General features: G+C 31.9%; 4 protein-coding genes across 7 annotated transcripts; 1 reads left to right on the forward strand and 3 right to left on the reverse strand.

The window, feature by feature from the left end:
• Positions 1-8504: 8504 nt before the first annotated feature.
• On the reverse strand, positions 8505-13891 carry LOC108322849 (probable hexosyltransferase MUCI70). 3 transcript variants are annotated; one of them, XM_017555122.2, is made up of 9 exons: positions 13465-13891; positions 12742-13004; positions 12448-12603; positions 11475-11830; positions 10566-10777; positions 10223-10479; positions 9951-10129; positions 9535-9625; positions 8505-9042 (listed from the first exon to the last, which is right to left on the reverse strand). In XM_017555122.2, exons 2-8 carry the CDS (start codon positions 12962-12964, stop codon positions 9554-9556), a joined length of 1455 nt encoding a protein of 484 aa, XP_017410611.1. In that variant the 5' UTR covers positions 12965-13004; positions 13465-13891; the 3' UTR covers positions 8505-9042; positions 9535-9553. The 3 variants fall into 3 exon arrangements, with proteins under 3 accessions (XP_017410611.1, XP_052725935.1, XP_052725931.1); XM_052869975.1 differs by having other exon boundaries at positions 9510-9625; XM_052869971.1 differs by having other exon boundaries at positions 8505-9625.
• Positions 13892-33255: 19364 nt separating this feature from the next.
• On the forward strand, positions 33256-45299 carry LOC108346703 (uncharacterized). 2 transcript variants are annotated; one of them, XM_017585762.2, is made up of 9 exons: positions 33256-33419; positions 33517-33639; positions 33721-33918; positions 34405-34483; positions 35239-35384; positions 40644-40757; positions 41616-41747; positions 44834-44947; positions 45046-45299. In XM_017585762.2, the coding sequence occupies exons 1-9, from the start codon at positions 33366-33368 to the stop codon at positions 45094-45096; spliced, it is 1011 nt and encodes a 336-aa protein (XP_017441251.1). In that variant the 5' UTR covers positions 33256-33365; the 3' UTR covers positions 45097-45299. The 2 variants fall into 2 exon arrangements, with proteins under 2 accessions (XP_017441251.1, XP_052732923.1); XM_052876963.1 differs by lacking the exon at positions 40644-40757 and having other exon boundaries at positions 33264-33419.
• A 1353-nt stretch (positions 45300-46652) lies between these two features.
• LOC108331027 (APO protein 2, chloroplastic) lies at positions 46653-49432 on the reverse strand. The gene is made up of 3 exons (XM_017565642.2): positions 49037-49432; positions 48508-48857; positions 46653-47567 (listed from the first exon to the last, which is right to left on the reverse strand). The coding sequence occupies exons 1-3, from the start codon at positions 49169-49171 to the stop codon at positions 46742-46744; spliced, it is 1311 nt and encodes a 436-aa protein (XP_017421131.1). The 5' UTR covers positions 49172-49432; the 3' UTR covers positions 46653-46741.
• Positions 49433-63817: 14385 nt separating this feature from the next.
• On the reverse strand, positions 63818-66058 carry LOC108337108 (protein PHYTOCHROME KINASE SUBSTRATE 1). Its single transcript, XM_017573569.2, has one exon. The coding sequence runs from the start codon at positions 65788-65790 to the stop codon at positions 64279-64281; it is 1512 nt and encodes a 503-aa protein (XP_017429058.1). The 5' UTR covers positions 65791-66058; the 3' UTR covers positions 63818-64278.
• Positions 66059-72089: the final 6031 nt, after the last annotated feature.

Here is a 72089-nt window from a genome sequence, read left to right on the forward strand (position 1 = left end):
CAATGTAAAATTATATGGTTTTGTTCGTTGCACAAGAGGATGAAAAATGACTTGAGAACCATGCTTCAAGGGTAAGTGTTTCTCCAAAAATGACTTTGAATTTGATGTTCACCTTCAACTTTTATGATAAATATAGTCATATTAATTATACTTGGTGTTTTCAATCTGTACAGAGTTATTGGTAAATCTCGTGGTCAACTTGTTCAAATTTTGTATCCAAAGGTTGTAAGTCATTTATAGTTTCTAATTCATTTTCTATGTTATTGAATGATATAAATTCTTAACTATTTAGTTTGTGATTTTAGTGTAACCAGCAGCTAGATTCATGGGAATGTGGCTTCTATGTGATGTGTTGGATTAAGACCATCATTCGAGCTGTCATTATAGATGACTGGAATGAGGTAATGATGTATACTTTCAATACATTACAAATCAAATTCATCTTCAACATATATGAAACCATAATGAATCTTTCTTGAATTTTGCAGCGCTTCAAGAGTACATCGCCTATTCCAGAGGACACAATTAAACAGATAAGGCAGGAGTGGACCGCTTATCTTCTGCAAAGATGGAGTTAGGAATAGTTTTATTTCTTGTTGAACATTGTTTAGTTTTAGTTTAAGTTTTATGTTGATAGTTTTGGTAGTGGATTGAACTCCACATTATGTAGAAATTTGTTTATATGAAACGCATATTTATATTATTGCAAAATTGTTCTGGGACATTTTTCTGCTTTTCAGGTGTGGTTTTATTGAAAAAATAAATCAATTTTTAAAAAAAAAATGCCCAGTAGACGTCTGTTAGTGCACAGTCGGACGTCTATAGACGTCCGGCAGTGCACTAACGGACGTCCAACTCCCCAGACCCTACCACAACAATTCAGCCAAGTAGACGTCCGGGAGGCGAGGCGCCGGACGTCTATATGAACGTCCGAGGGTTCATAGCGGACGTCTACATAAACGTCCGGCCTGACATAGCGGACGTATATAGACGTTCGTCCTGACATACCGGACGTCTATATAAACGTCCGGCCTGACATAGCGGACGTCTATATAAACGTTCGTCCTGACACAACGGACGTTTATATAAACGTCCATCTTGGCACAACAGACGTCTACATAGACGTCACCCGCATAGACGTCCGACCTCCCCCGGACGTCAAAAGGCCCACAGAACGGACGTCTATAGCCCGTTCTGCACTAGTGTCTACATCAGGCAAATTCGGTTAGTTAGATAGAATGAAGGATGAGATGAAATCTCTGCATGATAATCATACTTATGACTTTGTGAAGTTGCCTAAGGGTATGAGAGCCTTAGAGAACATGTAGAAGGGTGAAACAAGAGAGCAATTCTGCATCTCTAAGATACAAAGCTAGATTAATGGTGAAAGGCTTGAAACAAAGAAAGGGTGTTGACTTCAATGAGATTTTCTTACCTATGGTGGGGATGACATCCATCAGAACTATGTTAAGTTTAGTTGTTACTTTCGATTTGGAGGTTGAGCAGATGGATGTGAAGACAACTTTCCTTCATGGTGATTTGGAGGAAGAGATTTACATGAAGCAACTTGATGGTTTTCTTGTTTAAGGCAAGAAAGACTATGTGTGTAGGCTACGAAAAAGCCTATATGATTTGAAACAAGCTCCAAGGAAATAGTATAAGAAGTTTGAGTCTGTTATGTGTGAGCAAGGTTACAAGAAGACTACTTCTGACCATTGTGCTTTTGTAAAGAAATTCTTTAAGAATGATTTCATTATCATGTTGTTGTATGTTGATGACATGCTTATTGTTGGGAAATATGTATCCAAAACTGACAGGTTGAAGAAGGAATTGGGCGAGTCATTTTCCATGAAAGACATGGGAGCTGCTAAAAATATTCTTGGTATAAGTATCACTCATGATTGAAAAGAGAAGAAACTTTGGCTATCATAGGAGCACTACATTCAGTGGTGTTGCAAAGATTTCAAATGGAAAATGGTAAAGCTATAAGTACTCCTTTTGTCGCTCATTTTAAACTTAGTGTTAAACAAAGTCCTTCAAATGAAGTTGAGAAGATAAATATGAGCAAAGTTCCTTATGCTTTTGTTGTGGATAGTTTGATGTATGCAATGGTGTGTACAAGGTCTGATATTACACATGTTGTTGGTACAATCAGTAGATTTCTGTAAAATTCAGGTAGAGAGCATCGAAATGTTATGAAACAGATTTTGAGGTATCTTCGTGGTACTAGTGGTTTAAGGCTTTGTTTTGGAGGTGATAAGCCTACATTGGTGGGTTCTCAGATTTAGCTATGGCTAGAGACATTGATTCTAGAAGGTCCACTTCAGGCTATTTGGTTCAGTTTGAAGGGGGAGCCTTGGTTTTGTAATCAAAGTTGCAAAAGTGTGTAGCGTTATCTACTACTGAAGCAGAATTCAATGCACTTAGTGAAGTGCGTAAAGTGTTGTTATGGGTGAAGAAATTCTTTTAAGAGCTTGGTTTTTTGCAAGGTAAATACTTGTTGTATTGTGACAGTCAAAGGGCTATCCATCTTGGTAAGAATCCAACTTTTCATTCTAAATTCAAACATATTGTTGATGTAAGGTATCATTGGATACATGATGGTTTGGATGCTAAGCTTTTGAAGTTAGCTAAAGTTCATAAAAATGATGATGGTGCTAATATGATGACCAAGACATTGCCAAGAAGTTTGAAGTTTGTTGTGAGATCGTCGGTTTGGCGGATATCTCCACATAGTCATGAGGGGGAGATTTGTTGGGTTATTGGACTCCTTTCCCATATGGAGAATAGGCCCAAATAGTAGGGTAAATAAGAGTCATTTGAATAGAGAGAAAAGCCAAGTGAGACAAAAAGGAAGAGAGAAAGTCTTTCTTGCATAACACAAAGTCTGCATTGGTGTTTTCGTTGTTGTGAAGTCTGTCATTGTTGGATCGGGCTTATTTTCGGACAATGGGTTCCAAACGTATGGTTCTTTATTCTGATTGTTCGGATCGTCAATCGGATGTCTAGTTTGGGAGAAAATAGCTTCGCATTAGTAGCTTTGTCTTGAAAAAAATTCATCTTCTTTGTTCTCATTTGTAAGCATTTGTGCTTAGTTGGTTTGGTTGGCCAAAAACATCATTTGGTGTATTTGTTTGAGACTCTTTTGTACCCTATTATTAATCGTAGTGAATTTTTCTTTAGTCTGGACGACTCGTAGTTTTTACCCTTGTTTTGAGGGGTTTTACACATTAAAAATCATTGGTGTCTCTTTGTGCTTTAGATTCTATTTTTGGTACTCCTCGTAGATTCTCATAAGAAGGGGAACTGAATTTTCATTGTGTTATTACTCTTTGTTAAATTGTTATAAATTTTGACCCTTTTTCCCATCAAATGGGCTTATTAAAACAACTTATAGATTTTCTAAAATATAAATATTCTAGGCACTTCTTTTCACCAAATTATATTAAAATATTTCCTAATTGAGAAAAAACGAAAGGAAATGACTATTTTATTCTAGATATTTGGATAGAGTATTTTTTTTGTTGCAAATTATTTAACGTTGTTTCCTATATAAGTAAATTAACTAGTAGTAAAAATTAGAGAAATCTTAATGTTAAGTGAATAGTCATGAAATAACAAATGAACATATTACTAACATGAATGCATAAATTGATTTGGAAATCACATAAAAAATATAAAAAATAAATAAATATATTCAAAATCAAATAAATAGAGATAGAGAATATTGGAGGAAGATGTTAAAAACTATTGCAGTTGTTAAAATTCTTAGTAAGAATAGCTTAACCTTATGTGGAAAAAATGAAAAAATCTACGAAAAAGCTAATGAATTTTTTTAAGCCTAATTGAAATGATTACATAATTTAACGTATCCTCAAGTAAGATGATGAAATTCACACCCATTACTTTGGCCATAATATAAAAAATGAGTCGATAAATTTGTTAGCAAGTGAAATCAAAACAGAAATTGTAAAAAAAAAAGTAAGGATTCAAAATATTATTCAATTAGAATTTATTTTCAGAATAAAATAATTTAAAAAAATTGTAGGATGGAAAAATGATAACACTCTTAATTATATAAAAAGATTTTTTTTTTCAAATACATATATAATTTATAAAATAATATTAATAATTCCAATATAAGTTGTTTTAGAAGTTTTTCATAAGTAAAGATAATAAAAACTTATTTGATGTAACATCTCATCCTAAATAGTATAAATACTATACAAAAATTATCACATAATCAATAAACTAGAACACTTAACAAGCAGGAAACATAAAGTCACATTATAGTTATATATATATAATTATAAACTAAATTTTATACAAGTTACTAAACCAGAACTATGTACAAAGTGGATTCTCTAAAACAATCAAAAGAAAATATATAAATATATTCTAAAGTCTCTATGCATTGGTGTCTTCTCCATCTAAATCTTGCTCTACAAAGACGTCATATATCTCTACTCACCCCCACCAGATGATCATTGTCAAAAAAATCAACACACAATAACAACCAACAAAGAAACACACAAGAAAGGTAAGCTAATGATAAAAAGAATCAACATAGTATATTAAGATTGCATCATATATCATATTTCACCTAAAGTTAATCAAACATCCTAATCATGCCTTTTACCTAGACTTGACCATTCAGATATAGTATGAATGTGGAGCTATGGCGGGTCATGCACTTGTGGTGGCCTCTACTGCTCTACAGAGCCATTGTCAATGGGTTTCACCCTACCACACACATAAGGTTGGTCTATTCCGCGTCGTAGGCCATAACGGAGCATATAGACTAGGACCTCCTGCTACTCTCACCACATGCATCACTCCTCTCTAATTAAGAATGAATGATCATTAGAGTGTTAGGATAACCCCGAAGATTGAGCTTTCTACATTCATACCAATAACACTTTGATACCACTACTAAGAATTCTTCCTTAAAACTCTTAAACCATAATTCCATACCATCATGTATTTCAAACCATATCACTGAGTATACAATAAAACATCACACAATTTATATCCAAACATATTAGAGAAAAGAAAAAAAAAACAACCAAGAAAGCCCAAACTTACTCGCCTAGCGCCAAAATCATGGCGCCCAACGAACACCAGCTCGCCTAATGAGTCGATCTCATCGCTCAACTAGAGCTCAAACAAAGAGTTTCTCCATCCAAACAAGTTGGCTCGCCTAGCCTCTGAAACTCACTGCCAAAACACTCCAAATACTAACTCAGCCACTCTGCATAATTCTGCAAGACACCAATTTTGCAAAACACCAATTTTCCAGAATTAACACCCTTTCAACCTCACATATCCTATCTTATGCATTTCTACCAACTTCTACTACTTCCATTTGGTATTCTAATCCACAATTAACCTATCCAAGAGTATATATCTAAACTCAAATCATGTTTAAACTTATTTTACCATGAAATTCTCACTCAATCCAACTAAAACACCACTATATAGACCACAAATCAATTCTACAAATTTTAGCACATAACTTAGCTACTTAGGGGTCTGAACAAGCACAAATGACCCAAAACCATACCCTAATCACTCCACTTTGCCTCAAACATTCAATTTTAAAAACTCACTACTCAAAACCTCTAAAATGCACTTAAAACCATCCAAAACACAACCTATTGACTACCAACCATTTTTATAACAAATTTCTACTAACTCAAGGCTCCAACAAGTTTCAATTGATCACCAAATACATCATATAACTCGGTTTTTTCCTTTTTGACCCTTAATTCAAAGTCTCACCTATCAAAACCTCATTTTTAGACTAATAACGACCAATAACTTCCTTTCTTCTCAAAACTACATCAATTTTCATACCAATAAACTTCACAACAACAACATTCACAAAACAAATCCAACCCAAAACAAAATCATACACAACATCAAGTACCACATAACTAATTACAATCATGAAAACACAAAATTAACACTAAAACAGTTATCTCAAATACATTTAAATCCTCATATATCATCCTAACAACAATCAATCAAATTTGTAAGTTCAAAATTTAAGCATAAAACTAGCTTCTCTGACCTTAATAGGATGCTACCAAGCTCTATACATGCACGATCCTTACTTCAAGCTTAAAGAACTCTAGAAACGCTTACAAACCACAGAATTGTGATCGAATTGAGTCCTTAGGACCTCTAATCAACAAGAAACTAGAAAAGAGAGGTGGATGACACATGCAAGAAAGCTTCTAGTCGTGTGCCTTAAACTACGAATTTAAGAAAATGAGTAGAAACTTACTTGCTCTATAATGGAAACTAATCGGTATAGAATGAAGGATTCACCATCGTGATCACTTAGACACTTCCTGATAGTCAAACAGATTATTCAGGAGTCTGAATTTATAGAGAGAAGAGAAAGAAAACTTAGAGAAAGAGTCCTAGAGAGATGTCTAGTGTTTTAGATAATGAGAGTTTATCAAATTTTATTTATATTATCGAATTATTTTAACATTAAAATACTCAGTTTCTTATTTTAAAACACCTATCAACTCTAACCCTAGATTCTTACATTTAAGATCAACAATATCTTAACAAAATTAAACATATTGCTCTTATTATCTATTAAAATATTAAATTAAGTTAATTATGACAATTTAATAAATAATTTTATATAAAAAAGACTCAAAAATTAAATTTTAAATAAAATTATGATACATTTTAATATAAGTCTTCCAAACCTTTGAAATAAATTAAATCACTTGTATATTTTAAACTCATTTAACAAGTTTTTAGGATTAAAACACACTAAGTAAAATATAAATTTATAATCAATATTTTAACACGTGCATTCATCACGAATTATTATCACTTAACTCCTTTCAAGACATTGAATAAAATATTAGAAAAGAAAAAGATAAATAAATTAAATATTATATATATATATATATATATATATATATATTTGCTAACTTATAGAGTGTATTAAATATGAATTTTAAGTTTTAAAATTAAGAGTATTCGATTCTGATTTTTGTTTATTTTTTATTTTAAATAAAAAATAAAAATTATTAAAATATCACTGTATATTTTTTTTTATAAATAGGGTATATATATATATATATATATATAATCATGTTCTCCGGCCAGAACCGCTCCCTCATGCAATTTGATTGTTGTCCAAAACCGGTATTGAACTGGTGTCAAACCACTAAAAAATCGGTTCAACATGAAAAAACTAATAAATAAAAATTTTATTTATTTCTAAATAAAAGATTTAAAATATTAGTCGGTTTTATTTTTTTTTTATTCAGTATATAAAGTTCTTATTATTAATAATTTTATGTATATTATTGAAATTTGTATTTAAGTATAATTAATACACATATTTTCCAGTTAATTATCTTTCCTATGTGTGTAAATATCTTAAAATATTGAATACGTCCCCAAAATATTTATACTATTTTTGTCTCTAAAAGTTAAATATATTTTGTAGTTTCCTATAAAACTTTTGAGTATATTTTATGAAAAGCTTACATGAGCGATATTCTTAACATAATCATTATTATATATAACTAAAAATCGATTAGTTGCATAATTCACGTGTTAAAACCGTCATTCACAATTCTGTTCTCTATGCATATTACTAACGAAGACCTAAACAATATTTTAAACTTTTGAAAATAATATGAAATTTCTTCGGAGACGTATTAATATATTCGAAATTTTTTAAGCATCAAACATATGATTTATCTTGTATTTTATTTAAACTGTTGTATTGCTGTAAATATTAGAAACCTATAAACTTAGTTTATTTTAAATTTTAGTATCATAAAAGTATGCCATTATGTTTTTGTAATATTATTTTTTATATTTATATTATTAAATAATTTTATTAATATTAATGTGACCTGGTTGAATCATTGAAAATTTGAATGACTAGTACGATTTTTTCAAAAGAATAACTATCAGTCATTAGTCATGAGTTAGAAGTGAATTATTACATATAGAAAAAATTATTAAAAGATTTTAACCCTGTAAGAAAATCAATACCTTAAAAAGTGTTATAAATATCGGTCAGCTCAGATCTCAACAAATCTAAATACGTTCAATCTTTACCAAACCAACTACTTCTACTATAATTTTGTAAAATCTTTTCTATTTCTGGATAAGGTACATTTGGTTCATATATTTTCACTTGCTCGTATATCTATAACCTTCCAACAGTGTGTATAAATATATATATATATATATATATATATATATATATATATATATATATATATATATATATATATATATAACCACTGTTCTAGACCTTAAAATGATGTAAAGATGTCAATATATTAACTGAGTCAACGTTATAACCAGTGTGCTTTTCCGGCTTCAGATTTGGAATGTTATTAACAAAAATAGCTACAAAGTTTGGAATCAATATCTCGTCCACTCAAGCAAATGTTAAATATAAAAATAAAAATACAAGATCAGAGCTTCAAGTCGCTTTCTAAGCAATCACATGGCATAAAAACACTTAAACTTTATTTTATTTATTTTGATTTGAAGACACATTACAGAAAGAAGATTTCTCTTTCACCAAAAATGTTACTAAATGAAAGGCAATTTACAGTTTTTATGACAAGCAACTACTACCCAATAACCTCTATTTATGACTGGGAGAGGAAGGAGAACCTGTTGCATGTTTACACAAATAGAAAAAAGAAAGTATTCTTACATGTTAGCAAAATCACCCTCATCCCCCACACTAGACACTAAACAGGAGGAAGCTGAACTAACAAAAACCTTGATCAACTTGCCTTTCCCACATAAACAACTTCCACTGAACCCCATAATGGAGTAAAATCCTTGGCCACAAAATGCACCTGCAATCACTCTTCAGCCGTGGCTCCAAGAAGAATAAGAATCCACTGTGCAGCAAGTAATGAGTTTGCCTCTCTCTTTGCTCCAGCTTAAAACACATCACATGTCTTGTCAGGCTAGTCAAGCTGGAAGGGATGTCAAATATAATGACCTGTGCCCTTAGAGTAGTGTGCATCCCTTCACATATTACACATGTCTTGTGAGGAAGCTTCCGTAAGAAAGAAGATCAAGAGCGTACAGAGTAGGAAGGTTCAAAATAAAGACTACAGATTGAAAGATTCTGAGTTTCACTCTGGTCATGAGAGGGTGTAAAAAGAAAAAAGCGTCATAATTTTCAACCATTTCTCAAATGTATTGTATCAAGCATCAGATGATTTTTTTTCCCTCAAAAAAATTTGAACTTGTTCAATACTGGTTTGCCCTCTTTCAGCCGATGCTTCAAGTTCCAAAGTTCAGCTAACAGATACAATCATACATGTTCATATGCCTTGAATTCTCTCATTACAAAATTGATTAGATAATTCTGCAAGTCTTATTTAGTAGAGTGAACTAATTCATCAAATAAGACAGTTAGTGATACCATATGAAGAATAATAGAATCATATTCTTAGGATGGCACTCAAAACAATCAAAATGAACAGTACATGATCATGCGGCAACAAAAGGCACCTTTAAGATCTGGAACTGATCAAGCAGTCTCTAGTAGAGATGGAAGTGACCTGTGCCGGAATAGCTTCACTAATGCTCTGCGTTCACAATCCTGCACAGATAGTTACCACATGAATGCCTTTAAAGCAACACTATAGAGCAAAAACTTAGTTATTTACAAAATAAAAATTCCACTCCTTTTATTTTTTTCAGTGGGAGGAAAGGAGAGGAAGGATGTGTTCCTGAATTAACAGGATAGAACATGACCATTAGGTATGCGAGGCTGCAAAAACCTACGTGACTTGTAAAGGGTCAAAATTAAGAGAATCAGAAAGTTTTATGCAGAAAACACTTTTTATAAATTGTCATAGAAATAACCCTCACTTTATATGGCCATGCACTTAGTGAGTGTGAGTAAATGTCGTGTAAAAATTCACCTTGAACATATATAGCTGAAATGGTCTCTCTGGATTCATTCTCCTGAGTTTTAAATAAGTATAAGCGAAGCTTAGTTGATCACGAGATGTAAATCGATCAACTTCATTGAACCAAAGACATGAAAATAAATTTGACATAGGTGTATGTGCCCTGATTATGAAGGAACCCTCGGGAACATCTGCATGGTCAAAGACTCAATAATTGGAATCTTATAACGCACAAGGAGAAGAAACAGGTATTTCACAATAAACAAAGATGAAAAGAGCCTCACAACTCGGAAGAGGATCATTTGACTTTGAAGGGTCAACCTTGGGGAGGCCATCGGACAGGTAAAAGTTAAACTGTTCATCAATTGCTGTATGGTTGTATTTATTTAAGCGCTTATTTTGGAGTACCTCCTCCCAAACATTGTGGCGATCATAGTGATTTGAGATGGCATATTCTGCCTTCTTTCGCCACAAAAAATATTCAATAATCAGCATAGGGTCAGAGTTGAGTCGCATCTTGCTGTCAAGCCAAATTGAATACCTACCAAGCAACGGTTTTTAAACAACATGAAAATGAAGAATGGGAAGCCAGAACAGTTGGATACTTGAATAGACTGTTAGAACTACCTAGAATTTGGGAAGAGGCGATGTGATAAAAATTTTGGCACCTTGCCAGTTCTCCTCATGTCTTCATATGGTAAGTTTTTTACAACAACAATTTTCCACAAGCCAATGTGACCTGTCTCATCGGGACTGTTTCCTTCTGATGAAAGTTTGGATAGTGTTTGATCATCCAAGAACATAACAAAACAAACATTGTCCTTTGAATATTGACTGATCTGCATTGCAGCAAAGAATCATATATAACATTCTCACCATATGCTTTATAAATCAAAGACAGTACGCATTAATGATTAATCTATAAATGAAATATTGTAATCACATAATTTAGGTAGATAATTAAGTTTCAGGGTTCTACTACTTCATAGCAAAAAGTCTAGCAAATGAAATAAAAAGAGAAAATATTGTAGAAATATTAATTTGAAGAAAAGACTGTACTAATACACTCCATTATCACTATGAACTAGGGAGATGTTTTAAGAAAACCAAACCGATCTAATACAACAGATTTGACTCAAATGGAAAATTTGGGGAACGAACTTTCTCATTTGAGAGAGATCCAAGTCTGTCGATTCTACAAGGTTCTACAAGTTTCTCTCTCCTATTAGTTTCTTTATTATGTTGTTTTGCTGCATTGCTTATTACTACTCTACAAAACCTAGGACAGGGGGAGGCCGATAAACAGCACACATGCAACATAAATTATCTGATTGTGACTCAATATCTTTGACATACATATTACTTTTGTGGCTCCAATAATTAAAACTTTCATCACTTTATTAGACTAACAATTTGAGTTTTTGGCTACATTTCAGCATTTGATCAAAGAAAACCTTGACTAAATACTGGTTTGTTTTTAACAAGGATAATTTACACAACACCAAAAACATATTCTAAAAGAATTTGCAGAATTACCAGTCTACTTGTAGGCCTTCGGAGGAAATCAGAGCTTCCAAAAATGCATGAAGAAACTGCAACCTTACATTTGTACATGTATGCCTTATCTTTTTCATTTATATCAAATCCAGTGCTTGGATGTCCTGGTGGCCCTTTGACAAAACCACAATGAAGTGTCTGATTTTTTGCATAAAATGAATTTTCTCTTTCCTCTAGAGTCTGTTGTCCTCCAAATCGAGGTTCAAATAAATGATTTTTGGATGTTCTTTCTTCGTGGTCAACATACTCTAGAGAAAACCATGTGGAGTTGACATAACTTTGGGGTTCAACAAGGCTTTCTACTGATTCCAGAAATCCAACTTCACAAGGAAAATCTGAAGGATTGATAATCAAGGAATTTGGAGGCAAAAACTTAGTTTCTAATTGAGTCAGCAAAATGAGGAACATATGACTTACTTCACCAAATTCAAATATTAGCAAGTGATGTAACCTTGCCGTGAAAAATCCCAAAGGCTTTTTCTTTTGTCATTTTAACTCAGCAACACCATTGGCATTTGAGATTTAAATATAACTAACATAATAACATACGTACAATAACACATCACTTGGAAAATGGTAACTATCATAATGTCACAACAACAACATCAACCAGATTTATAATCAAGTTCTGCCAGTCAAACGAATATGATTCGCATGGCACAAAGAAACTATTTTGCTTGATGGTGATAGCAAAATAATATATGCCATTATCCTAGAAATGTTTCACTATCCGTATTTGGCCTTGATGTTTACTTGTAAATATGCAAATTCATCCACTATCTGTTGTTTCTGAACTATCGTTTCACTACTGGTTTTTCTAAGAAGGACTTCTCAACAAATCTTCATTTAGAAAAATGGGAGGGAATGGAGCAAAGAGCTAGAACTGAAATTTGACTTTAAATTCATAAAACGTAAATTTCAGATACATAAGGAGCAGGGTAATGAGTCTTACGCTTTCGGCGCTTCCCTTTAGGCACCATTCCAAGATCAGATACCACAATATTTTCTTTAGGTGTCTTTGCCTCATCCGATACCATAATATTTCCTTGTTGGTTACGTTCTTCTTGCAGAATAAGGGGTATTGTTGCGAACTTGGATTCCATTTTAGCTGTAATGAAATTGTCAAGAAATACAAAAAGTGAGAAATCAGCATGTAAAATTTCTCTGATACGTGAGAGACAGTGGCAAACTATTTGAATATAATCATACAAATATCAATAGAAAAGACGCGTGTCTCTGTCCTCACCTTGAAAAAACATTTTCAAACCATAAACTGTTAGAAGTATTGAAATGAGTGCAGTTAAAAGGAACATCCAGCGTGAAAGCTTGTGTTTGGTAATCCGACCAAATCTTCGACCTCGACGTAAACCTCTAGAGCCATGATCGCTTTTTTCAAAAGAATTGAAAACTGCATCGATAATGCCCCTTCTCTCGGTCAACAATTCACCACTGGTTCTATACAGAGCCATTCCAAAGCACGTCCCAGAATTCAGACACAGACCAATTCATCTGCAGAAGTATATATTCGCGTATGCTTAAATAGTTACAGATTTAGATGTTAATACAGGCATCAAATATGACATAATTGACAAAGGGAAATCAAGAAGCAGCAGTTTATAAAATCACTATTGATATGAGTGATAATATAAACAAAACATGACAAGGTCAAGCTCAAACTTTCTCAGCCACTCTTCTAGCCCCTCCAACCAGCTGCTATGAGAGGGCAAGCATTCACTTAAAATGTCACTATCTTATCACAAAAATCAAATCAAAGAACAAAAGTGATCTATCACTACCAAAAAATTCCCATGAATCCATTGAAATTTTAAATAGCACAAAGAACAAGAATTGTTCCCGAAAATTAAACAAATAAATATACACCCACTCCCTCCCAATGAGAGATAAACACAAAGATGGTAAAAAAACCGAAACTTAAGCTCTGAGGAAGAAATGAAACGCCACAACTTACAGGGATTAACCAAACTAACAATGCAGAACATAGAAAATCTTCCCCAAGATGAGATCTTTCCGGGAGAAACAAGTTTCAAACACTGGAACGTCGTAATGATTGGGTGACGCTGACGATCTATTAAGGGTGATGCACCGCCGGAGCATAAAAGCAAGTGGGGCTGTGATGGGGTGTCGCTTTACGAATCAAACATCACGATCCGCACTTTGGCTATTGCAAAGTTTCCATTTATCGTTTATTTGCACTTTGTGTGTGTTTCAGAGCTTCTGACACCGACAGTGTAACGCACCGTTTTTCGTGGATGTGTGGGTAATTCTTTCTATCTATGTATGGACTATGGTATATGCCTGTAATACGATGAAGTTTTTTCCGGTTGTGTTCTCAGTTGTTGTTTTGTCCAAATTGCGTTAATGAATATTTGCGCTTGCGCGTGTGTACTAATCGAACATAGCTTTTATGTTGAATTATTAATTGAGATGTTTTTTTATTCATAATTGAGATTTTTTTTATTCATAGTTGAGATATGTTGAGTAGGGCTGCTTTGTAGGTATCTCTGCCCTAATTCACTTTCAGACTACGTTGGAACCCGTGATTCCACATCATATTGTCGTTTGACACTTGCTAAACAAATTACATGATTTGATTGATGCTAGTATTAGTACATTTGAGATGCCTAAGGTAGGTATATTTTACATGTGAAAGTTAATGTACTTTTAATTAAATTTTACAAAGAAAAGTGCTAGAAATTCATTATTGACACCAACATCTCATTACAATTTTTTCTTATTAAAATTGTCGAAACTTTCAAAAGTATATATGTGAAAGCTCCCTAAATAAGCAATAAGTTTTTAACTTTTTTATCTTTTAGAATTATGTTTTAATTTTTTTTATCTTAAAAAAGTTATTCCAGTCATATAACACTAACTAAGTGGATTTTTTTCATCCAAATGAAAAATGTTCTAAAAAAAAAATATCAATGTGACATTAAATTTCATGATTAAAGAATTTAACAAATAACTTTTAAGATGACAAAGTCGGATATGAATGATCAGTTTCTCTCTATATTATTAATTTGGTAAGGTGGTCAGGTAGTTTTAATTTATCTTAGTGTCTTGTTTATCCTATGAATCCGAATTGAAATTTGAATAAAAATAATAATTTAAATGATTAAAATTTTTATTACGTTGTTTGAAAAAATAAGTACAGTGTTACAATTTAAATTATTAATACTTAAGTTATCATTATTCACTGTAATTGAATAATTTGGCTTAAAAAATAATTCTATTAATTAATCAATTAAAGATTAAGAAAATATTTACATATTATATCTATATATATATATATATATTCAAAAATAAAATAAAAAAGTAACAAAATTATATGGCAGTCGGTGGACTAGTAGCAAGATAAGTTAAGACCCTAAGTTTGTCTTAACCATGGTGGGTTGTTTGCCTTAACTTGATTTTTGCTAAGTCAATGGCTTTGCAGACCAAAATGATTAAGTTTTGTTTAGGCGACATTATAGTGAAGGCGACATTATAGAATGGATGGAATCAAACAATGATCATATAGATAAAATAAAATTGCAAATGAACATATGAGCATAAGGTAAGCATAGGAATAAAACAAGAATAGTGAACCACTTAAAGAAAAAGGATGTGACTTTAAAGAGAGAATTCTTCAAATCCAACATATGAACCAAATCTTAGCTATATTCAATTTCATCTTGATTGTCAAGATTATGATCCAATAACATATTGTCTTATTCACTTGGACAAAATACAATGAAAAAAAAAACAAAGCAAAAGCTTAAAAAAAATCTTCCAACAAAAAAAAAGTTAAATTAATTTAAGCAAGAGATAAAACAACTTCAATAAAATATATGAAGTCCTCACAAAGGAAAATTTTGAAACAATTGAAAAATAAATGATAGACCATGAATTTGCTTGCAAATATATTAGTTACAAGTTAAGAGACTAGATGTTTTTGAAATTCTATTTTAATTTGTTTATAACTTTACTTATTTAGTCTTTTACCAATTGTAATTTTATTCTTTTAATTATTTTTAATTAAGTAGTTGTTATCAAAGTATTCATTGAAAAAGTATTTGTTATGATACTAACCATTATATATATAAATATATATATATATAAATATATATATATATATATATATTAAATCTCATTATCAATATTTTTTTAATCAAAAGTTGTTAGAGTAAATTTCAATAGATTCTATGTGATTTTGATTAAGTGTTCAATAAAAAAAATATAAAACATGATTTTATAAACATCAAATTTCAATATTTAATGCTTCGTTTAAGCAAACAAATATATTACATCTTGTTTATATACCTTTATCCAATAAATGTTGCTTGGATAGATGATAAGTACATAGTGTAAAATACTTCATAATATATATATATATATATATATATATATATATATATATATAACATTTATTAATGCTTATTTTATGTATATAAAGAACGTTTGTCTCTTCTTTTCTTACAAGAGAAGTTTACAAAGACATTTATATCAAATATTTCTTATAGAATAGCCTAAAGATACTTCATGCAAACAACTTTTTTGATACGTCAAAATGTCAATTCTTTAAACACTTCAATCTTGTTAAGTCTTAACTTTACTCTAGATTAGAAAAACATTATTATCTGAATTAGGTTTGATTAGTCTCATTTTTTATCAGCTTTAAGTAAAGAAAACATACACATTTACTGTAGCATGAAGAGAATTTAATGCATCTTCAAGCTTGAACTGTGGAAAAAGGCAAGAGAATAAGAAGAGCTTCTCAAGATCTCACAAAAACTTTTAAAGGATTTGCAACATCTTTTTTCTTCGGATCTTTGTGTATAAAGGTGTCTTAAATAAGAAAGATTGACAATGATAATGATAAAGCTTTTAGCAATCTTGTATTCTTCAACAATCTGCAAGTTTTAGTTTGTGACCAAGAACATTGTTTAATTTGTTACTAACCTAAAAGATTACTCTTAATCATTTATCTCTTTATGTACATTATCATGTAATCAATGATCTTTTAGATCACACACTTTTGTATAAATAAAATGTTTAGTAAGGAGTCATTATTTCTAAACAATACTTATGTTTTAGTCAAGATTGGCTACTTGTTTAAATAATATTTAGTGTTTAAACTAGAGTGGTTAGCTCAAAAAATACTCAGCATTTAGGTAGCAATGGCTAGAGTCTAAATAATAATGGTCTTATATCTCATAACATTAATTTGGTAATCTAACTTGATTGTGTTGATTAAGAATTAAACATATTTTGTAGGTTTTTAGACAAATATGTCTAAAAACATTTAATGTATTTTGCATATTATATATTTGCAACTAAAAAAAGAATGAGAGCTTTGTTAAATCAAGTTTTACAATGTATTTCTAATAGTGCATATGTCAACTTAAAGTAAAACCTAAAAGTCTACGATAAACTTCCTAACAATGTGTTTGTCAAGTTGAAATTTTTTCTGATCATATTTATCAAATACTAAATTGTGAAATGTTTTGTCCTTTTTCAAGTTGGTATCAGAGCCCAAATTTTAAAGGATTGAACGTCTTAGAACAACTAGAGGAAATATCCTACACAAAATTGGTATGGAAGGGCATTTTATCGCTAAAAGAACATCGCTCACTAAGCCACCAACATTCCTAGGGGAAAACTACCTCTAGTGGAAGGATCACATGGAGATATGCATAGATTTAACACATTATCAACTATGGACTATCTTCACAAAAGGTGATAATGTCATTAAAGATTTACAAGAAGACTACACAAGACGAGTTTGACATTGTGCAATTGAACAACAAAGTCAAGTATACTCTACTATTTACTTTATCAAAAAATGAGTACAAAAGGTTTGTGTCTAAAAAGTGCCAATGAGATTTATAACTACTTGGAAAAATCAATTATGACGGAAGTGAGGATGTCTAGCTCAGGAAAGTTGTCACTCTCATGTTAGCATTAGATGTTGAAAAACCCCATTAGATGAGTCTAATAATAAGTAAGTTTTGATGATGAAATAAGAAAAATAAGTCAGCATAACAATGTTCCAAGATGACTAAGAAGAATTGGAATATATCTAGATAAGTATTGAATATAGGAAAGCCTAGCTAAGCCAGAGATGTGTTAAACATTCATAAATAACAATTAGGCAACCATGTTTTATATTATGAATATATATGTTTGTTGGATTAATGTTTGTTCAATGAGTGAAAATAAAGCATAACAACGTGTAACATAAAGAAAGATGAAGCTTGAAGTATAAAGAAAACACGAAAGAAGGTGAAGCTTAGGCAAACTTAGTAAGAAGTGCTAAGTTATAAGAGTCATAAGTTGATAGATGACAAAGGTCATCAAACACATTCAATAATGCAGACTCACAGTTGAATTAAGTTGGTAAGATCATTGACCAAACGAGTTAATGAGATAAATGAAGGCATTATATTCTTACAAGCAATAGACGAGTCAAAACAAAGTGTTAGATGAATCAACACAAACAAACAAAATCATTAGACAAAGTATTAGTGTTAAACAAGTCAAAATCAACTCACGAAGTCGAATGTTAAATATTCCTATCAAATAAATCAAATTGAGATGCAAAATAAATATATTAAAAATCACAAAGTGATATGAGAAAATATGTAAATATCCATATTTGATCCATTTCTTTTCAAAATTACTTTCTACATTATCGCTCTACCATATCTCTTTGTTTCTCTCTTTATCTTCTTAGTACTACAATTTATATCATCTTCTCGAAAATACCACTAAAGAAAAGAAAAAAACGGGTTAATGTTTTTTTATATTAATATTGATAGAGTTTTGTCTGTTTTATTTTTAACTACAAATTATTTTACGTCCTTTAGTTTTATACTTCTACTATTTAGTTTATTATACTAATACATTGATTATTTCTTTTGTTTATATATTTATTATTTAATTTATCTATTTTTTTATATTTTTACATTCTAAATTATTTTCAATTACTTTTTCTCTTTATTAATTTATATTTATATAATTTAATTTACATTTATTTATAAAATAATGTTTTTATTTTTTTATATTTATATAATTTAATTTATTTATAGTTATATATTGATCATCTTTATTAATTTATGTTTATGTCATCTAATTTATCATAAGTTACATATTCATCATGTTTATTAAATTATATTTATATCATTTAAGTTATTTCTAATTATGCATCGGTCTTCTTTATTAGTTTATATTTATGTTATTTATTTTATTTCTAGTTACGTATTATTTTTTATTAATTATATTATATTATTTAATTTACTTTTTGCTATGTATTAGTTGTCTATTAATTTATATTTCTTCCATTTAATTTATTTTTAATTACACATTAATTCTCTTTGCTAATGTGTATTTATATCATTTAATTTCCTATTTTCAGTATGTATAGATCGTTTTTTCTTTAATGTTCTGATTATTTAAATAGTAATGTAATGTCTTTTCTTTTCAATTCATGTTTATTTATAGTAATTTATTTTATTGGGATATATTGATTCATATCTATTTATTTATTTTTTCAATTTAATTCTTATTTTATTTCTTCTTGTCTTGTGTTGCTTTAAACATTATTATTATTATTATTATTATTATTATTATTATTATTATTATACTTTTGAATGCTGTGCATATATTATTTGGTTAAGACAAATATGATGGATCTTAATAGATATTAAATTATTTGATTCTTGAAAATGTAAAAAAATATGTAAATTGAGAAAAAAATACTAGGTTTCCTTAGAACAAGTTAAGACGATATGTTAATGCATTATGTATTTGGAAAATCATAAATTGGTACTTTTTCAATATGGTCAAGGTTATGTGGTGAGTATATTGTCAAAAACAGTTGTTGGTTATATTTTCCAACTAAGAAGGTGTGAATTTGTTTCAAAAAATTTTGAACTTTTTAAAATAAATGTTGAGATGTTGAATCTTTAAAATTTTTCAAACTATCAAAGTAACACAAAATTGATAAAAGATAAGAGAAAGAACACATAAATTGTATACTGATTTAATTTAACTTGAACCAACGTCTAATTTTCTTCCAAGCAACCTGAACTTGAAATATTTTCCACTATAATCATAAGGTTCACAAAATTACAAGTACACCTTAATAATCCTAAATCCTAATATATCAAGAATTAATTTCTAGATGTAATACTTCACACAATTACACCATGAAAAGAATATAAAGAATGGAAGAATACAAAAAGTAAAAGGGAAGTGTACACCTGAAGTGTAGATATTACTAATAAATCATTTGTCAAACAAGAATCCATAGAATTAAACTTATCTTGATGGATTCTTCATGAATTTCCCAAAGACTCAACTCTTACTCTCCCTAAGAATTTGAAAACACTTCTTTCTCACAAAATCAGCTCTTGGATATGAAATTTCGTGTTTTTGAAGTGAGAGGAAGACTTATATTTAAAGGAAAAACATCTTTTTGATGTTATTAATCGATTATGAAATGTCTTAATTGATTAATATTATTTAGATGTAAATTATAGAAATTTAGTTCTATTTTGACCGATTATGTAAGTAGGTTAATCAATTAAAACAATTTAGATGTTTGTTATGCATTTCAAAACATATTTTTTTCGCGCCAAAGATGTTCTTACTTAACTGTACTTTGATTAATTTGATTTTAAGATTTCAGGCTTGACTTACAACCTTACTTTACTAATTTAGGTCTTCAAACTATCGAGTTGAGCTCAGCCTGCCAACCTTTCGTGCTGTCGACCTTCCCATTGCAGACTTGCCAGGTTCGGACTTATCGAGTTGTCAGGTTTCTGACTTGTTGAGTTGTTTAGCTGAGTTCAAGCATAAAAAACTTTATCAATATTATTAGTTGAGCTTAGATATCATAAAAATCTTGATTAACATTCTCTTCCTTTCAACATATATATTTCTTTTATGGGCAGATATAAATGACTTATATCCTTAAGAAAAATAATTAGGATTGTACAAATCTTTTTAATAAAAAATACTTAACTACCTAATCACTCACTAGATTAAATTTGATGTTTATAATGGATCATCATAATTGGAATATAGATTCATATGTGTGATAAAATGGATGGAGCCTTATACTTAATTGGTCAAATCCTAGGCCCTTCTTGTTTGCGTTATATGTTAAATATATTAAAATTAATATTTAAGGCTTACGAAGACATCACTAGTTTTCGTGTTTTTTCTCGTATATATCTATGGTACGAGTAGAAGAAGAACTTGCTTAATAAGAGTAGTCTAAAAAAGTTTAAAGAGATATTTTATAGAATGTTCATTTATAGATGAGTCAGTTTTGATATTTTTGAAAAATATTAAATGTATTTATAATTTTCTATTGTTATATATATAACGTTTATTATGGTATAAAATTTTGTATGTTTTTGTAATATACTATGAATAATTATAAAGATATAAAATGTTGACATATTTATATTACAGTTAATGTTGTTTATAAGAAAATCTTATTGTACCAAAAAAGGGATAAATAGTTGGTTCATTATCATAAGTATACAATCAGAAAAAAGAATCCTGATATACAAACTTTTATTTCCTTAGCTTTGTTTAAATTTCGTTGATGATTGAGCTAATAGAGCATGGGTTTGGTATTTAGTAATTGACATATATATTTTTTTAAGAAAAATTAACATTAATATGCAATTGATTTTGAATCACCTAAGGATTTTAAATTTAAAAGGAAAAAAGTAAATGGTAAAAGACTTTAAAGTGTACATTAACGTTGATTTTCTTTCAAATAAACACATGTCATAAAAACCAAAAACATATCCAATTACCTCAACAATTAACTGAGTTTAAACAAAAATAACATTAACGAAATTAAATTCTTTTGCACTAAGATTAATTTTTGTTTTTTATTGTACTAAAAATAAAATATGTCTATACTTGTGTACTAAATTGACTATCTATAAAAAAAAGTAATCTTAATTTTTAATTAAATAACAATAATTCATAGAGTGCTTCTCCCTGCATCTTACCTCTACCATCTGCACCTCCAGCTTTTTTTGAAATTTTCATATTTTTGACCACGTGCATCCATTAAGAGATCCAAAAATCCTACACCCCTTCTCTCTCGTTGCTATTCAGAATTCTTTGTCACACTTCATTGTTACTTTTCTCCTTCTCCCTCTCTTTTTCCTCCGCAAACTGTGCTGTGTATGAAAATGATATGATTATGTGGTTGGATCTGTTACGTGCTTTGGTTGAATGTTTTTAACTATGCTTGAGCGGCTGTCGGCGTTGGAAGCATGGCGCACTTGGAATGGCGGTTGAGTGGCTGCCGGCGTTGGAAGCGGTGGAGAGCTTGTCGCACTTGTACTCGCCAATCCATAGAATGATCCATAGGTCGATCATTACTAGCATAATGAAACATGTTCTTGAGTGAGTGATGAAGACTGCAAAGCGTTTTCATTGTTCTTGCTATCATAGTCGTAAGAGACAATTGGGCTAAAACTCAAACTAGCCGCAGATTGAAGAATCACGGGACTTTGAAGTTGTGGAAGCTGGAAGAAAGCGTCATGGGAAATAAGTGAATTTCAATTCCAACTCCATGCTGGGTTATACAAACATTTTAGTGATTTTATAAATTAATTCATTGATGAAGAACTTGAAAAATCAGCGACATAAAAATACTTGTCCAAAGGAAAAAAAATAGTGATAGATCAATACAGTGAAAAAGGACAAAAATGGTTATTCAGTGACTACTTCTTTAACAATCCAATTTATAGCGATGCTCGATAACAATGATGGTTCAAAATGCAATGATATGTGTTCTCTCCAATTGCAAAAGTCCTTGGTCATCATAAGGAATATTTCCATATGAAAGTTAACGCAATTCAAAAAGAAAGGTCTTGCGCGATTACAAATATGCATTACCACTATTTGCACAACATATATATAAAAAAGTGATAATACTAATTATTACATTCAAATTGGTAAAAAACCCTCTCTATGGAGTGCTTAGGAGATTGTCTTAAGTGTGGGCACAATATTTGGTAATGAATACCTTAAAAAGCTAACAATGAAAATATTGAACAACTACTGTAAATAAATGAGGTAAATGACTTTCCAAATGTGGAAGGTTCTGTTTCAACAAAATAAAAAGATTGAACTACTTGAAAGGGGTAATTTGGTAGAGGTAATATGGGCAAACCTACAACAATGTTTGAAGTTGTCACATCACAAGATAGGTAAATTTGACATGTTCTTTTTTAAATTTAAATGGTTTTAAGTCTCTTACAAATTTGTATTTTTAATTAAGTTCCTATTAATTTTTTTTTATTGACTACTCAAACTTTTTTATATTTTTCAATTGAATTTTTATTTTTAGTTTTTTTTAACACAATAAAATAATTGTTATTTTTTCCCGTTATCTTACTTGCATAACTTACTTGTAAATAAATGTAAGATTTCGTGGTTAATATAAAATAAGATTGTAAAATGACAAATGACTTGTATTACTTTAATTGTGAAAATATGTGGATAATAATCATTGTCACCCGACAATAATTCCTCAATTGAGGGGAATAGTGACATAAAAACTATTATATAATATGACGATTTCATTATCAAACATGTTTTTAATTAAAATAATATTTTAAATCAGTTATTTGCTATTTTATATTAACTGCAATATTATTTTATATTAATAAAACCTTTCATTTATTAACACGTGAAATCAAGTAAACCAAGATAACACAATAAAATACCATACACAAAACCCATTAACAAGAAAACTAAATGATAGATATTCAATTAAAAAATAACAACAAAACTAAAAGAAAAATACTAAAAATTCACTTGAATATATTCAACTTCTCAAGTTACTCAAACTTTAACTCTTTTTTCAATTGAATATATTGAATTTTATCAACAAAAGTATCTACTAATAATATAAATTCTAATTTATAGATGAATTTTACTGAAAAATTTTATATTGATAATTTAAAATCTAAAATCTCGTGATAAATTTGGATTTATGAAAAAATTTATTTTCATTAGTAAAATTTCGTTAATAATTATAAAAATTATTGTAATGACTGTGTTTGTGTTTTGAATTTGGTATTACATATATGTATTAAAAAAATTGAGTGGATTTTATTGAAAAGTGTGTGTATGTTAAAATATTAATTCTTATGTTTATATAAAAAAGTTACTTTTATTCACATTAAAAATTAATACTTATTTTATAGTCAATAAATTACTTTATTTCTACGAGGTCAAAATACGAAGTAAAGTTTATAAAAATATATAGTAGTTAAAAACAATATTGAAGTAAAGTTTATAAAATGTAGATTGAGTTGGTTTAAAATAATATAATAGTAAGATTCAATTAAAGTAAAATATCTTAAGATTTTTCTTTTATACAAAAAGTTGCAATGAATATGCTTATTTCTTTTTTTAATTGTTCATAAAAATTATAAGAGATATTAAGATGTAAAGATAATACATGATACTGAATTAAAAATTTGAAAACTAAATTAGAAAGAACATAGTAATAAGAAACTAAAATTCTACAAGCACGTGGTAATTAATTACAACTTGTTTTAACCTTTTATCTATTACAAATAGAAACGTATGTGCCTACATTACATATTTGTTGTGAAAACCTAGAAAATAATATTTTAGAAATAATATTTTAGAAGTGATAATGAATTAAAAATAGTGACACTTAATTATTTTAATATTAAAAGATTTTTTATATAAATGAATTTGTTATAAATAACTTTCATTATGATTGGTAGTAAATTATGTTAACTTGGTTGAAAGAGAAATATTTGTTTTAGAATAATTGTGATTGAATGATGGTAACTAGCTTTTGATTGCTTAATGTTGGGAATGATGTTTATGGACAATGATGATTCTTCTTGGATTTGAGTTTGGTTATTCATTTTTGTGGTTTGGAATGTTGGTGACATAAATTTTTATTGAAATGCTGAGAATGAATGATTAGTATGGATCACGGGTCAATTTTTGGTCTAAAATGAGGATTTTAAAGTTTTAGAAATAATGGTCGAAGATATGGTTATTTCAGAACTGTTGTGTGACTATTTAAGACTTGTTTAGGTGGTTAATTAGTAGAGGATTGGTCCAGAATTGGATGGTAGACAATAGATTGTGTTTGGAATGAATTTTGGTGCATTTTTAGATTTTTGGATAGTAAAATTTTGATTTGGAAGGTTGGAGATGTCGCAACCGGAAATCGCGACGGGACGACGATCCAAAAAAGAAAATGGGTTTTGAAAAGAGATTTTGGAGTCGCCACCATAGTTTATTCTGAAAAACTACGGAAAAACCATAAAATGATAAGACACGGTTCACGAAAACTAGATTTTGGATTCGGGAGTTGGTTACGCGTAAGGAAGGTATCAACACCCTACAACCCCTGCCCGAACGCAGTACCTTTAATTAGATGCGTGAAAATGATGTGGTTTACAAAATGTTTAACTATCCCCTAAAATAAAACACTAAAGAAACAAAATATATTTTTTAGATTTTTGGGCCCGACAAGGATTGACCTTGCTCCTACGTATTCTTATTCAAAATGAGAAATCAGGGTTACGTAGTTCTTTTAGAAAGTGTGTTGGAAATTTTGTTTGGAAACTGTTTGAAAATTTGTTTTGAAATGATTTTGGATAATAGGGAAGTGAACCTGACAAGGACTAGCCTTGCTCCTACGTATCTCCACTTTTGATGGAGAATCAAGGATCACGTAGTTCTAGCTGAGAGATTGTTTGTTGTTTGAAAATGCAGATGTTTTTAGTTTTTTAAGATTTTATGTTTTTTTTGGTATTTTTTTATAAAAGAAAGAGAAAAGGTTTTTAGCACAAGGACGATGCGAGCGATCACACATGTGCTTAACCTTTAAAATATTTTTTTTGATATTTTTTTATAAAAGAAAGAGAAAATGTTTTTAGCACAAGGATGATGCGAACGATCACACATGTGCTTAACCTTTAAAATATTTTTTTTTGGTATTTTTCTATAAAAAAAAAGAGAAAAGATTTTTAGCATAAGGACGATGCGAGCGATCACATATGTGCTTAACCTTTAAAATATTTTCTTTTATTATTATTATTTTTTTGTAGTTTTTATGTATTTTTCATGTGTTATTAAATGGGTAGATATTTAAAAATGAAATAAAAATAAAAAATAAATAAAAAATAAATAAAAAATAAAATAAAATAAAATAAAAAGAACAAAATAACAAAGTGCAAATAAAATACAAGCAAATCTAAATACGAAACAAAAAATATGGGGTTGTGAGGTTTAGCAGATGAATGGGCTTAAGCCCAAACAGGGGGTGTGAATGGGAGATGGGTGTGTGCGAAGGGAGAATAGAGGTTTTTGTTTTAAAAAATATCTGGATCTGGCCCAAGGTTAGGGGTACAACAGTAAAGTTGGAGGTGCCAGAAACGAAATGAGCCCAATGTCCAAACCTCTCCTTTTTTGTTTGCAGAAACGAAATGAAAGTGGGTGTGAATATGAGTTGCGCCTCAACAGAAAGAAAGGAGCAGCCAACGCCGGGCCCAAGGCCTCTTTATTCAGAAACCCATTAGGGGTCTGCTCAAATCTTCTTCATTCTTCCATCTCAAAAAAAAACATGAGACCCTCTCTTCTCCCAGCCAGGAACCCCGACGAAGGGTCGTCTCCTTGCGCGCATACGGTTGCCCCCGCCAAACCGACCACCGCGAAGAGGCCCTCCGCTTGGTCCATGACGTCGCCGGCGACCCCAAGCGCCACCAGGGTCGCGGTGTCAGGTCTTCTCTCTTGCCCCCCTTTCCGTGCGCTAGAGGAGAAACTGCTTCGGTCCGACACCGGCCTCCGCTTGGGTACGTCCAGCCACCGTGAACCACGAACTGAAGACACCACCGGAGGCAGCGTCAAGGCCCTCCTCACCCTCCGATTCGGCACGTGCCATGAATCACGGCCAAGGTTGCCGCCAGTTGCCGAACCCCAAGCACCGCCTCTCAGGCCACGAGCGAAACCCTACCGTCGACGAAGCTAGCCACCATTGTTCTCGCCGGAATTCGTTTCGTCATCGACGCCACCGATGTCACGCTTCTCCCTCTCTTTTCCATCTTTTTTATTTACTGATTGGTTTGGGATTTGGTTTATTCATTCTCTGTTTTCCTACTTAGATGCTTCTGTTTACTTGGATGCTTCTGTTTACGACTTTGATGCTTTCTGGGTGCAAGTAAATGGATACGGGAATCTTTGTGTGTTGATTAGATTATGAGAAAATGATGAGTAAAGTTGAGAAATGGATTCATGGGGAAGGCGAATAGGATGCGAGAATTGGGAGTGGAAAGAAAAGGTGATTGGAAGGGTGTTGGTAGTAGCCGTGAGTGTCAAAACATGGCCACGGGTGAATCTGGATGGTGAAAGGGGTATCCGACGAGTGAATGGGGGCATCAATAGCGATTTTGAGCGATGATAGGTGTAGTGGATGATGGGTTATGTTTGTTGAGGCGGTTACGGGTGAGCGTAGTGTAGAGAATCCAAACGGTTGATGGTGGCTGGCGAGGGAAGGGGACAAAGGTTGGAGTCTCTATTGTTACTGTGGGCAGAGATTAGGAAAATGAGTAGAATGAGGATGTAAGTTGGGGAATGATAGGCTCCTGTGATGTGAGGAAATTCTGAGGAGGTGAATGCTTTGAGTGTATTGGCATGAGATCTGTTTTGCTTTATGAAAATGCGTTTGTTTGCTTTTATTTGCAGCTTTTCTGGGTGCTAAAGGGGTATGAAGTGTTGATGTTAGGGAAGTGTATGCCTATCTTTTATTGTTAGCTAAATAGATGAAATTTGTAGGCACTGAAACTGCATTTTGGGTGCATTTTTTATTAACATTGGAGGAAGGCAAGCAAACGTAACCATATATAGTGATCGAACATCAATTATTCATCTCTCAGCATACGTAAGGAAAGCATGCGTAAGGAAAGCATATCTACGAGGAGCATGACCAAAGAGCCTAGGTAAACGAAAACTTACCTTCACAATTTCAAGAAGCTTCTCCTTTTGGTTAGGAAGGCAACCGTCTCTCCTTTTTCTCCGATGCGAGGTTTCTTGCTCTCTATGTAGTGATGATCGGTGATGGTGATGAGTCCCCTGCTCTCTGAACCAATCTTCTTTTTATCACCAAAATCGTTCTCGGATGACCCAAAAGGTGAATATCATTGACAGAATGGAGGTCCTCTCTCTAGCCGTGAGGTCTCCCCCTTTGAATGAACGTGATTCCCCCCATTTTGAAAACCACCAAGCTCTTTTTCTGCTGCACTGCTTATGGGAGCTCTAGCATATCCTCTGACCTGAGATCTTCCTTTGTCTTTTTTCTTCTTTATGTTTAAATGAATCAACTGGGAAAAGCCATTCAGATATCCTTTCCCCTCTTTGATGTATGATTGCAACTCTGCATAAGAATTTTAGCAATAGGAACCAGAACTTTCTCTTGCTGTTGGAGTATTTTGAGCATTACTGTGTAATGTTGCAGTTGCTTTGTGTTGCTGGATGGTAAGCGCTGCTGCTGCTGCCGATTGTGTTGTGTTGTAGAGAAACTTAGTTGACTATGGGATTTTTTGTTTTCTTTTTCTTCTTTTTTTTTTTAAAAAAGAACTGAACAAAATATAGTAAAACAATACGAATATAGAAAATAATGTAAGACGAAACAGAATAATATATATAGTGTAACGAAAATAGATAATAAAGCAAACTTAAAAGTAAAATAATAAAATAAGATGAAAATACAAAAATAAAAGCAAACAATACAAGAAAATAACATAAAATAAGATGACATAAGAGATTTATTATTTAGTCGATTCAGACGAAATTGGGTGTTGACAGGAGACAAAGTGGAGTGTTTAAGGGTTTTCCTTAAGTCATTTGGGACTTATTTAGATTCCTAAGTTGCTACGTTATACATTTGAAAAGTTAAAAATGATTTAAGGTCTATGAAATTGAGTGTTAGTTAACATGAGTTGGATTTTCATTTGTACGATGAGTTTAAACATGGTTGGAGTTGAGGTACATACTCTTGAATAGGTTAGTTGTGGCTTAGAACCAAATGGATGGGGTAGGAGTGCCTAAGATATGCCATGTTAGTTGGGAGGGTGCAAATTCTACATAATTGTTTTCTGCAGAATTATGCAGAGTGGCTGGACGAGCCAGTGGCTTACTAGTTGAGTATTTAGAGTGTTTTGGCAGTGGGTTTTAGTGGCTAGGTGAGTTAGCTCGCTAGGATGGTGGAGCTCACTGTTTTTTGCTCTTGCTGGGCGAGTGAAGGTTGTTCGCTAAGCGATCCTATGCTCATTAGGCGCCCTAATTCTAACGCTAGGTGAGTAGGTTTAGGTCTTCGTGGCTGTTTTAATTGCTTTTTTCTTCTGTTTTTGAATATAAATGGTATGATGTGTTATATAACACTCTATGATATGGTCTAAAATATGTTATGGTATGGAATTAAGGTTTGGAAGAGTTCTAAGGAGAATTCTCAATGGTTGTATCAAAGTGTTGTTGGTATGAATGTAGCAAGCTTAGTCTTGGGATTATCTTAACACTCTAATGATCATTAATTCTCAATTAGAGATAAGTGATGCATGCGGTAAGAGTAGCAAGAGGTCCTACTCTAAGGTGCTTCTAGTATAGATGTGGAATAGACCAACCTTTGTGTGTATGATAGGGTGAAACTTAATGGCAATTGCTCTGTAGAACAGTAGAGACCACCACAAGTGCATGACCTGCCATAACTCGACATTTATACCTTATCTGGATAGTCAGAACTGCATGCCTATGATTGTTTAATTCATTTGTGGTGTGTAATATTTACGCTTTAATTATATGTATGTATGTGTTTAGATATATTAGTTTACGCTTACTTTTGTGTTGTTTGTTTGTATGTTTTGTCTTCTTTTTATAATAGTTACTTTAATGGTGTGAGTTTAGGGGATGTTAAATATGAGCAAGTACTAGTGAACGGTAGGACTAAAACGTATAATAGAAAGTATGATTTTTCACTATTATCTTCTTTTTAGTAAAGTCAATTATTAAGCTTAATTTTTTTTTTTTTTAAATTTTGGATTTTAAAATTTTTGTCTTTTTTTTTCTAACTTTTATAATGTTAAAATCAAATAATAGAAGTATTTGTAATTTTCTATTAAGGCAATTATTTCTTGTCGTGGGCAATTTTTTTTATTGGTAGAAAAACCAATAAGGTGGATTATGTTTATAGGGTGAAAAAAAAGAAGACGTACTAGAATGACATAGATGGTAAATTTGTAAAAAAAAAACTGTATACTGAAAAAAGAAATTCCTTTATTAATTTATTAATGGTATATTACCATATGAAAGAGTCCACTTTTTCGTATTAATTTTTATAATAATATAATTGCATAATACGGGTATTCCTAATTTTCTATCAAAACAACTGCTACTTTTATGGGATTTTCTATAGGTACTAAAATAAATTAAAACCCAAAAATAAAATTGTAAAAAATATATGCACTAAAATTTTTTAAAAAGGATTTTTAATAATAAATTAATAAAATATATCTTTTAATTTTACTATTAAAAATACTTGCTATGTATATGTAACATTCCAGATTATATAGAAATATATAATATAGTAAGTTCACATTTTAATATAAGAGAACACGTAGAAGTAGATTATAAGTAAAATATTAAAGTTACAATCATCCCAAAATAAGTCCTAATTTAAAATTTTAAACGCATTAGAGTATTTTAAAAAGATGGAACTTAATTTAGAAATTCCTAAACGAACTAAGCTGCAACATCATCACCATCCAGGGCCTGCTCCAGGGGTACCTCATCCATCTCTGCTCACATCTAAGTGGATGATTATTGCAAAAGAAAAACACACACAAGCAAGGGTGAGCTAGATATACAACAATCATGTTATAACAATCACATGCAACATGCAAGTAAGGACAGATATACTAGACGACACAAACATAACTTGTTGCACTTTAAACTTGACTCATCCAGACTTAGAATAATTGCCGAGCTATGATAGGTCATGCACTCGTGGTGGCCTCTACTGCTTTGTAAAGCCATTGCCAATGGGTTTCACCCTACCACACTCACGAGGTTAGTTCGTTATCACTCACCTTGAGCCATACTGGAAGTACCCAAGACTAGGACCTCCTGCTACTACTCACGACATGATTCAATCCTCTCTACTTGAGAATGATTGACAATTGTAGTTCTAGGATAACCCCCAAGACTGAGCTATCATGCAAATCATTCTAAACACTAAGGGCACCACCATGAATCTTCTCCTTGAAAATCATGGAATTACGTCCAATAATATAGGGCACCACCATGTAACCTCCCTTTGAGATCCATGGAATTACGTCCAATAACATAAGACACCACCATGTGACCTCCCTTTGAGATCCATGGAATTAAGTCCATAACATAGGGCACCACCATGTGACCTCCCTTTGAGATCCATGGTATTACGTCCATCAACCATATTGTCACTTTGAAACTTAACTCAAGACATGAACAACCAAATACCATAATATTATCACATTGAATCCAAACATATAACCTCACTGATCACACAATATCATAGATACTTTTACATCATTCTAATAGTCAAAACATAGTTCAAGGTTATCATAAAACAAGAATAAAAGAATAAAACAGGTTCTGGGAAAGTCGCTCAGCGCACCAAACTCGCTGTGCGAATAACAAAATCAGTGGGTTTTACTCACTCACATTCGCTCAGCGCACCAAGCATGTGCGCTATGCTAAACTCCATTTGCACAACGCACCAAGTCTGTGCACTATGCTAAACTGAAAATTCTGCTACACATTATCAGACTCTAAACCCTCGCATAACGCCCCAAATTCGCTATTCGAATTAAACTAGCATTTTCCAGGCAACCACCAGTCGCACAGCGTCCAAATTCGCTGTGCGAATCACCAAACAGAGAGTAACCCTCTCTAGCTATTCGCACAGCGCACCAAGTCGCTGTGCGAATGCCTTGATAGAGAGCATCTCGCCAGGGTGACTCGTTGTGCGAAACAATTCACTCAGTGAGTCTGCATAATCTGCAGAACGCAAATTCTGTAGAATTATGCAACTCACACACTCTTTACTATTTTTAGTCATTTTCCTTAACTTCTAACACCCCTAATTCGTGTTTTATACTTAATTAAACTTGTCTAATTGATCCTAAACTTTCCTACTACATTTCTAAATGAATTTCCACAACTTGAAGATCCTAAACCCAAATCTAACTCTTTGTACCTATTTGGACCACTTTGGTGACTCAAACAAGTCACAATGCACTGGTTAGGTATGCCCCAACAACCCAAAAATACTCTAGACCTCTAATGCTTAAAATCACTATCTCACTTCCTCTCAAAATGAACTAAACCCTAACAGAACACCAAGTTTCCTACTTATTCACTGATACAACAGGTTTCTCACCTCAAGCACTTCAACATAGTCATTACAACAATTAAATACATCCAAACAGTATACAAACATCACACTCCAACTCCACTGTCCCAAAGTTCAACACATGCAACTAAATCTTTCCAAGTCAAAACATAATACCAACAGTACAAAACTCAGCATACATCGCATGCAATCAATATAAAAATGTATCCTAGCTCCCCTTACCTCAGAGTTGAACTACCCAGCTCACAAGAACGCTTCTCTATAGTACCTCACACATCAAGGACCCCTTACAAACCACCACATTGATGGTAGAAAACAACTCTTAGAGCTAGAATTTGACAGAGATTTGAAGAAAAGCGTTTCTAGCTACATGCAACTAGTAGAGTCGCATGCCCTAGGTTCCAAGGCAACAGAGGAGAAAGGAAGAACTACTTACCGGTGAAAAGGAAGAAAGTGATCGGTTCAAAACGGAGCCCTCTACGATGGGAATGCTCGAACACCACCTGATCAACAATCCGATGGCTCAGTGAGAAGAGATTAAAGAGAGAAGGCAGAGATATGATAGAGAGAAGGCAGAGAAAATATGAAAACTGAGTTCTAGAAAGAGAATGAGATTTTAATACACCAAGATGTCTAAAATATGTTTTTAAATAAAAAATTTCTGATTTTATTAACTTAATTACCCTATTAACTTTCTAATTATTTTCAGGTTCTTAGAGTATATATATATATAAAATTTTTTATGATAATAAAATAATATTAAAATTATTATTATTGTTATTATTAATTATATTATAAAAATAAAAGTATATTATTTTCATAATTTTATTGTAAATCATTATTTATTTGTTTTCTAAGTAATTTTTTAATTAAAAAATAATTAAATCAATAAATGATCAAATAAAAAAGTTAAATTTAAAAAATGATTAATAAAATAATTATTTTAATTTTAAAAAATTATTTAAAAATAAAATTAGAAAATAAATATCAACACAAAAATAGAAGTTATATATATATATATATATATATATATATATATATGAGAATAAATTATATAAAATGTATAATAGAGTACTGAATTTTTTTATTGAAATTATAAAAATATAAATGATAATAAAATGTATATACTAAAAATTATTTATAACATAAATTTTATTATAGATAGTTGGATAGTTATTGTTTTTTATAATCAATGAAATAAATAATATGAATTATTTTATAAAAGTAAAATGTATACACTAAAATATTTTTTAAGGAAAACCTTGTTACGAGTACATTTGATTGAAGATTTCTCTCAAATTTACTCGAAAAAAACACATAAAGCAAGTAGAAGTGAATGTCCTCGTTATAACAAAGGCAGCGGCCACCGAGCAGGAAAGCGGCGAACAATGGCGACGGAGATGGAAGAACTCATCTCCTTTCTATCTTCTCCTTCGCCGCAGGTAAACCCTCTTACACTTGTCTTTGATTTCACTCTTTCTTCCCAAACTCCTAGTTACGGTTTCTCATGCGTGGTGGCATAATGGTTTCTCCTTTCAGATCACAAAAGCCGCCGTCGACATAGTTCGCGGCTTAACCGGTTCCGTCGAAGGCATGCAGTCCCTCGCAAATTATTCAAACTCCCTCCTACCCGCGTTGTCTCGCCTCATAACGCTTCCCAAGGTAACACGCGGGCGCATGCACTATGCTACCTGTGCTAGCTAGGTTTGTTTCTCGTAACTTAAATACGGCGTGCCGTTTCAGGAGGTTTCGGAGGCTGCGGCGGAGGCCCTGGTGAATTTGTCGCAGAATTCGAGTCTAGCCGAAGCGATGGTTCGATTGGGAATAGTGAAAACAACGATGGATGTTTTGTACAAGCCCGAGTGCGGTATTGCGCAATTGCTTGTCATGCTTTTGGTCAACCTCACTCAACTTGATGCTGGTGTCACTGCCGTGCTTCAGGTGCGTGCTTTTATTTATCTGAACACAATTTTCAAATGGGAAAAAATGTTTATGTTTCAGACTTGTTATCATTAGTTTTGTTGGTATGCTAAATATATACGATCATCATAAAAGCTATGAGCATTTGAAGTCTTGAAAGGAGCGAGTCACGTTAGGATACGATAAATGAAATTGTAGTTCTTTTTTTAAGTTAGGTTGTTTTTGGGTAACTTACTCTGATTTTACTGTAGAAAAAAGAGAGGATAAAAATGAATTCTACTTCTCCCGTGAGTGAAAACCAATTATACATTTTAACTGTTATAGAGGTTGTCTCATCTGACTTCTCAGAAATTTGGAGGACATATGTTGATTTTAGCTTATGAGAGGAGTTCAATGTATTTTACCTTTCTTCTTTTCTCCTATAAAATATTTATGATGAAGTTGATCAGAACAAGACTTGATCCGTTTTATTTTGCTGTTAATCAGTGATTTTCTTGTGATTAACAGATTGAAGATGAGAAAGTGCATGGATTGTATGTTATGAAGCTTGTTAGATCGTTTTGTAGAACCACCCATGACAGTGACGGTGAGTCCCTCTCTACTTAGGATAATTATTATGCTTAATATTTTGTGAGAAGTTTTTTCATGCCACGTGTGTCTATAGATAGTTAATCTTAAGCTATTTGGATCCTGCGATGTGTTATTGAGTTCTAAAGTTTCCTTGTAGGCTGAGGTGAGACACCTATATTAGGACTTCAGATTCAAAGATGTGGTTTCTTTTCAAATAATTATGTTGGAGATCTCACATGAGCTAAAAATATGACCAAATTATAATATATAAATGCAAGCAAACCTCACATTTTGAAATCGGTTTCGTGAGTTTGAGTCAGACTTAAAGTCTATTTTCTTATTATGATATTAGAGGTATTTAGAGTCTATCATAATTAAATTTGTTGAGCCAAGCATGTCACCTACTATTGGGTTTCTCCTACACTCAAAATGTCCAGTTCTCAATGTGAGGAAGTGTGTTTGGAATCCCATATTGACTAGAGATATGACCTAAATTATAAGATGTAGGTGGACATAATCTCACATTACTAAGTCGGTTTTGTAGTGTTAAGTTAAACTTAAAATTTCACTTTTTTAAGAAACTAAATAACAAGTATATGGACACAAAATTTGGCTGTTAAGCGGCTTGAAAAAAGTGAAACTAGAAAACTTGGCTCTCTTTTTGTAGATTCATTTTGAAATTTTTTTTGCACCTTTTACATGGCTGTTGTGATTGTTGGTAATTCTTCAGTTATTGTAATTCTGATACAGTGAAAGTGTTTTTTATACCAGATGATGCTTTTGAACATGTTGGTTCAATACTTGTTAACATATCCAAGCAGCGGGAAGGGAGGAAGCTTCTACTTGATCCAAAACGGGGTCTCTTGAAGCAGATAACCAGACAGTTTGATTCAAACAGTTCATTGAGAAAGAAAGGGGTATGCTCAATAAATACACTCAAAATGATTACTGTTTCCCAGCCTCGGGTATTGGGTGCCTTTTGAATAGTTTTATATTTAATTGAATTAGGAAGTACTTGATATTTTAATGTTCTGTTCTGATTTTTAAACTACTTTTGAAAGAAGTTTTCAATGCCTCAATGGATGATTTAGTTGCTTCCCCATGAGTTCTTTACTGATGGGGCGTACATTACTGGCACATGGACTGGTGTTACTTTTAAACTTGGTATTTGCTTATAATGGCTTAGAAATTAAATCTATAGGTGTGTATCATGTACTGTGTTGATTGTCTTGTGGTAAGTGTCTAATGTACTTTTGCTGTGTTGACTTGCAGCTTGTATTGTCTGATAGCCCACTTCTTAGTTAGTTAGTTAGATAGTGTCGGAAGTGTGCGTCTCGAGTCACGAAATTTATGATTCAGAGGGTTTATTCCAACTATTTTATATAGGATATATATGAATATATACAGATAGATGGATAGATAGACATCTTATGTTAAAACATGTTGGTGAGAGAGAATTCATCTGACTGTGAAAGAGAAACCATTCGTTATTTATTTGTAGTGATTGTAATCTCAAAAGTTTTCTATCTAACTCTTTATGGGAGAGAAAGTTATCTCGTGGTGAAATGTTTGTGAATGTAGATTGGAATTCGTTAATACTCTAACTGAACCACATTAAATCTTTTTTAAGTGCTCAATTTTTTCTTGAAGCCTTTGTTTTCTATGTATGGGGTTGTAAACTTAAGACTAAAAACAGGGAGAAATAATATTTTGGAGGGCTGAAAGGACCCCTCTAATGATCTTCTGTTTATAATGAAGAAGAGCTGATACAATTGATAATCAAAAATCAAAAGACTGTCCTAGATTCCTAGGCACAAAACTAGGTACACCTGGAAGAAGTTCCCAACACACTTCTCCTTACTTTAGACCTAATGATGATTACACTAGCTTACATAGATTTAATAGTTATTTCAACACTCCTTCTCTGGAGTATACAAATTGTATGTACCAATCTTGGGAACAAATAAACTCAATCCTAGGTCCCCATAAAGACTTGGTAACACATGTAAGTTAGTCATTTGATCTAACAAACCCAGTACATATTTCTTTTGTCAACTACTTCTGCACAAAATGGCAATCAATTTCTATATATCTAGTTCTTTCGTGAAACATTGGATTTGATGCAATGTGGATAGTAACTTGATTATTGCATTACATCTTCATAGTTTGGATTTCATAGAATTTAAGTTCTAGAAGGAACTGCTTCACCCATATAAGTTCACACATTAGTGATTCCATTGCCTTTTATTCAGCTTCGCAGTACATATTTCTTTTGTCAACAACTTCTCTTGAACAAAATGACAATCAATTTCTATATATTTAGTTCTTCCGTGAAACATTGGATTTGATGCAATGTGGATAGTAGCTTGATTATTGCATTACATCTTCATAGTCTGGATTTCATAGAATTTAAGTTCTAGAAGGATCTGCTTCACCCATATAAGTTCACACATTAGTGATGCCATTGCCTTTTATTCAGCTTCAGCAGTCGATTGGGCCACTACATCCTGTTTCTTACTTTTCCAAGAAATAATATTTCCTCTAAGGAAAACATAATACCTAGTACCTAGAGACCTGAACGCTTCCTCTATCCTCATATAACAAACCTTGTCCTTGAACCTTTTTGAGGTACCTTAGAATGCGAATGATAGCATTCAATTGGCCAACACATGAAGCTTGCATAAATTGATTGATCACTCCAACGACAAAAGATTGATCAAGCCTTGTAATAAGGTAAATCAATTTTCCAACCAGCCTCCTATATCTTTCTAGGTCAGAGAATAATTCACCTTCTTTTGTTGTTAATATTTTGATTTGGGTCCATAAGACTATCTAATGGTCTACAGTCAATCATACATGTTTCTTGTAAGATATCAAAAACATACTTCCTTTGAGAGATTACAACTCCGTCTTTTGATTGAGCTACTTCAATGCAAAAAGTATTTAAGGCTCCCAAGATCCTTATACTATTAAGTAAACACATGGAAGTAGATCCTTGGTTTGAAAAATCTTTGCACAAGTACTCCTTCAGTTAAGATATTCCAATAATATCATTTCTTATAATGACTATATCATCAACTTATACTATTAAGTAAACACATTTTCCTAGAGAGGTATGATATTAAAAGACAAAGTGATCCTTCACTATGCCTTAGCCCAAATTTTGAACAATTGAGCTGAACTTTTCAAACCAAGCATGCGGTGATTGCTTGAGGCCATATAATGAGCGACGAAATTTGTATATCATACCAGACTCCCCGTGGCCTTTAAGAAGGACTTGTTGTATGTGTTAAGAAGTGGACTTTAAGCCTAACTTAACCCCACAAAACCAACTTGTAAGATGAGGTTTACACCCACTCATGTACTCTAAATTGGCCTTATCTCTAGTCAATATGAGACTTTTAACACATCCTCGTTAAGTCGTAGTATATACATCTTGAGCATAGGACTTAACATTAATGGGTGGTCCGATAGCAAGTGAAGCAATATGTCCAGCAAACAACAAATCTCGCTAGAATAGACTTTAACAATGACTTTAATACCAAGTTAAGAAGTGGACTTTAAGCTTAACTCAACCTCACAAAATGACATACCTCCCTCATGTCGAGGTATATACATCTTGAGCATAGGATTTGACATTAATGGGTGGTTCGATAGCGGTGCTATAACAGGTGGCATAATATGCTCAACAAACAACAAATCTTGCTGTGAAGATCAAAAAGGGAGAGAAGTGGATCAACCTTAGATGTCTCAAAGAGCTTAAAGAACCCCTTTTATAATCTTCTATTTATAATTATAGAAAATGAGATACAATGGGGAGATGAAAGATCAAAAGACCAAAGACTACCCTAGACTACTAGATACAAAACTAGGTACACCTAATGCATTGCGGTGACAAAGTTCCAACGAGTGGAAGGTAGCATGTGGGTGTTACGTGCCTAGCAGTAGTGGACTTAGGTTGAGCGTATGGAGGACAACTAGCTTCTAGTACCGGCGGGGTTGGCCGTTGCTCAAAGAGGCGCTTCAGACCCGATGATCACCAACAAAAACTACGGTGGCCGACAATTGGTGGCGAAGACAGTTCTAGAGATGATAGAGACAGGTAGAGTGGGATCAACCGCTCTAATACTAACTTAGGATTAAAAAATTAATATTTTGGAGGGCTTAAAAGACCCCTCTAATGATCTTCTATTTATAATGAAGAAGAGTTGATACAATTAATAATAAAAGATCAAAAGACTGTCCTAGACCACCAGACACAAAACTAGGTACACTCAGACTTCTCCCTACTCTAGACTTAATGATAATTACACTATCTTACATAGATTTAATAATTATCCCAACACTAAACATTCTTGTATTTTCTGAATCCGTTCCAGTGAGATTGTTTAATTTCACAATAGTATTAGTTAATGAATAAAACTATTTAGCCATAAAAGAGTGTTCTTTAAATTAATCCTTGCTATTGTTTGGTTCTTGGTGATTTTCCACTTAATGAAATTGCTTATGTTGTTAAAGACATTATGTTTAGTTTATATTCATCTTTTATCTTTAGTTAGTTTGTTATTTTTTCTTATTTGTATTTTAGGCTTAGCCAATATTTGTTCTAATATAAATAGAGGACCCTATGTGTATATTAAACACAAGGGAGTTTTCACTATATTCAACTTGGTATCAGAGCATATTTTTTGATCCTTTTCTACTCTATCTTTGTTGCCGCCATTGGACGGTGGCCGCCGCCACCGGCGGCCCCTTAAAAGCCTCTTTTTCAACTTGTGTCTTTATATTTCAATGGGCAGTCCAGTTAATTGTCCTAGCCAAGTTCGTCTTTTAGAATTTAGCTTTTAGAATTCTGTTTTGTTTCTTAGCCTTGCTTGTAGTGCCTCGCCTAGCCATGCTCTTTTGGACCAGTACCTAAAATTGGTGCTTTCCCTCCTTTAATGCCCAACCATAGGCATTCTCAGTAGCTTCCAATCATTTGCAGAATTCTTGGGCTCGGGTTTGGCCATACTTCTTGTGATATAGTGCTAAGTATCACCATTGGGAATAGTCCAGCACTCCAATCTGTCTTCGGCTTTTTGATGTCATCTGTCATCCTTATGCTTTGTAAGTTGTAGTAGTTGTCATTTATTTACAAGTTTTCGAGGATAGTATGTGGTTAACACCAAAGAATTTCAACACCAAAGTCATCGATTGAAGGTTGTTCAGGGAGTCTATTTCTGTGAGATTCAAAATCTTAGTCAATAATTTTACCAACCCTTTGTCAAATTTGTTTTTGGGTGCTTTGATGAATAAAGGAGACCATTATGATCTTCCACTTTCACGATTTGTCATCGGCGCATCGTCATTTTCGTCGTTCGTCGTGAGGGGGAGTATTTTCTAGCCACTTTAAGTCCCACCAGTCAGAGATGGCAATTCCTGCAGTTTGTCCACTGTAGGCCCCATCCTTATTTGATGGCAATTTTTGTCCCTGTAGTTTGTCCACTGTAGGCCTCGTCCTTACTTGATGGCAGTTTGTCCACTGTAGGCCCATCCTTACTTGATGACAGTTTAGTCCCTGCAGTTTGGTCGCTTTCAGCCACTACAAGCCCCATCAGACAGTGATGGCAATTTAGTCCGTGTAGTTTGTCGCTCTCTACCAATGTTCATCCACTTTTATGGAAATCTCCTTTGTCAAAGTCATCCTACTTGAAGTTTCACGGTACTAGTTGAAGTTTCGCAGTTGTCCACCACTGTCCAATCCATAAGCTATTGTTAGTTGTTTGTCGACCTATGATTGCACATTTGTTTGCCGCACACACTTGAAGACAGATCATATTTTTCAAATGGAGTTTATTTATTCCAAGTTTGGTTCATATAATCTGTATGCTCAGCTTGAGGGGAGTGTTAAAGATATTATCTTTAGTTTATATTCATCTTTTATCTTTAGTTAGTTTGTTATTATTTCTTATTTGTATTTTGGGCTTAGCCCATATTTGTTTTATTATAAATAAAGGACCCTATGTGAATATTGAACCAAGGGAGTTTTCACTATATTCAATACGGTAAATGTAACATTGATTATGTTTATTTTCGGTTACTATTTCTAAAGGCTTAGCCAACATGGGTGCCTCTATGTGAGTCAAATTTTATTGCACATAACTTTGTTGTTCTGACACTTGTTGCAATATTTGGAGGTCTCTGGAACTATTCGCAACTGTTGCTTTGAGGCTGAGAGTCAGCTTCAAAATTTGCTCTTGGTATCAGAGTTTCTCTGGCCTGCGTTACTTCTTCCTGTAGCTGGCAACAAGGTTACATGATTTACCTTTTCTTACCTCAAAGCATTGTTGCATATTAAGAAATAGATTTCCTCCCACCTTACCCAATTTACTTAACTACCAAAAAAGGGAAGATAAACTATTTTCAATCAAGTAAGCTGTAGTTTACCTGATGCCTATAATTGCATCATGAAGAACTTCCTGTTTGTTTCCCGGGAAACAAGGGGACTCTGATTTGCGAAGAAAGCACAAAAAAAAAAAAAAAATGAAAAAAAATACAAAAATTGAGAAAAGTTATTTTTGTAAACTTTTCCACCTGATGAGCAGAGAAAAGCTGAGAAAGTTTAGTAAACGCAAGCATAATGGATTATCGTATCCGAGGTAAATTGATAATTATTAATATTTTATTATCTTTTATCAATTAATTATATTATATACTCTTAACTTAATATGTAATATAAAATAATAAATATTTATAAATATATTGTATTATTATAATAAAATGAATAATTAAAATAATTAGTAAAATAAATATAATATTTTGTTAATATATATTTTGTATTAAAATAATTAATTAATTAAAATTAAAATATGTTTAAAAATTAATTTAACAATTTAAACATATAAAAAAATTATTTTATCACCCACTTTTTCTTCATTTCTTTCATTTTCCACTCCCTAATCCAAATGAACCTTAATGTCTACTATGAGTCGGTCCTTCTCATTACGAGAGGAAAATATAAGCTCAGTTTTTTAAAATTCTTTATTCGTTTTATTGTGCAATAATGAGATCATTTTAATATTATATCCTTTAAGCTTCAGAGTGTACTCTTCTTGAGTATTGAACTTTATTTTTGTGTGAATTGCATTGATTAATTACTTTCTATGCAGATTTACAGTGAACAAGACAGATCGAAAATGCCACTTGAACTTGGGACCGCACTCTCAATTGATCGTGAACCTGTTAATGATCCAGAAATTCGTATTCAGGCCTTGGAAGCCATATACTTAATCATATTGCAGGTAAATTTGGACTTTTTGCTCCCTTAATTTTTCTATTTCTCATTCTTTTTTACATATTTGATCAGACTGGGTTTTGGAGAGAAATGTGTTTTGGAATTTAGCACGCGCATTATCGACACTAAACACATTATGACTCAGTATCTCTTGCAATGCTAGCAGAAAAGTATTTTTTTTCTGACTTTTGGTATATTCAATGGTTTACGATTCGATTACACACCAGAATTCTGTCATGTAATATATAATCATATTATCGGTCTACCATAAGAACTTTCTCCTTTCCCCCTGGGATGAGTGTTGGAGACGATTACTTATATATCCTTAGTTAGCAAGATGGTGAATTCATTAACTGGTTGCACCTGCAATTAGTTTATATGATGACTTAACTATGCCTTAGGGGTTTTGGCATAATTGGTAGGAATTTTTATATTTCCACTATACATTATTATTGATTTGAGTTTGAATTTGGAGCAAAGGTTTTGAGTCTTTTGACCAATGTAATGTAATAATACGTTTAACAGTTAAAATCTTTATATTCTTTTTGGAATTTCTACTGATCCATTCTAAGGGGGCTTCTTTGTGATACACTATTTATGCTGCCATGTTCTCTTTCTACCAGTCATCAACCAAACCACATCTCTATACAGTCAAAACACTAGTCTGACAGGCTTGGTGGGGGTTCAATATGTCTGGAGGAAGGAAGATTTTCTTCTCAATGCCATGATACTTCTGAGTATCTAAAAAACACTAGAAGGGGGTTGAATAGTATTAATGGAAAATCTTTTTCACAATCATCCTGATATAGCACTTTCGTCGAGTACAAGATTTTTCAAGTAGTTGTTAAACGCTCGACCTTGTAAATGATTTCAAACAATAAATTCTTTTCACGTACTATTACGAATATTCACTCCAGTGTTTGTAAGAACTTCCTTTTACTGAGCAATTGTTTAGTATGGGAAACTCTTGTATTCAAAACTAAAGTGCAACTTCAGGTTTTATAAGAGGAGCGTTGAGACAAAAGTAAACAATAAATGCACAAATATTTTTATCCTGATTCACTCCAATTGAGCTACTTCCAGTCTCCTCTATCCTTAGAGGGTTCTATTATAATCTTCAACAAGATTAAAATTGAGTATTCTCACCACTCCTGATATCCCTAGGCACTCCTAGTATCTTCTGATACGCTGCGTAGTTGAGTTTCACTCATTTCTGGTTGTGTAGTATTCTTCACCACTCCTGGTATCCCCAGTCAGCAAATATCTCCTGTTACCCTAGACTAATTGAGTTTCACCACTCCTAGTACTAGACAATCCTGATATCCTTTGATACATTGCCTAGATTTCTTAACTTGCCTGAGTTATACAAGTGTTTTAATTCTCTTCAAAATTGCAATCAACCGATTTCTTACAAGTCGTTTAGATAGTTACTCTCATAGAGAGGATGTGTTCAATACAATATAGTCTATAGACTTGCTGGGTGTTTCTCTCTTTTCTCTTACAACAATAAGCAAATATTACAATGAAGCTTGAGAGTATTGTTTGACTTCTTTTTCTCTTGGATATTCTCTTTGAGCTTGAGCTTCTCTGTGCTTTTTCTTCTAAACGCTTTTTGTAGGAATGATATTTTCGTTGTAAGCTATCATCTTGATTATTTCTTTGAAAGATCTTCTATTTAAAGGCTCTTCTCTGCCCTTTTTCTTCTAAACTCTTTTTGTAGGAATGATATTGAATCTTGTGACTTTTTTGTCTTGTTTGTGAAACAATCGTTGGTTAAAGTCAACTTATCATAGCAAGCTTGCTTTTTTAGTATTTTGCTCGAAGTAGGTTGTACTATCTTTCAAACATGACTTCTTATGAAAAGAAAATTCTGTGAATGTCTTCTTTGTCTCTAATGTTTACTTCTGATATATTTCAAATAAAGCATGTGAATGCATGTAGTAGGTTATCTGCATAGAATAGAGTAGATTGTGCATGCAGCATATATGTCTTATCTCTTATCACTTTTGTTGGTTTTGAACATTGAACATTTAATGATATTTAATGCTTGTTCAAAACAACAAAAGTGCTTTTTACATTTTCTACTGTTGAGGTAACATTTATCATTTCAGCTTTTCTTTAAGATACCAAACATTGAGTAAGAACTTCATCATTGGATGAAGTAAAGGTTTTAGCTCATAGTATCGTCTAGTCCCTTGTAAACGCTTTTTGAGATATTGCCTTTTTAAAGCTAGAGCGTTTAGAAAGCTTTGTTTTCTACTTGTGTTTGAATTTCTGTTTGAGACTATTAAAGGTTTTAGTCAAAGATATTGTCTCGATACCTTTTCATTTCTTGAGAGTTCAACTGATTACCATTGGATATAGTATAGTTTACGCGTTTAGCATAATTCTCATAGACGCTTTGACTTGTAAGTAGTTTAACATTGCGTCTGAAAGCTTTAACTTAGTTATTTTGCATTTCAAATGACGGTAAGTGTTTTTTTAAGGCTTTTCTATGTTATTGGATGATTAGGGATTTTGAGCCTAATATTTATGTCTCTGTCTATCCTATTCTTCTAAAGCATTTTCATATTCTTATCTCGTTTAATGTTATTTGATTAAACTTCAAAACATAACAGTGTTTAGACATGAGTCTTATAGACGATTTTGACTTAACAACTTCTTGTTTTGGTCTCTGGATTGATATTTGCTAGAAATCTAGAGCATTCTGTTTTGTATCCCATCCTAGTCTTTCACAGCACTTCAGGTCTACTTCTTTTGTGAGTAGTTCATTTAGGAGCTATACTCTTAACATTCCTATTCGTTATGTTGATGTTCCATATTTAAAGAGTTAAGATTCACAAAGAAGTATTGCGCTATTTACCAGGGAGCGTTAACTTATTAAGAATGTTTCTGAAAATCGTGTCAATATGTTATACTGCAGTAATTTACTTCTGAACTTTATTAATCCGTCTTTCCTAAGGGCTATTTACCCTGTAATGCGTGGCTTCGACTTGTCACCTGGTTCAGTTTTCATGTGTTTTTATGATTAGATGCGAGATATATTTCTTCTCTATGCATCAAATTTTGCTGTGAACTTCCATTGTTTTGTAGGATGCAGGTCGGAGGGCCTTTTGGTCTGTAAATGGACCTAGAATAGTACAAATCGGTTATGAAGATGAGGAAGATCCAAAGGTTATGGAAGCATACGAGCAACTGGGATCCTTGGTAAACATATGTTCTATCAATGTTGTCTCTCGAACCTTCTCATCTTTCTCTTTTAAACATATAGCTTATTATCTGCATGACTATTTTGTTTTGATCAGTTGGTTCACAGCAGCAGTGCGGAGGAACCATCCAGTGAGACCCCTCAGTAGTTATTTTGTATTTCGATCAATTGATCCTACAATATCTCTCCATAAGAATTATGTAATAGTTATGAAGGTCATTCGAATTAAATTTTCCATTTTGAGGGTTAGAGTTACCATTTTTAGAAATATGTAAATTATGAGGCTTCGAATACTGGTCAAATTTATTTACGCACAGCAGAATGAGTGAAAGATGCTCTCTTGATGCACAAGTTCAGTTTGCATATTCAGTTTCTGTGTTTCGAATTTTGAATTCTTTAAAATACAGACAGGATATAAATCCCGTTTCTTACGTATCCTGTTTCCATGGGTAATTTATAAAGTATTTATTTGGTGATTTTCGGTGTTTAAATGTTTATCTTTCATTTTGAGTTAGTTTATTTGCAAAATATTTGATAAGAATTTAAAGCAAATGATCTACGTACGTTATCAGGAGAAAAGAAAACAAAAATATGATTATATTTTAATGAACAATAATATTTCAAACCCTTCCTATTTCTTATATAAAGTGATATGTATAAAGGAGCAAAGACAATTTTAGATTTATTCATGTCTACTCACATCTTCTGCCTATTGATCTGAACAAAAAGTTGTTTTGGAATGCATCCCAAACAAACCAGTCGTTCAGAACCATTTTATCTTACGGGAAATTTTCACATTCATTAAGTACAGCATAAATGTAAATAATATCTTTTTTAAGTTGGATATGAAAATGATGATAGCTTTGTACATAACCATTTCGTTCTCGTCTCAATATCTGTTTCAATACACATTCTTCCTTTCATATCCATTTTAAATCACCAAAAATACCTTTAATATAAAAAAATTATACTAAACTTTTCTTTCGCCTTTACTTTCATAACTTATTTTCATAACTTTTCTTTTAGATTTTCTTTAAGAAGCATAAATTTTGTTTCCTTGTTAACAAAAAATTACTTTAACAATTGGATACAAATATAATCTACTAACATTTTTATGGTGAGGAATAATGTGATAAACATTTATAAAGTTATAATAAACAGAGAAAAACAATAAGTATGTAGAATTGTAGAACCCCATACACAGTTATAAAGAAATCAATTAGATTGAAACTTCCTCTTTTTCCTTCCAAAATTTATAGTAAGATAAACATTGGATTTATAACATTTTAGGAGATGAAATGGAGATTTTCAATTCCTATAATTATAAATTTATAATTTCTTTCACCGTGTTTTTAATTAAATCAGTTATTAAATTATTTCTACAAAATGATTATGTAAAGAACATTTTTTCATTAATTATAATGAAAACTAATTTAAAACATGTATACTATATAGTTCTGTGATAACCGAGTTAACTTTAAAAATTATAATTTTACAACTGCATATATAAGTAAATTAACTGTTAAACTTTTGCAAACTTTAATAAACTTATGTAAAAGTTATTCTGCCTTAGTAGTGATAGTTGCTCCTACAATAGTGGTTATTGAGAGAAATTGCAGAGATTGAATACAGAAAATGTCATCACGTTTGTCTAAATGGAAAAGATACCTTGGAAGAACTGATCAAGATGATGTGCTATATCAGTTGTTAAATGAATAAATTACCATTGCATTCAGTTTATTATAAATTACAGTATATTCAAAATATGGGTTTGTACATAATAGCAGTTCTTCTCAAACCACCATGTCAGCTTCTTTCGAAGTTGATGGGATCCCCACATCCAGCCGCATGGTTGATTTATATTGTTCTGGTAAGGCAGCACCAGCCTGAATGCAAATTTCCACTACAGCAGGTGCCTGCCCATAAAAATTCCTAAGCTCTCGATCTAGTGGCACGTTTACATCAGGAACATGCCACACAAATCTAGGTGGGATCAAATCATCCAGAACTGCAGATTGCCAACCATGCTGCCCATTACGTTGTTGGTGTTTATGTGCTCCACAGTTTTGAGCTTTGTGACCCTGGGCACCCACATGAACTTCTGGGCAATATCCACATACCCTTACCTTGTACATCCTCATCAGTCTCTTTGCACCTATTCTCATTCTTTCCCATGCTTGGAGTGTTTCCTCGGCAAGAGGGACTAGTTCATTGTCCAATGGAGCAACTGTTTCTTCATCAGGTATTTCAGCCAGTAATGGTTTTAAAGGGCCCTCAGGGACTTCATCCGGTAGTTCACTCTCATCAGCATCGATGAATTCCTTCCTCCCAATACGGATGATAGGCTTTCTTCTCCTCTTTGTGGGAAATTCTGGAATTTCAACACCAGCTTGAATGCAGAGCTCAACCACTGCTGGAATTCGAGGGATTTGGAATCTCTCATCATGAGTAATCCTCCTTCCAAGGCGATCAAAGAGGTGATAAGCTTCAATTGGTGTTAATATGTCTTCAACGTATGCATTTGACCATTCGTGGAGCCCCTTGCGGATGTTGGTCTGTGCGCCTTTACATGACTTGAATGGATGTCCAACAGGTCCTACATGGATTTCACTGCACCACCTGAATAGAATTCCAGTATTAAGACCCTAAACATTAAATTACATTTATTTGCAAGGGTGAACTGATTGTCAGTTGCGACTCTTATTAAAAAAAATATTTAGAGCACCTTTTTCTTTATTAATTATTAATCAAACTAATGATTAACTTCTTTGTAAAGTCAATTAAACAAGAGTTGCAAGGTGGTAACAGACACTTTGGAATAGCAAAAGACGCTCTGTATTTGTAAGATCAATATACCAGGGGAGGGAGGGGGAGGTGGTAGATGCGAATGATATGGATGTAAACTTTTTATCACGCGCATTAAAATATGCTAGTAAATAAAAATCACTCAGGTTAGGTTACCATTTAATACTTTGTTACTAGAAGGATATATCATTACTCTAAAATCAAAATTCAAACTTAATTTTGCGAACATTAAGACAGTTCAAATGACCTATATAGTGACTATGCTTCAACCTCAATGAACCCCCTCAATCTTGAAATTCCGGCAAGCATGATTACCATGAAAATGTCCATGCAGTAGACAAGATTATTTAGTCCTTCTATGAATCATATCAAACAATTTCATAACGGGTACAAGACTCACAAAGGTCTAAGTATACAAACTTTGCTTTCTTGAAGAAGCAGAATAAGAAACTATCAATCACCTACATGATGAAAAGTTATAGAATGTATTGGTAACATCTGATTCAAGTTCTAGATACACCAAGTTAAAAGCAGGAATGTGAAGCAACATATCAGGTTTACAATGATATGAGCATCATTTTAAACAAAGTGTCAAAGCTGGAATATCTTCTGAGGCCAGAGGCAACATTGAACTCTGTATTAGTGCATTCACTCAATCAGAACAAAAGCATGAAACTTAAATTTGTTAACCAGCATTAAAATTAGCTCCACATTAACCAAAAGCATGGTAGAGAATATGAAGACAGATAATTACCCACAAGCATGCACAGGAACTACTTTGAGCAGCTTCTTCAGATTGTTAATCAAAGTGATCCTAGCATTATACACATTATACGCAGTCGGTATAAGGTTCTTCACTAGCAACCCATTCTTAGGGGCGGACATAGGTTTTCTAGGCTCATCTTTCATCTTCTTCATCCTCTCCCTAGCTGCTCGTCGTAGCTCTAAAATGGGAACTGGAAAAGGTTTCTTCACTCTTCTCGAATACTGCCGTGGAAAATCAGCATTTTGCGGCACTTCATTCCTGACAGTAAGCACATATTGACAAAACCTCTCTGGTCGCATTCTAATCATCACAGGAACTCTAAGCATACTGCTACCATACTGTTCAAGAAAGTCAGAATGAAATAACAATCATGGCACAACAACAATAATCATAAAGCATGAGTGTTGTAAAGGACATTCAACGGTTAAAACTTAAAGCCAGGCTACAAAATACGAAGAACTATTTAACGAAATTCAGAAACTTGATGCCAGAATTTGATCCAAAAAGCTTCATATACCTGGAGAGAATGGAGTGAACTAAGGGAAGATAAAGGGTTAGCCTTGAGAAAATGAGAATCTCTTGGAGCTGCCGTAGTTATTCCCTTGGCACTGGGAACTGACACAATTATATTCATAGTGATTCCTGAAGCCATTGAAAATGATTACTCTCTCTCAAAAAAGAAGTTACATTTGAGGTGCATACAGGGCAGAGAGGGAAACGGATCAACAAGCGTCACTTCAGTAATTTCACAAACACACAGTGAACACAACAAAGCCAAACGATGTCTTTCCCTTGGACCCAATTTCAGGCACCTAACCAAAGAACCCCATCCAGAAGCTTCTTATCCTCAACAATACACAGAAGCAGTGGAAAACAATTTTCGACTTTCTTTTCAATACCAAATCTTTTCTTTAACCCTAATAACATCTTATTTTCACAAATAAAATAACACATTCTTTCCTTGTGGAGAAGTATGTGGGGGAATCAATTTCTTAACTCGATTTTTTCTTTGTTTTTTTTAAGAAATCAGGCACCATTTTTTTTTCGTAATCGGTTTTAAAACTAAGTTTTGACCTATCTTTTTTAATTATTTATTTTATTTTAGGATGAAATATGATTTTAGTTTTTATATTTATATTAAAATTAAAATTCGTCTTTTTCTAAAAGTTTATATAAAATTCATTCTTATATTTCAGTAATGCATGAAATATATTTTCTAAAACTAATGACCTTTTTTAGGTGACAGTGTCTAATAATCATACTCATAAGATTAAAAAGTCATGATATATGAATGAGACTAGTAGAAAAGACCAAAGTCAGAGTTACAAAATTTGACTAGAGTCTCTAATGTAAAGGAGATATTTTGAGCAGTTAAAAACCTCTCATCTATCCTTCTAATAATACAAACGATCGCTTAATCAAATAGTAGATTTCGGAGGTCAATGTACCATTAAATAGTAAAAGTAATGGCACAAGAAAAATATTGGAGGAACTGGTGGACTACACTTAAAACAAACTTTGCATTTTGAGTTCAAAACATCCAACCATCAAACTGAGTATGTGATATTCATTGTTGGACTCACTCTAATTGAAGACATGACTGCAAAGAATATCCAAATGGCGAAGTGATTCTAATTAATGATAGGACACATGACCAAAGAGTTCCAAGTTACAAATCCTTTGTTGTTTAAGTACTATCATAAGGTAACAAATATATTAGCTAAATTTGACATATTTGACGAGAGAGCACAACATAAGAGTAAACATGTTAGTAAAGCTTGCAAGCACAAGAATAGATGCCAACACTCATGTGTCATCCAACAAACAATATAGGGCCTTAGTGTTAATTATGTCTAATGCTTATCGATTAAAGAAGAAAAATCAAGGATAACCCCATAATAAAGTAAGTCCCTTGAAAATGGAGAATGTTTTCCATATGAAGAGAAGATTATGTGGAAAAGTGTTCTTGATCTATAATTGCTCACAAAGATTTGTTCCAAAGAAGTTATTCGAAACTTCTCTTAAAGTGCCTTACCAAAGGCCAATCAACATATGTCCTGGATGAACTTCAACGCGAGGTCTACACACTTTAAATTTTATTTTAATTGAAGTTGTTTGAAAAGTGTACTCGTTTCTCATTCATTTTTTTTTTTCATTAAAAGGGCTTTAGCTAAGAATCAAACTAGTCACATGGAAAAAAAAATAAAACTATCATTAAATATAATTTGAGTCCAATTGCCAAACCAAGATTCAATCGAGTCTTAATTTGATTTTTAAACTAAAAAACATAAATTATAATCATAAAGTGCAAATTTGAATCTAAAAAAAAGTATAATAAACTCAAAGCATGCAATGATTGATGCAAAATTTAATTTGGATTGTTTGATCTTGATTTCTTAAATTTGTCTTCAAGAACTTATTAGTACAAAAATTGCTTTTAACGTCACAAATTAACGATCCACACAAGACAACTATTGTAAAAAAAAGTACCGTGATAGTATTGTAAATATTAAGAGCTTTTTAACAACTATTGTGTATATAACTATTGTAAAAAAGTAGTGCAGACACATATAGTGACAATTTCTCCTTGAAACGTCGTTAACAAGTATTTGGGTGCACTTTTAACAAAGGCTTTTTGCATGTAAGCATCATTAAAAGTTGTTTCCCACCTTCAAAAGTTTTCACCTTTTTCTCTTCACTTGCACATGTCGAGTTTTCTTCCTCTCTCTCGTTGATAATGTTGTCGTTGCCACGATCAAATTGATACTACTAAATTATAACAAATTTAGTATTGCTAAGATAGTAGTCAACAAAATAGAAAGGGTAAATTCAACCTTAAATCGTCTCCCAATGAACACATAATTGATTTTTAACAAATTAGTTCTTAAAAAAAGTATACAAAAGGGGTTAGTCAAATAAAATAATTAAAGTAATAAAAGAAAATAAAAGATTAAATAACAAAAGATAGAAAAAAATAAATTTATAAAAAGATGTCAAAAGATAAAAACAATGATAAAGAAAATAGGTTGATTCTACTGCTTTTTCAAAATAGGATTCATGGTTGGTTATCTAAATATTATTGTTCAATTAATTACTATCTTAGATTTTCAAATTAATCAATATAAATTCTCAACTAATTTTTTGGCATTCTTACTATTAACTAGAGTATATTCCCAATTAAAATCAAGAACTTTGTAGATTAATCATAGTAAATTTAACTAAAGTACATTCTCAATTAAATATTACTATGCCTAATCATGTCTATTATTTTACCTCTTATATCAAGTAAAAAAAATAACCAAAGTACATTCTTGATTAATTCTTGTTAAAATTTTCACATTTAATCAAAGTACATTCTTAATTATTGGCAGAAACCTATTCAATTATATGAAAGTTTCTAACTTTAATCAAAGTAAATTCTCAATTAAAATTAGAAACCCTTGGACTCATATGATTAATATGTCATGTAGATTTAACACCATGCAAACTTGCTATAATGTAAAAAACATTACTTTTAGTTTATTAAGAAGAAAAAGACATATATAAAAACAAATCACAATAAAAACCAAAAGAACAAACAAATTTATTCATCTAACCTCATAATCTAGTTAAGAAATTACAGCAAAGTGTTATTGGAAAACTTATCTCAATCCTTTCAATCCTTTTGATATAGCACGTTATCGAGCTCTTGAAATCTTCTTTTAAATATATATACTGCAACATTTTGTTAACAACTTCCTTTATGAAATAAATCGTTTACCTTGAAAGATTCTTGTGTTTGGAAATAAAGCGCAATGACAGGTTTTCACAAGAGGATCGTTTAGGTAAGAGAAGAGATAATTGCACAAGATATTTTATACTAGTTTGTTCCAATTGAGCTACGTCCAGTCTCCTATGCAGAGGGTTCCATTATAATCTTTACATGATTACAAATGAATATTAGCACCACTCTTGGTACTCAGCTACCTTGCTGAGATTTCCTTTAAGTATTAGCACCCCTCTTGGTACTCAACACTCTGTCGATAATTCCTTTGAGTAATCGCACCTCCCCTAGTACTCAACAATCCGCTGAGATTTTCTTTGAGTATTTGAACCACTCATGGTTCTTAGCAACCTTGCTAAGATTTCTCAACTCAACCGAGTTCAGTTGTGAGTGTTTTAATTCTCTTTAGAATTGCAATCAACGATTTCTTACAAGTAGTTCAGACTATTGCTCTCATTGAGAGGATTTGTATACAATACAAAATAGTTTAAACACTCACATGCGTTTCTTTCTTCTCTCTTACAATAGTAAGCAATATAACAATGAAGCTTGAGAGTATCTATTTTTCTCTTTCTCTTTTCTTCAGCTCAAATGTATTATTTTTCTTAAGCTCTTTCTCTTCTTGTTTTCAGGATGGATTGTTGTAAGCTCTTCTTTCTTAACATATTCTCTTAAGCTATCCTTTTGATTTTCTTATGGAGAGATCTTACATTTATAGGCTTCATGGATATTTGTCTGTTAGATTGACTTTGTAGTTTATAGCCTTGATACTTGTGCTTTCTCTTTCTTCTTTTCACAATAGCTGTTGGGTAAGTCAACTTTGTTAGAGCAGGCATGTAGGTTGTACGACCTTTTTAAACTTTGCTTCAAGTGAGGAAAATTTTGTGAATATCTCTCTTGTCTCTAACGTCAACTTTTTTATATTTGATCTATAGCACTATGGATGCGTGTAGAATAGCTTTTCTCCAAAATTAGAGTAAACTATGTATGCATCATATATGCCTTTTCTTATCACTTTTGTTGTTTTTGAACGTTGAACATTTAATATCACTTAATGCTTGCTTATAACAACAAAGTGCTTTTGATTTCTAGTATTAGGTAGCATTTTACAATTAAGTTCTTTACTTTGAAGATACAAAGCGTAGATATATACTTCATCATAAGATGAGGTACTTATTAAGCTCATGGCATCGTTTAGTCAAGTAAACACTTCTTTAGCTTTTGTCTCTTTTTAGACAAATATCGTTTAGCTTGCTTAAGCTTTCTTACACATTTTAATAATTAAGTCTTTTAATATATTTTGTTAGAGACATTGTCTCGACCTATTTTGTTTCTAAGAGAAGCTGAATACCTATTATAGGTACTATAAGCATTAAGCGTTTAGCTCAATCTCTCTTGGACGCTTTAGGTGGAGCATCGTTTAGCCATGCGTCTGGGTGTTTCACCCTAGGTGTTTTTCTATTTCCTAAGACCTAAGTGTTTTCTTATGTTTTTCTATCTGGTTCTAGGTTGTGTTTGTTTGGAGTTTAGGCTCTAAGTCTTGTGTTTTCACCCTAAGTTATTTTTTGATTATCAACCTATTTTAATGGTATTTGATTAAACTTCAAAACATGAGAGCTTTTGAGCATATAGGTGATTTTGTCTTTAACAAACACTTCATGGAATGTAGAAATGACATGAAAATATAAGAAAGGGTGAACAACATGAAAAAGAGAGCGGACGAAATTAGAACCCCTAAAAGGTTCCTAAGCTCCCCTAATTTATATAGAAATTGGATTGGACTTTGTTTCAAGCTTTTATGTTGTTGTAATCTTCTTTATGATAATCAATCTTCTCTAATTATCTTCTAAATAATATAATATCTTCAAGATATATTTGATTGTTGTGGAGATGTAAAAGTATTCAAGAAGATATGTGCTAGATTAAAATATTTGACAAATATTATCTTTTGATATTTAGTGATATAGTTAATGTGGAGGCAAAATTGTCTAAGAGATGTGAGATTGTCTAGAAACCCATGTTTTGAAGTTTATCAAACAATACTCAACAAAATATTGTTTATAGAAAGAAGCGTCTAAACAATTGGCTATGCTAAGCGACAAATACTTGTGAAATAAAATCGTTAATCTGAATTACTAGGACAAAAATACAGATAATGAATATTAGAGTAATTTTGACAAAATAGATAGCATCTGATGCAATAAAGAAATACATACGCTAAACACTTATGTATTTATATTCAAGATACTTGAATCATCAAGAGCCTAACAAAGTACATCATGTGTAATGACTAAAAAGAGGCTCTAGACGTTTTCAAAAAATATATAAAACATAGTGTGTTGGGGTAAACGATAGTCATCCTATTAAGCAATATGCTAGTTCAAATATGTGCTAAACGATTTAAAACTTTTGACAACATATCTATACTTTATAGTGTTTGAACTAAATAGCATATGTATGATCTCATGATAAGGCATCAAAGTGCTAACTTCGCTCAAACACAGATGCAAACTTACGCAAACACTTTTATAAGACAAACATCTAAAGAATATGTTACATACATCGTGTAAGTCAACTTGATAATAAATGATGCATTAATTAAATGATGTTGACATATGAAAATATGTTCTAAACATGCAATGAGTTGTACAATCATCAATAGATAAAACATTTAATTCTGTACAGAAAAATCTTTTGTGCTTGCATACTTTGCTCTTTTTATTTGTGTAGGAAATGAAAACACCTAGCTTAATTCATAAGTTCTGCATAAAGGTTAGAAATGCATTGAAAAATAAGAAAACAATCTTACAATGCTTCATCAAAGCTTCTTGTCCAAGAAGATCGTACAGTTATTTACGCGAAAAAGCTATGCTCTCTACAACGTAGACCTAAGTCTGACAGAGATACCGATAAAGTCTATGAAGCCTATCTTGATATCAACTTAGTATCTAACGATCATCTCACAAGACATTCTACATAAAGAATATCAACTAAAGAGAAGGTGGTTGTTGAAAAAGTACAAGAGAGAAGAAGTGAAAAAGAAAGAGTGAAAGAAAAGGAGAGAGCATGTTCAAGAATGATCATAAAATATCAACTTTACTTTACCTGAGTGCATATATTGTCTGATGTTCTTCAACCTAAGAAAAATGACGAAGATATGAAAGATTGAATGAAAGCATGCTCTATTAAGAGAGAACGAGAAGAATGATGAGCAAAAGTGAAGAGAAAAATAGAAAAGAGCTACTGTCACATATTTATCTTGATACTCCATCTTGAAGCCTACAACGTCTGAAGCTTTCAGAGAAGAGAAAAGAAGAAGAAAGAAGAGAAGAAAAGATAAGAGAAGAAAAGAGAAGAAGAGAAGAAAAAAAAAGAGAGAAGAAAATTAAGCTTTGTTGAAAATTGACTTTGAAGTTTGTCTCCATGCTCATATTGTCTAAACGCAAATGCTTAAAGAAGAGAAGAGAGAAAACTAGAGAGTGAACATAAATCAAATGTTTTGCTCTAAGCTTGCATCATTTGATATGCTTTCATCCAAACGGAGAGAGAGAGATAACAATTACAAGAATTCAAGAATATTTTGTTTTGATGAACTATTCTCTTAATAAGAGTTATCATCCTTTTTGTAATTAAACACTTGTTGTAAACCAGGAGTGGTGTAAGAATACTCGGACTAGTCGTGTTGACTAGATGAGCTAGGAGTGGTTATACTTGGACTAGTCAGGATTGAATAAGGGAACCAAGAGTGGTTTATAATACTTGGACTAGTCAAGATTGACTAGAGGAACTAGAAGTGATTTATGATACTTGGACTAGTCAAGATTGACTAGGGGAATAGGAGTGGTAATAATACTTGTAACCAAGAGTGAGTTAAATTGATTATAATCTCTGATAAGATTAATGGAACCCCTTAAGAGTTCTTAAGAGAGATCTTGAGGCAGCTCAAATTGAGTGAACAAGAATAAAAATTGTGCTTTATTGTTTTCATTCTTTAAAAATTTTTATCAAGTTTTCTATGTCATCATCTAAAGCATGTCAGTGTGTGATAATCCTTTGAAAACTTATCAAACACCTTTTGAGAAATGTTTTAGAAAACATTATTCATCCTTCCCCCTCTTTCAGTGTTTTCTTGTGTTCTTTAGTTAAATAAGATAATTGTTTAACAATATTAAATAAAATATCTTAAGATATATTTTGCCCAAATTATTTTTTATCATAAATTTTCATCAATTATCAAAGACCTTTTTGTAAAAAAAAAAAAAAAAAGAAAAACTGTAAGAACCAAATTTTGGTGCTTGTTCCATCTTTTTGGTTTAACCAAATTTCTTTACTTTTTTCTTTTCATGGTTTTCTTGCCTTCTTCATGCAATGCTTGACTTGACTTCTTATGGTTTTGATTATTTTCTATTCTTGGATTTATTTTTAAGGTGTCATGAAACTTTAACCAATTTATTTCCACACTTCAGTAAGCTCAATTTAATCATAGCTCCAGTAACATACATCAAAATATCCAAAGTACATTTATGCAACTAAAAAGCTATTATTAACATGATTTTGTATCTCATGCTCAATAAACCCAATTATAACAAATCATAATTAAAATATTCTTTTAAAGTACAAAAACCAATTAAGAATCCAATATTAAAGGCTAAATAAGGGCATAAATATACACTCATCACTCGTCAAAAACACATAGCATCCAGATAGGGCCTTCGATCGAGCACACTTACACAACACTCACAGCTAAACCGATTTTCACTTATAACGTCGTTAAAGCAAGTCATCTAAAGCTGCAGTGCCATTCGTTTTCATCGTGAGAGCCGAGCCGCATTGCATCAGGTTGCATCACATCGCCAGCCAGTGCATTCCGCTGCCACCTAACCAAACATGCAACCACTAGTCCATCGAGTTATTTTGCGTCCCGTCAGTCCATTACGCAGCTAGTCTTTGCAAAAGCCATGACAATACCAATCGTTTTTCCGAGCGTCACATTGTGTCCCACATTTACACCGTAGTTCTTCTCCCCTAGTAGTCGTGCTTTCTTCTTCTTTGGTGTAACATCGCGCTCCAGCTTAGTTTTATATTTTAATTTTATGTAGTTTTTTTACTCATTTTATTAAAATGTATTAGTATATTAAATTATATATAATATAAAGTTAAATATTATTAATTTTTTAAAATGTTTTTTTCCTAATATATTGGTGTTGGGTGTGAATTCTTGCATATATTTTTTAAATTTAATTAGTATTTATTATTTGTTTATTATATAAAATTTAAAATTTAAATTATATTTTAGCTTGTAATTTGAAATAAGTTGTGAAGGATAAATATTAAAAATATTTGTTGTGTAATTATGGATGATTTTAGATCAATTTTGAAATCTTTTGTATTCCTTACCTTATTACATATATGTTATTAATAATGTATCATGTTTAGGTACTTGCATAGTTTGTGTTTGAAGGAGGGAAAGCAGGACATATATGGGTTTATGGACCCTTAACTCATTATCTCAATGGGTAATAAAAAGATAGAAACACATACATGAGCAATTCCATATTTACTTTGCTCTCTATATATAGTAGAGTAAGCCATCTTTATTGAAAAACTTATATTTTTTGGCAATTTAAATATGTTGCAACTAATATTCAATGTAGTCATCATTGGAAACTCCTACTTATATCAATCCAAGATCATCATGCTGCATGATTTGCTCCTTACCTAAAATGCTCCTAGTTCCTTTAAACAGATAATGGATTGGTAGATCTACTTTAACAAATGCTTACTACTACATTGACTTTGAATATACAATGTCATGTATTCTAACATCAAATATTCTTCATGTTTACAATGGATATAGCATATTGAGTGGTAGACCAAGTGAAACATCTCAAAAACTAATGTGGATGATGCTTGAGGTACTTAAATTGTTTCATTTATTTACTTTTGTATTATCATTTTAATTGATCATCTTTACTATAAGTATAATGCAATAAACAAACTAGAGACTATGAGTGTGACTACTATATCATGCAATGGATGATGACCATTATGCAAGCTATCATTCAAAGAGGTTGAGAAAAGAAATATGTTATAACCCATTAATACACATATAATTTATTACTTAGACATGGACTTATTCTAACTTCAGTTCTTTTCTAGCATATTTTTAACAACATACACCCATTAAACTCAAATGCATTAGCTTATATACAAAACTACGTGAACTAAGTATTTTGTTAACATATATAACAATTTAGGATAATATACAATTAGTTTCATATAGTGCCGTCAAAATGGGTTGAAACCCGTGAGCCAACCTGGCTCACCACGGATTTGAGTCGGGTTGAGTTGGAAAAAAATGCAAAATTTTTTATGCGAGCCAATTTTGACCCGACTCACTAAGAACCCGGCTCACACGGGTTGAACCCGTGGTGGGTTGGGTTGGCTCATCAATTCACCTATTTTTTTTAATTAAATTAAATTAATTATTCAAATCCTAGTTTTTTATTGAAATCAAATTAATTAAATTCAAAATGCATAACCTTTACTTAGCAATAGAGCCTTTCGCACTACGGTCTTTCCAAAAGTTCCTCTATGCAAATAAAACCCTAAGATTATTGATTGGATAATATTATAGATGGAGATAAAGAAGAATATGCTTCAAGAGAGTATAATACTATGAATTTATTCATTCAGGACTCCAATTTAATAGATGAATAATATTATAGATTGGATAATTAAGGAATATATCATTTGTTTTATCTTATTTTTAGACCTATTTACAAGCATGACAGTTTTTTCTTGTGCTATATATTTTTGTTAATGGCTATATGTAGTTTCTTGGTCAAATAGTTGTGTATGTCTCATTAAACTAAATTGGCAAAATTTTAGGCTTGATAGCTTATAATATATATAACAATATATTTCTTTTGTTTCATTTTCTTTTATATCAATTGGTCCAATTATTACTGTTTCAATTTGATCGATCAAAGTAACATGTTAAGAATATGAGAAGAAGAGGGTGAAAAAAAAAATTAATTAAGTGAGTCAATGAGCCAACCTGTTTAACCCACCAACCCGTGGTGGGTCGGGTCGGGTTCGAATTTTTTCGGCTCGCTAATAAATGAGCCGGGTTGGATTGACTCACTAAATGGTCAACCTGTGGTGGGTCGGATCGGGTCGAGCCAGGTTACCCGTTTTGACAACTCTAGTTTCATAGAACTTTCTTTATTTTTATTAAGCTCTCTTTTGAGCTATGTTTATTAAGCTCTATTTAGAACTATTTTTGTTAAGCTCTGTTTAGAACTATTTTTATTAAGCTTTGATTAGAATAATTTGAATTATTGTCTTACTCTACTAGTTGAAGAATGCAGGGTTGTGACTTTCAATAAAACCACTCCTCAATAAAAGAAAGAATTATAATGACGATTCTGGTAGGAACCATCATTATAAATTAATGTAATTGTTGTTACTTTTGACATTTCTAACTATGATCCTTTATTGGTCATATGTTGAACTTTTAATGATGGTTGGAAATATGACAATCTTAAAATCATCGTTACATGCCTATCTTAACCATCGTTGAAAGGCTAATCTATTATAGTGATTACTTCTTTATGGATGAAGAATAAAAAACACAAATAAAAAAAGAAAGTGAAAACATAATTATCAAAATTGAGAAAAATAGAAAGAGAAAAGGAACAAGTACTGTAATTGAAAAATTAAACAAACGAATGTCTTCCCTTTTAGAGCAAATTTATGTTATATATATACGCTCTATAATTTGAAATCAACATGGGCCTAATTTTTTTTATCTGGAAAACAAACAGAGGTCCAAATTTTAGCTCTAATTTTGTCCATAAGCCTATTTATAAAAGTCTAAACTAAAAAAAGGAAAGTTGAATTTTCATCATATACAAAAATTTAAAAAATCTAGTTGTGCTTTGAAAAAATAATAGAACATATAGAAGGGCACTTGAGGTGTTTTTCGTTGTTATTTTACCACGGTGTTGAATGTTTCACCTATTTACCATTGTGGGGAGAAATTAGTGTTGGGAACTACAAAAACTACTAAGAATCGAGGGAAACAATTTTTGGGTTGCCTTAAGTATAAGGTAAAATACATAGAAGTTGTGTTATTTGTGTTATTGTTTTTCAAAAGAAGCCATTGTTAGAATACTGAGTCCTTGTGTTTGTTGATATATATATATATATATATATATATATATATATATATATATATATATATATATTTTATAAAATGGTAGTGAAGACATTGGTTGCAATTACTTTAGATGGTGAATTATGATGGGTTTGACGAAAGGGGTACCAATGTGAAGTGCAAAGGAAAGGATAACAGTTTCGTGAAACTGAAGAAATGGATGCTGATAGGAAGATTATATGTAATTTGGAGAAATCTGTTAAGATTCTGCAAAACTAGATTAAGGTGTTTATTTATACATAAAGATGATGTACACTTTAATGACATTGAAGATGATGAAGCAATGTCCGATGCTCCTCCTCCTGTTGTTGTAAGACCCTAGGAAAATATGGTAATTAAGGAATAATGTTGTTAGAAGACTTCAACCTTATTGTTTGATAATTGGTGTTTGATGATTAAATGTTTTCTAAAATTATAATTATTATGATTATTATTTAATGTTATTATTGATTAAGTGAAATGCATGATTGATATGTTGTTATTTTGATGATTTGTGTGGTGTGTTGTTATTAATATGATGTGTTGGATTGAGGGTAGATGGGTGATTTAGGATTGAATAGGTGTGGGCTAAATTCTAGAAAGGAAGAGAGTTAAAGTAAACTTTTGGGTTTTAATTTGTATTTTGGGTCCAAGGGCAAAAAAGTCATTTTACCCTCATTAATTAGTGCAAAAATTAAGTTATGGGGGTGTGGAAAGGAAAGGAAGATAAATTTGAAATTTAAAAGATTTAGTGATTGTTGGTATTATTTTAATTAAAAAGATAAAAATAGAATACGAAAAGATAAAAAGGAGAAAGTGAAACAAGAATTGGAGATTCTAATCTATCTAGAACGAAAAAGAGAGAGAAGGATGAATGTGAAATGTTTACATTTTTGAACTGGTTTATATAATGATTAATGCAGTTTAAGTAATTTGGACTAAGATTTGAATGAGCTAGTGGGATAGAGAAGTGTGGATCAATTTAGATAATTTGTTTTGATTAATAAGAAATATGTGAGTTTTTATGTTTATTCTTAAATATAATATTATCTAAGTGAGTAATCAGAAATATGTATAAATTATACATGTTAATCTAAGAATTGATTTTTCTCTCATATATAAGTTAATAATACTATTTTCTTTATCTTTCAATATTTATAATTCTTTTCATTTAAAATATATTAGCTTACTATTTTGTTTTTATTTGTGTTTGTTGGTTTTATTTTCTTTTTGAATGATTATATATTAATACGTGAGTATATGTATAGATAAATGGTGTTATTAGCTTACAAACTGGGAAAGGTCATTAAAAATTTAGAATAGTAGTTAATATTAGTTATGATGAATGTCATTTTTTTGGAAAACTATATTAATTGTGGTTCCTTACTTTAAAATATCTTATGACTATATTGAGATATTTTTTGATTTGAATGCAAGGAACTTATGTATGTATTATTTAACTCTGTTTATAATTCAACATATTTTGGTAACCTTTAGTTGTAACTTTCAACCATATTTTTTCACCTATTTTTTTAGAGCCAAATATTTTAATTTTAAAATAAAAACCATAACTATCGGTGAAATAAAATAGGAAAACCAAAATGATATGTTATAATTTTTTTTCCCTTTTGTCCATTCTAGTCAATCTTTACTAAAGAAATTGATGTTGGACTATCTACCCTGGTGTCATTTTGTCTACCTCATTGCTGACTTATTTGGAGCTATTTTGCATAGTTCTACTTGCAAGCTTTTCTATTTCAAATATCTTGCTATTGCTTAGTGTGGATCTCTGGTTCTATTTTGAGAAAGTTTAAATCATGTCCAAACAAAGCTACGAATAGCAGAGTTTTATCTGTAAAAAGCAACTTTTGATTTAATCTTGGATCCCACAACTAATTGTGATTCAGTGACATGGATCTATGCATTTACCATTTCTTTGATTTGACGTACGTGAAAAATATGTCTCCCTTGCGTGGGGACTTGTTCATGATTTATTGTAAGGATTGAACTGATGTGTATACAAAACTTTTTTTTTTATTTTACAGTAGTTTTATGTACAAAAGAAAAATGTTAGTTTATCCTATTGTATCTATCTTATAGGAGGAATTTTGTTAGGGAATAAAAGAATATATATATATATATATATATATATATATATATATATATAATAATAATAATAATAATAAAAAATACGCGTGAGAAGAAAAATAATCTTAGCATCAGATAAAAATGAGAATGATTCCTTGTTCCTTAAATAAAGTATACGTAGCAAACCCTAGATGATTGTTGAACATCTCAAAGTGTGGTGGCGTAAATAATTTGAAAACTAATACAGAAGTCATCGTTTGTTCGCCATTATTGCTTAATTCGAAAATGTTAAACATTATGCACTCATCTGCATAAACATTCTGAAGAATTTTAATATGTAGCAAAGAATATGTGGCTATACTTTTAAGAGGGAAAAGTCGTATTCATCTTTTAAGATGGAACAAATATACCTCTATAAATTTCTTGGCTCATAATGAAGATATTAAATTACGAGAGCATGGCCCCCGGGACAAACATTTCTTTCAATAGTTTTCAAGTTATGAACCCATGCCCCGTTTAGAGGCTAATTTATGCTCCACGAAAGCCTTCTGTAGCCAAATCAAAGACCATCAATGTCAATATTCAACATTAAAAATCAACAGATTTCTCACAACTTAAACAATTTCTAGCCTTCCAATCTGTCGCACATATCTGCTACTGTATGGGCATTGACCTATGCCAATGCCTTAAGAAATATTATTATTATTATTATAATAGCTTGATGGAACACCTCTTAAATGAGGTGGTTTAGAATTAATTGCAGAAGGAAAAATTCCTTGGTTCTCATATATACATGTCTCCATCGTTAGTTGCATGTCCCTGTAACGACATTCTATTCAAGTTTCTCTTAGCTGTGGCATCAGTATTATTACCATTCTTCATACCATTAATGAAAGAATTAATACTGAGCATGCAGTGCAATATTGTAACACCTTATGCAGGGTCCAATACTAGTGATCGAATAATTCAAGTATGAGGAACTAAAAAAGTGCATACAGTACTTTTTCATGCAAATTTCATTGTATTTGAAGAGTACTTGTTTGTGATATTATATTTACCAGTGATGTGGCTAAAATGGTAACCGTATGCAGAGAGACAATGTTACTGAACTAACTTTTGGGTTAAAGTTTCTATGATTTTCTTTGCGGTCTTTGTTGGTAGATATTGGATATTTCAAATAGCCGACAATTGCACAGTAAGAAATTTGGCAATTACTGTTGTTTATTAGACAGTAAAGGAAAATATCATGAAAAGTAAATGGGAAAAGCTATTCAATTTATATGCTAAAATAAGCTTTCTGGACATTATTCTAATCCAAGGACCAGATCCAACAAAATACATAAAAACAAAGCTATGAAACAAGCAGAGGAGTTTTTCTCATGTCTTCACTTCACAATACGAGGTCCCCTTTCACATCCCTTTTCTTTTTATGACACCAAAAGCATGACTACAAAAACATCCATTTTCGTCACCTTTCTAAACATGAGCTGCAAATTCTGGATGGAAAAGCATTCATGATATGAAAGCTTACAGAAAAATACAACAAGATTATTAAGATGATAGGACTATAGCAGTACACAAGAAAAAGCACCTCGACCTTACTATCGACATGGTTATTTGAAGCCCATAAGATGCACTTTTTTCCTTTTTCATACTTCCATGCGTATACTCACCATAATTGAACAAATTCCAAGGGAAAAATACCATGCTAAATGTATAGTAGTTTTGAGGCATGTGGTGAGTGAGAATGCTGCAGTGGTGATGCGGCATAAGTGTGATGTTGTTGTCCATATTTTGCACCAAAGTTTCCCGGTTTGGTCTCAGAAGGAAACCTAGCAATCTGAGAGGTATTAGTCCTGTTACTAATTTTGGGTGTAGAACTTGGATGTTCATATGTTATGAAAGCATCACCGGCAACTCTAACTGATTTGTGGCTCTTGCAACCCAACAGCATGCTAGGGCGCCTTCTCTGAACCTCTCTAGAAGCTTTTGTTTTTCCATCTGATAAAGTAAATGCTGTCCTTATTGGACTCCTTATGGTTACTTCTGACATCTGTTCTTCAAAGTCTGACATAACTGCAGCACTGGCAGTGGCCACACTCCACTCTATGCTTGCCTCACTCGGTGCATAACCATTTGTGGGGCTCACACACCCGGAAGCAGCATCTGATGTTTGCCTTGCAAAGAATGGGTTGGTTTTGCTTTTTATGCTTTCGATCTCAAACAAGTCCGAACTTGCATCACTTGCCGCATCATTCATGTAGTTTGAATCAATTTCTTCCGTCCTTGGAACACCATCTCTTGAGGACATTTCCATCCTTCTGTCAAAGCTCAAAGACTTTATCTTATTCTTCAGTACGGGGGACCCAAACACCTCCAAGGATTTCCTTGGTTTGATCTCTTCTTCCTCTTGTTGAGCTTGCATTTTGACAAGATGGTTTTGGTTTCCTGAGGCAGAACTCATGGGCGAGAATTGCAGACTGTTCTTTCTGCTGTTCACTCCCACCCCAAAATTCTCTTCCTTTTGGAAGTAAACATTATTGATTTTCAAGAGTTCTGCATTAGGCTTGCTTAATTTAATTGAATGGCTAGCATCTAGAGCAGCAATATCCACCAGCTTTCTTCTTGTTTTGCCATGAACTGCACCGTAAGTAGCAGTTTTGCTAAAACTGATTTCACCTGCATCAACAGAATCTTTGCCAGAACAAGAGCATTTGAAGCCAATACCAGCTAGAACGCTCTTGGCTTGATACTTATCTTTTTTACTCCTTAAAGAATTTTTCATCCCACTCTGCAGAAAAGCACTCTGGCTATTGCTAGTTGATTCAGAACGCATGCTTGGAGTTCCGTACTGAAGTGTGTGCTTTCTAGTTGCTAGAGGCACTGGTTCATCTCTCTGGTGCAGGTACTTTGAAGTGGATATGCTGCTGGCAGATCTAGGGGTCTCAGATTCTCCTACATTGAAGTACTTTTCAGCTCCAAACACTCCGATTTCTCCATTCTCTTCTTTCTTTTCTAGCTTCTGAAGAGGGGACTTTTTGGTGCTGGTGAAGGGATTGAGCTTTTGGGTTGGTTCACCAAGCCTTCCTACAATGGTCCCTTCGTTGCCATTCAAATATGGAGAGAAAGTGGCATCATAGAGGTGACTGTTATTGTTCTCAGAGTTGAAAGTATGTAACTGACGAAAGCTGGTGTTGGCAGTGGATGAAATGGTAGCCATAGTTGAAGGAAAAAAAGTTGTAGGTTAAAAATAGAAGGAGTTTGGAGAAAGGTTAACAGAAAAGGTTGCAGTGCATGAGAAAGTTGAGCATAAAAAGGGCTTAAAAAACATGAAACAAAATTTCCTAGGTGCTTTTGAGGATCAAAGTTGAGGGAGGAACATACTTTATGCAATGAAAAGGCAAAAGGATGGCTAGATAGAGAGAAAGAAAATGGATTCAAGAGAGGGTATGAGATGAAATGTTGAATGATGGGTGCCATTCCAATTTTGTAGCAGCCCTATATGTAGGCTATTGGAATATGCAAAATCACACACAGTAGGACCATGTGTTAGTAGCTGACCTGACACTTCACCCCATTATTTTCACGCCGAAATACATTCAATTCAGACACAACTATTTTTTATTGGTAAAAGTATTTTTGTATAATTATTCTATATTACAAAGCGAGATAGAAGAGAAAACTAAGTTAAGATAGTCACATATCATAAGTCATCTAATAGAAAGAAATAAAAGGTAATATGGACATTTAAAAACTGACTCTAATTATTATGAGAAATTACTTGAAGTAACTTCTCTATCTTATTTTATACTTCTCTTCATTTTCTACTTGTCTCAAGTGTAGTTTGGTTATATTTGTTTTCTTAAAGATTCGTCTCTTTTCTGGAAGAAAGGATAGCAAGTACGGAATTGTAACTGTTCAATATACACTCTCATCACCTAATTTCCACTCTTATCATCTTTTCCTCTTCATGGCTGGAGATAATGGAAGCTATAACTCTATTCTAGAATTATTTTTCAAGGTCATAATTATTTTGTTTACTAAGAAAATTTTTTAATCTAGATTTTACATCTTCACAACTTCAATACCAAAGATAGTTGTTCCATTTTAATAATATTAAGTAAAAATATATTTCAATCATGAGATATAAATAAAATGGAAATTTTATTTTTTAAATTAATTTTAAAAGATTAAATTAAATTTAAAATCTATTATATTGTAACGAGGTTTTTCGGGTCTATCTCTATCTCTATATTTATACTGTGTTAAGGTTAACATTTTTATATTATAAATCTTTTGTAAAAGGAAAAATCCACATAAAGTATATATATATATATATATATATATATATATATATATATATATATATATATATATATATATATATATATGAGATATGCGTTTTAGTTGCAACTGACCAAATTCCAAACAGTTAATGCGTGTATATTATAAGGGCGCAAAATAATGAATTGGTTGGTACTCGAATACAAATAATGCTATTATCTAACGAAGAGTTCTAGGGAAGAATACGATTTATTTACATGAAATCAAGATATATGTATTTTTAAATTTTGGTAATATTGGATTAAATAGATAACTATTTTGTCATAAATTATTACAACACACCAAATAGAAATATTGTAAACTCAATTTTAAAATTTAGTTCGACCAGTTCAATCGATTTCGTCAGGAACAAATTTAAGATAAGTCCGGTTACTTTATAAAACTGGACATTTTCAAAAGATATGAAGATTGGTAGAAATAATAGTGACAATGATTATCCGCGATATGAACTGAAATAATTTTTTGTGTATTTTTTTTATATTCTTTATCTTGTTGTTCATTAATTTTTTTTTGTCAATCTTATTCTTAAATTAATTGATTTGATTTTTTAAATTGAACTGATTTTCAAATAACTTGAAAAAGGGGTAAATCTTTTTAATTTTTTTTAAAAATCAATTCACCCCTATCGGTTTAGCTAAGTTTTTTTTTTCTAACAAGGTTATTTTTATTGTGAGAAACTCATAACGTTGACAATTAAGGACTCATTTAAATTTTTTTGCATCCAAGATATTACAATTAGGAGAGTTTACATTGTGATTGGAATAGAAAATGCTCAACACAATTATCTAATCCAAGATACATATTTCCAGGATAAAACTTTAAAAATATTGTATGATTCATCAATCAAGTTGTAATTGAAAAGTCTATAATAATATCTAATTTTGAGAATATTTTTTAATTCATTTACCAACTCAATAAGTAAGGTTTTAGAGAATGAAATTTAAGAGTATTTGTTGTTATCTTCTATAGAAGTAAAAGAGAAAATAAATTTTAAAAATATAGCAAGTATTCAAAATTTTTAATTTTTTTTTTGCAATTATATTTCTAGTTCGCTGCCTAATAGAGATATTGATTTTCAATTAATTTGATAGCTAAATATAAACCAATTTTAATGGCACCTTATAAGATGCCATCCTTTGAACTAGAAGACCTAAATAAATGAATGAATTACTTAAGAAATGCATTCGTTCTGGTATACAATCTTGAAGGGCTCATGTTTTGTTAATTAAGAAGAAAGATGGAAGTTTTTAGGTTATATAAAGATTATTTTCAATTAAATAAGTCACTATTAGAGAATAAATAAACTCTTTCTAGGATAAATTATTCAATTGACCAATTAAAAGCAACATTTATATTTTGTAAGATACATTTAAGGTTGGGATATCATCCAATAAAAGTAAAAGTAGAAAACACAGAAAACTGCATTCGAAACAAAGTATGGTAATTAGGAATATCATATAATGTCTTTTGGTAAGACCACTACTCTAGTAGTATTAATAGATTATGGGAATCTCTATTTTTTTATACATTCTTAGATCATTTTGTCATTTTTTTTTTTATAAATGATAGTTTTATTTATCTATGATTCATGAGAAGAATTAGGAATATCTTCAAATTTTGATAGAACAACCATGAAAGATGGTAATTCAAATTCCTGGTTTTATGGTATTGGCTAGATATTATTGATGATTCATAAAAGGATTTTTTTTAAAATAGTAATGTCTTAACTTAACTCACTAAGAAAAATCAATTTTTGAATGGATGAAAAAAAATTTAGAATAGTTTTCAATAACTAAATAAAAGATTAACCATTTCATCTAATCGTACTAAACTTGTTGTAATATTTTGTGATTCCTTTAAAATGGGATTAGAATGTGTTCTTGTTCAAGACCGAATCATTATTTTTTTCTATTTAATTAAAAGATAAAAATTATAATGAAAACTCATCAAAAAAAAATTATATCAGAAGTAGATGAAATTTTTAAAAGATTATGATTTTGAATTTCATTATTATTGAGAAAAACAAATATAGTGGCAATTAAGTATAAAATATCTACATATATTCTCATTAATTATTCATAAAGTTAGTTTTACAAAAGATTTGAAGATATGAATTTTTCAATCACATAAGTCACGTGTAGAGTAAAAGTAAACTCAAATCAGATTACTATAGTCATTTACAAAGGCTCAAGCATATAATAAATTCATTCAAAGAAAAAAAAATTGTTAGGACAAAAAGATGGAGTAAATTTTAGCTTAGATACGAAAAGAGTTTTAAGATTTATACCTAATGTATAAATTGTTAGGACAAATAATAGAATATTTATACCTAATGTATTTCAAAGAAGGTGATTCTACAATAGGCACATAAAAGAAAATTGAATATCCATCTAGGTGCAACAAAAATGTACCAAAATCTTAATGTTTTAGTGACCCAAAAATGAAGAAAGAAGTAACACATTATGTAGTATAAATAGTTTAAATTTTGGATTATATATATATATAGAGAGGTTATTTAACAAAATCTTCTCACTTATTCTTCGTTAATGTTATGTATTAATTGGAAAAACTGACTGAATTGTATACGAAAGAAATTAAAAGACAACATGGGATTTCCTCCATTATATAGACACTATTTGATAGGATCTTAGGTTTACTCTAAGTTTTGAGAGAGTTTACATTATGTCCTAGGAACCCAATTTCGTCTTAGCTTAGCCTATCATCTTGAAATAAATAAATAATCAAAGAGGATCATATAATTTAAAGAGCTTGTGTGCTAGAAGATTATGGTAGTTAAGATTAATATTTTTTTATGATTGAATTTAAATACAATAATAATTTTCGTTCTAGCATAGATATGACACCATATGAGATAAGGTTCATAGAGACACGAGACCAGTGAGATATAAGTTCAACTATATAAGTGATTGACATCACTCTCTATCCAAAACATTCTTCATCGGGAGACACAAACATCAATGACATTTGAGCCTAACCATACAAGGGATTGACACCACTCTTTACCTAAAACCTTAAGGTGATGGGTTAATGGATCTTTCACCTTTATATACTGCTCTACTTTTTCATTTCTATCTAATGTGAGACTTGGAGTCACTTGGATGCCCAACACTCAAATGATTCAACAAACCACAAAGAAAATCAAAATTATTTTTAAAAAATTGAGAACAATTTGAAGAAGACAAAAAAAGAGTTATGTTTTCAATAAAAGACAACCTCTTGATTTCAAAAAAAAAGTTATTATGTATTCTTGAGGGTTACAGGGGATAAAAAAATTCACGCCATAATTCGCTTATCCATTTCACATTCTAAAAAAAAAATAGATATTGTTGCTCATCAAGTTTCTCTACCTCTTTTTATTACCAATTTCTGTCTAATTAAGGGAACTTTTAAAACTAATCTAGAAGTAAGAGGAAAAAAATTACATCCTAACCAAATAATCTTACATTTCTTTCTAAATGAGGGGATTTGGGAGAAGAAAGAGAGTAGAAAAAAGTTGAATAAAAAACATGAGAGAAGTGAAATAGAAGAAAATTTTTTGGTTACCCTATCATAGTTATTTTGAAAATTTCCAACCCATGTCTTTATCAACATTTCAAATATTAAGGTTACAGAATGTGACATCTATATTTTTTATACTTATTTATGTATTCATTTTATAACTATCTTTATTTATTTAGTGGGTGCTCCTAACCTTCTCTTAGTTAATCAATTAATATTATATATAATTATCTTTGTTTCGTGCGATGTTTCTAGGGATGACAACAGGTCGGGTCGGACACGGATAATGTGATACCCAAACCCGACCCGCATGTAAAAATTATACTTGTTACCCGCCCGCTACCCGCTGGATACTCGCATAAAAAAACCTGTGAATTTTTCCCTACCCGTGGATACCCGTTAGATACCCGTTTTCTAATAGTGTGTGCATTATTATCCAAGCTCAGGTGCATGAAGCAAGATAAGAAACAATAAAAATGATAAGCAAAAAATAACATACAAAAAAAATTGATGGGCTGGTCCATTTACTCTCTTTTAGATCAGAAACCACTAGGGTTTCTTCTTCTCAAAATAAGGGGAGTAACCTCCTTTTCTTCTTCCTGCCCTTGGGTCACATGCTCCCCAGTAGCGTCACCTCCTTTATTTTGCTTGGCCCAAACTTTATTTTCCTTTCTTTTTCAAAACTCACAAACCCTAGATCTTCACTTCAAAGAGAAACCAGGACTCCAAAAATTGTTGAGTTCATTTTGTCCAAGCTTAGATCTGCCATCTCAAATCTACACCGCAACATCTAAGATCTACACCAAAACATCTCAAATCTGCACTAAAGCATCTCAGATATGCCTCTCGTCACTGTCTCCTCACGTTGTCGACCACTCCGTCCGCCACCTCCGTCGCCTCGCCGTAGACTAAGTTGTCACCGTTGCGCGCGCCTCACTCGAGCTCCAAGCCGCGCTCGAACCCTCTAACTCGAAGCTCGTGCTTGTGTTCATCTCCTCTTCCACTCGCGCAGTCGACTACCAATCGTCCACCTAAGATGAGTCCGTTTTTGTTGCGGTCGTAGAGGTCGAAGGCGTCGTAGAACTCTCTAGCTCCACTGTCCGCGTAGTCGGAGCGACAGAAGGCGGCCAACTCTGTGAGGAATGGGGTAGTTTCCTTATTCTGATTTGAAAAAGAAACCCTAAAAAGGGATCCTTATTCTTATTTGAAAAAAAAAAAACTAAAAAGGGATTTGGGCTTGACCCAATTTTACAACAGATTGAATAGAAAAGGAAAACCTAATTGAAAAGTTAGAAAAAAAAATAAAGGATAAAATTGTAATTTCATTTTTCTAACGGGTAGTGGATACCCGCGGGTATGGATAGTGTGATACCCGAACTCGAACTCTTAACAAGTGGGTATCTCTTACCCCCGGGTACTAAATACCATTAGCGAATTTTATCCGTGGGTACCTACGGATACGAGTTTTTTTGACATTCCTAGATGTTCCTAACCATATCTTACTTTAAATATTTTATACTATTTATTACTATATTGTTTGGTGGGTTGTTTTTAATCTCATTTAATTAATTATCCCATGTTATAATTAAGTATATATTTTCTACAATTATATGTTGATGCTAGTGAGCTCTAGTAGCACAACTCGTAGAAAAATAA

This window comes from Vigna angularis, chromosome 1, assembly GCF_016808095.1.
Source record: "Vigna angularis cultivar LongXiaoDou No.4 chromosome 1, ASM1680809v1, whole genome shotgun sequence".
Taxonomy (NCBI): domain Eukaryota; kingdom Viridiplantae; phylum Streptophyta; class Magnoliopsida; order Fabales; family Fabaceae; genus Vigna; species Vigna angularis.

What these genes read in the sequence shown, in the direction of transcription:
- LOC108322849 (XM_017555122.2), bottom strand. Translation starts at nt 12,964, where the DNA reads ATGGCTCTGTATAGAACCAGTGGTGAATTGTTGACCGAGAGAAGGGGC. An exon ending in TAAAGGGAAGCGCCGAAAGC is followed by an intron (nt 11,831 to 12,447) that starts GTAAGACTCATT and finishes TCAATCCTTCAG; the next exon opens with ATTTTCCTTGTGAAGTTGGA. An exon ending in TTCAGCTATATATGTTCAAG is followed by an intron (nt 9,626 to 9,950) that starts GTGAATTTTTAC and finishes CTATCTGTGCAG; the next exon opens with GATTGTGAACGCAGAGCATT.
- LOC108346703 (XM_017585762.2), top strand. Translation starts at nt 33,366, where the DNA reads ATGGCGACGGAGATGGAAGAACTCATCTCCTTTCTATCTTCTCCTTCG. An exon ending in AACCACCCATGACAGTGACG is followed by an intron (nt 34,484 to 35,238) that starts GTGAGTCCCTCT and finishes TTTTTATACCAG; the next exon opens with ATGATGCTTTTGAACATGTT. An exon ending in TTCCTGTAGCTGGCAACAAG is followed by an intron (nt 40,758 to 41,615) that starts GTTACATGATTT and finishes CTTTCTATGCAG; the next exon opens with ATTTACAGTGAACAAGACAG.
- LOC108331027 (XM_017565642.2), bottom strand. Translation starts at nt 49,171, where the DNA reads ATGGCTTCAGGAATCACTATGAATATAATTGTGTCAGTTCCCAGTGCC. An exon ending in GTTCACTCCATTCTCTCCAG is followed by an intron (nt 48,858 to 49,036) that starts GTATATGAAGCT and finishes TTTCTTGAACAG; the next exon opens with TATGGTAGCAGTATGCTTAG. An exon ending in GTTCCTGTGCATGCTTGTGG is followed by an intron (nt 47,568 to 48,507) that starts GTAATTATCTGT and finishes AATTCTATTCAG; the next exon opens with GTGGTGCAGTGAAATCCATG.
- LOC108337108 (XM_017573569.2), bottom strand. Translation starts at nt 65,790, where the DNA reads ATGGCTACCATTTCATCCACTGCCAACACCAGCTTTCGTCAGTTACAT.